The sequence below is a fragment of the Mya arenaria genome, chromosome 6, assembly GCF_026914265.1.
Source record: "Mya arenaria isolate MELC-2E11 chromosome 6, ASM2691426v1".
NCBI classification, from domain to species: Eukaryota; Metazoa; Mollusca; class Bivalvia; order Myida; family Myidae; genus Mya; species Mya arenaria.
This window is the reverse complement of record NC_069127.1, coordinates 44,421,903-44,492,449: the sequence shown is the minus strand read 5'-3', so window position 1 is coordinate 44,492,449 and position 70,547 is coordinate 44,421,903. Positions and strand designations below refer to the sequence as shown.

Below are 70,547 nucleotides of genomic sequence, written 5' to 3'. Positions count from 1 at the left end.
AAATGCAGCTCTTTTTTTCAAACAAAGTTCTTATTACTAAAACGTTTCAATGTATATTACTCAAAATCTGTAAAAAAACAAACCTACGCTGATTAAAATTTCCATGTGTCAGTACTGAAACTGCACATTTCGCCCCCTCACAAAACACTAACTGTACATTGCTATGGATCGATTTAGAGCGAGCCTTTTTTGCTGTCTCCTGTGAAATAGACTATATATATAGGTTGATCTTACTTATGGTTTGCATTGTTTTAATGTGTTCAGTTGTACTGTGATGCTTGTCGAGAAGAAATGTGTGTAAAGCTTTTAAAATCTTAAGTTATTTCATTTGGAGACGAGGATAGTGGAAAATGTCTGTGTACGGAAGCGTAAAACGTAAAAGATGAGAATATTATTTTATCGCAAATGAAAATACTGATGCGGGCAAGAAGAAAGCGATTTTATTATCAGTGGTTGGTGCAAAAACATAGAAACTGATGTGCAATTTCATTTTAGCAGTCAAACCAAGGGACAAATCTTTTGTCAAATTAAAAGAAGTTGTGGAGAAACATCATCATCCTTAACCATCAGAAATAGTGCAGAGATTAAAGTTTAACAGTCGTGCCCGGAAAAGTGGAGAAATTGTATCAAACTATGTGGCGAAATGACGTAAATTGTCGGAGGATTGCAATTTGTACAGACACTAGAAGTGATACTTCATGACTCGTATGTGCAAGACTGCTCCCAACAGGAAACCTGGAAAAAAATACAGGTGTGAAACCGTGTTATAGGAGCACAGGTACAACTCATGGCATTCAGAGCTCCTCGGCCATTTTTTTATCGAAAACAACCTCGGATGTATGCCGGTACACCAGTTGGAAGTAGTTCGTATTTTTTTTAATTGTATCATTAATTAAATATAGTGTTTTATAGTTGTATTTATTGATCGAAGTTTAAATTGATTGCCAGTAAAGTGAATTATTGCAAGCATCATTAAGATTTCCAAGAGTTAAGTCAAAAAGTTGAACTGCTAAATAAAATTACTACGTTCTACTTGCAGAGGATTTAAACGTACCACTTTTTGAGTACGTAAACCGTCCAAATACATCCGAGTTTGTTTTCGATCAAATGGCAGAGGAGTTCCGGATAAACTCATGGACCAAATGAATGTCCATATATAAGGACTGTACTGTATAAAAATAGACCAGGCAAGCAGAACTTTATGGAGAACGATGACGATGATGAAGTGTACGCAATGTATAACATTGGTTATCAGACAAAGCCATATAAGGTTAAAATGCACCTCAACTCCACAACAGTGTCATTTGAGCTGGACACTGGTGCTTCAGCAACGATAGTTAATCGGGAGACCTGGGAAATGTTGAAAGAATCTTCATCTGTTGAGAAAACTAAGGCATAGTGTTATGCTGTAAAATTTCGAGTACTTTTGTGTAATGAAGTTTTACGAAATGTCATTATTACTTTTCATGTTTCATAATTTTAGAATATTTTGTCTGTTAGAAACATACATTTCTGGTGCTTAAAGTGAATTTTGATAATAGCCAAATTATTTCATGACATTTATTACTCTATCCAAACATAGTTGTCAAACTTTATATTATAGTATACACAGCGTATAGCATTTTTATTATCAATTAGTCTGTGGAATTATTTTTCTTGACAACCTATCACTACGTCTAAAGATTGTTGCGAAACTTTAGATTGTAATATAAACAGAATGCCCGGCTTAACTGATAATTGAGATTAAGTCAGACAATGACATTTTTATGGCCCAGCCCCTAGTGTCCCCTGCGTCTGGATTAATTGTCTCAATTTCATTGGCCATGTATTGGCATGACTTTTTGTAACATCCTTTGTCATTGGATGATGATAGTTTTGGCAATTCTCTAAAAGTTGTCACAGAATGCCGACGAGTCTGTCAATACATTTATGTCGAGGCTCGAGGCAGAGACCTACAAGACAAAGCCATGCAGGTACAGATTGCTCTGAATGGACTGAACCCATCAGTGAGCTCGTCCATCTCAACACATGAACCCAAAACCCTTTTAAACGTGAGAAATTTGGCCGATCGGGTTGCCAATGTCCGACGACAGGAAGTATCTGTAGCCGCCACCAATCAAAGCCAACTGGAGTCCACCATGAATGTCCTCACGGCTGCTGTAGCCCAACTGTCTACAAGCTTACAGAATCGGGACACCCAAAACCAAGCCCAGCGACAATATCAACAGCCATACCACAACAGGCCGTGGCCCAGTGACATTACAGTTTGCAGTCGTTGTGGAGGTAGGTGCACTTCCGATAAATATTGCAAAGCAATGGGTCAGTTTTGTAACGGTTGTGGCGACAGAGACCACTTTCAATCTAAATGCCGAACAGGTAGAAAACATATGTCGAACCAGTCTAGGGGTCAGTCTGGTAATTCAAGATATGGGAATCAGTCTGGTAATTCAAGATATGGGAATCAGTCTGGTAATTCAAGATATGGGAATCAGTCTGGTAATTCAAGATATGGGAATCAGTCTGATAATTCAAGATATGGGAACCAGTCTGTATATGGTAATTCAAGATATGACAACTCGAGACAGGGGCGAATCACTCAATCCAGTAGATGGGCACAAAGGGAGGTTATCCTTAAATTCAGGCAAACATGGTGCTAAGGTTTCTAGTGAAAATAAGACTGCTAGGCAAATTAATGACCACAGCAATTTTAAGTCACATAGTAGTGGTAAAACCAAATCAAGATGGAATGATGGTGCTAGGTCACAGTCAGCTAAAATTATTGCTTCAAACATCTCGCAGTCTGGCCCAAAAGTAGAGTATATTAATGCCAATTTCACGGCAACTATGACCAAAAATACTGTTTCAGTTTCTGTGAATAAAAAGAACACAAATGGGTTGTGTGACACAGGTGCTTCAGTTTCATGTATTAGCAAAGCATTCTTTGAGAGAGCTTTCCCAAACGAAAAACCCAGTTTTGTTTTCAATACTGTTCAGTCTATAGTTGGCGTTGGTGGTACACGTCATTCTGTTACTGGTAAGGTGAAACTAGATGTCTGTTTTGGCTCACTGACTGTATCTTATCAATTTTTAATTGTTGAAGATTTGCACCACTCTCTTATAATTGGACATGATTTCATGGATGCACACAATGTGAAACTTGACATTAGGGCAAAAACAGATGGTAATTCAGGATGTTCAAGTTTGTAATCTTAGGACTGATACCGGTTATGCAAGAACTGTTAGGCCCACTGTTGTAAAAGCAATGTCAGAAGTGAACATACCTGTTAAGATTGCTAGAATTAAGGATGGTAATGAGGTGCTTTTAGAGCCTTTGACTAATCTTGCTAATCATAATGTCATGGGTGCTAAATGTCTTGTTAAAGTCAAAAAGGGTAGAGCAACAATAAGAATCATAAATCCCACAGATAAAGATGTCTATTTGAAAGGTAACAAGGTTTTGGCAATAGTTAGTCAGGTTCGACTTGATAGTGTCTGTTCTCTTGATGATGTTTCACATAAAAATTTAAGTAGTATGGGTGCCTCTTTTGACCAAAAGCAAAATGCAAAACCCGAATTTCAGTTCAATCTTGACAATTCAGACCTAAATGCTGAACAAAAAGAGCAGCTGCTCAATTTCTTGAATAAAAATTCAGACTTATTTTCGGAAGGGCTACATGATCTTGGGAGAACACATTTACAAACCCATGATGTTGAAACGGGGGATGCTATGCCAGTCCGAACCCCATTTTACAAGCAAAGCCCTGAAATGCGCAGAATAACAGATGGAATGGTAACTGAAATGTTAAGAGATGGCATTGTGAAAGAGAGTAATTCTGATTGGTACTCACCTGTTGTGCTTGTTAAGAAAGCTAACTCTGATGAGTATAGGTTTGCTGTTGACTACCGGAAATTGAATAAGGTTACTAAGCCTAAAGCTTTTCCACTTCCTCGGTTTTCGGACATGCTTGATTCAATTGGTGAAGCTAATGCACAGTTTTTTACAAGTTTGGACTTAGGCAAGGCTTTTTGGCAGGTACCCTTGGGTGAGTCTAGCAAAGGAAAGGCTGCTTTCATAACATATGATGGAATCTATGAGTTTCAGTCCATGCCCTTTGGTTTATCTGGGGCGCCGGCAACATTTCAGTCCTTAATGATGAAAGTACTTAAGGGATTGACGTGGAAATTTGCACTTTGCTATGTAGATGATGTGGTTATCTTCTCTTCCACTTTCGAGCAACATGTACAGCATATAAATGAGGTTTTTGTTCGATTGAGGCAAGCTGGGTTAAAACTTTCACCCAAGAAATGTAGTTTTGCTCAGAAAAAATTGTCTTACTTAGGGCATGTCATTAGCAAGTCAGGCATTGAGGCAGACCCGAGCAAAGTTGAAAAGGTACGCGGTTTGGTTGCTCCAAAAGACCAAACAGGGATAAAAAGTTTATTGGGACTTACAAACTATTACAAGAAGAGAAGAATTATACTGTGTCTGAGTTGGAGTGTCTTGCTATTGTCGAAGGTGTAAAAACATTCAAGTCTTATTTGGCAAATGGTAGAAAGTTCAAAATTGTCACTGACCATAAGGCCCTCAAATTTCTGAATTCAACTACTACTTCTCCAAACGGTAGGCTAGCTAGGTGGCAAATTTTCCTACAAGGTTTTCATTATGAGGTAGTATATAGGAAAGGGGAAATAATGAATGCTGACGCTCTTTCAAGATATACAAAGGAAGCCCAACAAAACACTGAACGGGTAGATTGTGTGGGACTGAAAGATGAAAAACCCCGGTCTCTCATAGTCGCGCCTGTCAGTCCGGATTCGAAAAAGAAGACGGAAAATGTAACAACTGAAATTAGAGTGAGTGAACAGGCAGACATTTTAGAACAGTGTTACGACAAGTCACAGTCACAATCTGATCTCACTGTCAGTCAGGTTGTCGAGGACATAAGCTTAAAACAAGGGACACAAAATGTAAACAACTGTAATCAGGCAAATGTTTTGAATGATGCAGGTTCGATGGAAGAAATTCCACAATTACGCCTTGTTCAGACAGATGAAAAGGAGTGGCTCGAGGCAACCATTGAATATGATGGGAATGAAGCTGTCTGTTCTCTGGAAGCTACACCCTCCAACCAAAATGAGGATACTAAGCATGAAACTGAAGATCTCATTGAAATGCAAAAACAATGTCCTGATTTCAAACACATTTATGAATATTTGGCTGACCAAGTAGTTCCCGAAAATGAGAAAATTAGGAAATCCGCACAGATTGGAAAAGAACACTATCATATTTTGGATGGAGTTTTGATTCATTTGTACCAAAACAGAGCCAAGAAAAAACGTACAGATGAACGTTTTATTCACCAAATTGCATTACCACAAAAACTGAGGTTGGACATCGTGGTACAGTATCATGACAATAATGGGCATTTTGGTCATAAAAAGGTTTTTGGAGCTATTCAAGCAAAGTACTATTGGCCACATATGCATCAGCATATTTCAAATTACATCAGGTCTTGTAATAGGTGTCAAAGGACCAAAAGGGCTTCAAATGCTTCTCCTACTCCTTTAAATCCACTTCCTGTTGTTGGTGTCTTTCAGAGGCTTCATATTGATATAGTAGGTCCTATTACCAAAACTATTGAAGGGCATTCTCTTATTTTGGTCTGTGTCTGTAGTTTCACACGTTGGGTAGAGGCATTTCCCCTTCAAACACAGTCTGCACAGGAAATTACTAGAGTGTTACATGATGAAATTTTCTGTCGGTATGGTGCTTCAAATGTAAAAGTCACAGACCGAGGTAGAAATTTCTTGTCAAAACTGGTCAATGCTATTTGTGAGATTTACAAAGTTTCTCGCCACAAAACTGTTAGCTATAATCCTCAAGCCAATGGGTGTGTTGAAAGGCAAAACGCTACTGATATCAAAACCATCAGTATGTATGTTCAAAAAGATCAGCGAAATTGGCACTTGATTCTTCTCACAGTCTTAATGGGCATGAGGTCCAATCCAAACACTGATACTTCCGGATTTAGTCCTTTTAAGATGCTTTTTGGAGGAGAAATGAGGTTACCATTTGATACTAGCCTAGTACCCAGGGAAGCATTGAAACCAGAAGACAGAACTATTGTAACCCAGTTGATTGACACACTGAAGATAGTCCATGAAATGGCCAAAAACAATACTGAACTTACCCAAGAAGAAAGCAAAGAGAGACGTCGTACGACCTTAAGGAGTCTAATCTAGGATTAGGACAAACAGTTCTCAGAAAAGTTCACAAACACACTACAGGGTTGTCTTGTAAACTTGAAGATAAGTGGGAAGGTCCCTACTACATAAGGCAGAAAGGTCCGAATGATAGTTACAAGATAGCAGACTGCAAGACACACAAGATGCTGAAATCATTCGATAATGCAAAGAATTTGAAAAGGTACTATGATCCTCTAGATTACAGAAATGCGCTCACTCCCAATGAACATAATGGTGAAGAAAGGCCTTATGATGATTCTGATGATGACAATAATGCAGATGGTGATAATAATGATGATGTGGTGGAAGACAATGATGGGAATAGAAATGAAAATTCTGACAAAGGTGATGTAAGGAATGAAGATACTGATAACAATAATGGTAGCAAGACTGTAACAAGGGATACAAGTACAGATTTAAACAATGGTGTCAATGATGATATAACAGCAGGTCCATCTAATGCGAACCAGACAAACAACAAATTAACGATGAAACCTGATGGTACACAGATAGATTCCCAAAATGACGAAGGTAAAGAGCAGAGTTGGAAAAAGGCAGACAGATGGTATGCTGCAAATAGGATATTGAAACAAAGAACTAAGGAAGGAAGAAAGGAGTTCTTCCTTGAATGGTCAGATAAATAAGTCAAAATCCAAGCCGTCATGGGAACCCGAAGATAATGTGAAGCCTGAATTGATTAGACAGTTTTACATTAAACATACAAGAGTAGGAAAACGGAGAAAGCGTAAGCCATATACGTATTTTAAATAAAATGGATATTTGTTGATTTGAGTACACTTCACAGCTGTCATATATGTTAAAGATTTGAAGGTGTTGAACGTAATTGTGTGTTCTGATTTAAAATAAGGGCCAAACACTTTTGTTCTTTCGTTGTTAAGAGCTCTCAGATACTTATTGTTCATTGATGTCCTTTTATTTTGTGTATGTCACTACACTGGGACTTTTTATATATTTAATTGAACATGTGGACCATATATGTATTATCAATTGATATGAATGAAGGTTTCAATCTCAGTAAGTCGCTTCTGGCCATACTAAAGTGTTGTACTGCTGTAGTACTCAAATAAGTCATAAGTTATCACCACGTCATTTGAAAGTAGGATTTCTGTGAGAAAGTGCGTGCGCAAGTGTGATGTGTGAAAGGTCTTTCTTATCTCTTTTATTTCTGTCCTCTTTCATTTGATAGGAAATAATGTGTACATTTCACCGGTGTGTCGCTTTCCTGGTAGATAACAAGTCATTTTCTTATATTTTTAGTTGACTGGAGTCGACTCATGATGTTGATGTCCTTCATGATTTTTGGTTCCACTTTGGTGTCTGGTAGTCCGACGGAGCTGCAACGGCTTAACTATGGTGTAGTGTTTGAGTCACAGGATCCAGTACAGCTCGCGACAGAGAGCTGGATCCATACCTTTGCCATTGAATTGCCAGAGAGCATAAATATTGTAGACCTGACGGGTTGTAGTAAAGGTCCAAAAACGTGTAAAATTGTGAATGAAGTGTTACTCGAAATAAATCAAGTTAGAGAGGAAACAGAAGTTATGATTAACAACACCATCGACTCCATTATTAGGCTTATTCCAGAGAGAAACCTTGTAAAACAACGTTCCCGTAGAGCTTTAGTGCCATTCATTGGATCAATTTCAAAATCTATATTTGGGAACAACTTGGCATTACTTTAGATCATTACATTTTAGCTTTTGTGATTATGTCATGTGTGATGGTGTCGGTTCTATTAGTCAAAACATGTACATGTAGACTAAGAAATAGATCATGTCAAATTGTTCTTGAGCTCACAAATGGATTTTCATGTGTCTTTGTGCCTATTTATAACCTTTCGATGTGTCCCACCTACTGGAATATTAGGGTTGCACAGAGCATTTCATGCATTTCAATTCAAGGACTATGGACACCCATTTTATCATTTGACTGGGATGACTTTCATGTGGAAAATAAATTAACTCATCAAAAGAATAATGTAGGATCCACTGTTAGAGTTGGTCCTCTAGCAGCTAGACGAATTCGACATATCATGCATACTTCATACTCAGTCAATTTATATGCCAAACATGGAAACCTGTTAATTCAATTGAACTAGAAAATACCATTGCTTTACAAAAAATTTGGACTGTTGCACCTACAAAAGAAACTTGTGTATTATGTATTATATATCATGTAAAATGTTTAAATACAGCTTTTCTCTTTGGACAGCTGTGATTAAACCTGTTGGTAAAACGCCACTTTATGTTCCACAGAACAGAAATTGTTAAAAAAAAAATAAAAAAAAAATAACAACAATATTTTGTGTAAATAATTTACAATTCTTCTTGATGTGATTCTGTTTTTCAGCAATTTGTATTATAGTAAGTACAGATGCTGGAAATGTATATATTTTATGATGTTTTTTCACTGTTTTGATGTCAACAATGTGTATAAATGTTTCACATGATTAGTGTACATTTTTTTTTAAAAAAAACCATAGGAGCTCAAATTAAACCACAGGAGCTAATAAACACAATTAGTCAAAATGGTGGTGTTATGAGCATTTGTATATTTTTCATATGTTGTGCATTCCCCGAATCCTACAACTTTATAGGAATAAAGTAAAACAAGGGAGAGGGATAGTGTTATGCTGTAAAATTTCGAGTACTTTATCATTTGTCATTAATACTTTTCATGTTTCATAATTTTAGAATATTTTGTCTGTTAGAAACATACATTTCTGGTGCTTAAAGTGAATTTTGATAATAGCCAAATTATTTCATGACATTTATTACTCTATCCAAACATAGACTTTGTCAAACTTTATATTATAGTATACACAGCGTATAACATTTTTATTATCAATTAGTCTGTGGAATTATTTTTCTTGACAACCTATCACTACGTCTAAAGATTGTTGCGAAACTTTAGATTGTAATATAAACAGAATGCCCGGCTTAACTGATAATTGAGATTAAGTCAGACAATGACATTTTAGGGCCCAGCCCCTAGTGTCCCCTGCGTCTGGATTAATTGTCTCAATTTCATTGGCCATGTATTGGCATGACTTTTTGTAACATCCTTTGTCATTGGATGATGATAGTTTTGGCAATTCTCTAAAAGTTGTGTCTTTCCTCGCTCGAGTCACTTTTACTGTTGACTTCGAAGTGTTTCATCTCATAATAAAACGAGGAAATAGACACATTTCTTGATCCTTTTTAGATCTCGGGAAGGAGTCATTTAGAGTCGTCCACGCGGCACAAAAATAGTTAAAAACATACTCTGAATTGTATTTAACAATTCTTGGGAAATGCAACGTCAACGTGAAATACGAGGACAAGAACGTCGCATTGCCGATCATTGTGGTGAATAATGATGGGCCAAATATTCTTTGAAGAAACTGGCTTGAAAAAAATAAAGCTTAACTGGGGAGAAATATTTTCTGTGAAAGTCAGTGGGGCAACTGATGACAATGATTTGAATGCGATTTTAAATAAATACGGTAACGTATTCAATAAACGATTAGGGAAAGTAACTGGCGTGAAGGCAAAATCTACAGTGACCCGGATGGCAAACCAAAGTACTTTAAAGCACGACCAGTACCGTATGCGACGAAAGAAGGCATTTAGAAAGAGCTTGAATGTCTACAAAGCGAAGGGACAATAGCTTCTGTAGTGCTTTCCGAATGGGCAGCGCCGATTGTACTGATTGTCAAAGACGATGGATCAAACAGGATATGTGGTGAGTATAAAGTAACAATAAATCATGTTCAAAGTTGGACATTTATCCAATTCCTAAAATTACAGATTTATATGCCACGCTAAATGGCGGGAAACAGTTGTCAAAATTGGACATGACACAAGCGTACATGCAATTGAAACTTGTAGAAGAATCAAAGAACTATATCACCAAATAATACGCACAAAGGTTTATTTGTGTACACTCGAATGCATTATGGAATAAACTCCAAAACCACAACCGACCCAAGATCATTAATAGTCCCGGCTTTTCCAATAATAGATACTGGATCCCGGCAGCTATAACCGTCCTAGTCCCTAATCGGAACTCTTCGGCCACTTATGCACGCGAATGAATATGGCCGAGGAGTTCCGAAAGAAGGCTGATATTAGTGTAGAGACTACCAAACATCGGTCGACGTTATATTCAATACACGCTCACGGTCTGACCACTGGAATCTATACAGCCTTATTTTTTTCCGTAAAGTAAACCATGAAACTGTTGACTGCAACCATTTCAACTTGCTCTATTCCTTCTTTTTTTAATCATGATTTTCCAATATGATATTATGTGTATTTTGATCCTAAATTGGACTTTTTTCTGGATTTTAGGAATATTTAACTGCTTCAGACTTTGAAATAATATCATGAGAGTAAAGCAAACCACAAAGTATGTTTTAATATATTTTGCCTAATACTATCGTACAGGCCATCCATATAGCATACTTTTGTTGTAAAAAAACATCTTAGTATTTGCACAATAGGTTTTAAGACTGATTTTTTGAAGGTGATCAACAAAAGAAAGATTTTTCATAAAATTTTCTTTTATATTATGATTTAATTGCAGTATGTACTCGTGGCAAAATGGTGTTCGAGCGTTGGCGAATAAGGATTTGCTTGCAGCGTTGAAGAACAATAATATGTATGTTGTATTTGTTTTCTTCTATATATGTGAATACTGTGTTAAACTTTAAATCTTGCCATGAAATAAGTATCATGCATTCCAATTTCAATTTGCCAGTATTACTACATGTATATCATAATCCTAAAAGAACCTCTACAACTAAACTGTGCAAAAATAATTTTTATACATGTGAAATTCTTGTAATTTCCTGCTAACAGCATTTAGTCCTGTATTGCATATAAACTGATAAATGCCCAAGATTGCCCAAAAATTGCTAACTGCTGATCTTTGATAAATGGGGATGCTTTTAATTTATATCTTTGTTATTTATTTTTTCAGGCAAAGAACAGAAAGAAAGGTTCTCTTAACATAGAAAGTAAAGAAATAATGAAGTTCACACTACAGTTGACAATCTGGATGTGTTTCCTTTGTTATTTGAACATGATTTATTTTAACTTACATAACAAGTATGCACTACAATAATGAATATCTATATTAATAGTAATAATATTCCATTAAACATGGATATGGAAAAAATATTCTTTGACCGTGCAAGATAAGATAAATCCAGACATAGTCAGAGTCTTCAGTTAACTTGGATGTGTTCCATTTGTTTCATCCACATACTTGAAATTTGTCTTGTAACTACATGTATTTTTATGAGGTTAAGTGGTGAGTAATAAACCTTTATCATAACATTTTCTTATTTGGGGATAGTATGTATTTATGTTGACACTATGTGTACCTTCATTCTTTTCATTTTTCTGTACAAAACAAGACCAAATGTGTCATTTTAGTTTAACCATTTTAAACTGTATTTATTATACTCTTCATTCGTATATTATCAAACATTTTAACAAATTTAAATGTGTTGTTATTTTGATTATATTGTATCGGTGTCATAGGGTACATGTCCATTCCTAGCCTTCAAGATAAAACAGATATATTCTTTGTTGTAAAATGTGTTCTTTATGCATAAACATATAGAGTGGCTACATAGAACTCAACACTTAGCATATTTATTACAAAATATCTAAGGGTAGTACTGCATGTGATTGCTACATTCAGTGTACCTCATGTTATATAATACATTATATTATATATGATCAATAAAACAGATTAAGAACCAAAGCTGTTGTTAAATACTTTTTAAAAGCTGTATATGTACAAGACAATACTAAGACTGTATAGACACCAATGTTTGTCCCAATTTGAAGATGTATAGATTCCAATGATTGCCTTGAGCTGAGGCTGTATAGATTCTAATGTTTATCTTAAGTTGAGGCTGTATAGATTCTAATGTTTATCTAAAGTTGAGGCTGTATAGATTCTAATGTTTATCTAAAGTTGAGGCTGTATAGATTCTAATGTTTGTCTTAAGTTGAGGCTGTATAGATTCTAATGTTTGCTTTCAGTTAAGGCTGTATAGATTCCAATGTTTATCTTAAGATGAGGCTGTATAGATTCCAATGTTTGTCTTCAGTTGAGGCTGTATAGATGCCAATGTTTATCTTAAGTTGAGGCTGTATAGATTCTAATGTTTGCTTTAAGTTAAGGCTGTATATATTCCAATGTTTGTCTTAAGCTGAGGCTGTAGAGATTCTAATGTTTATCTTAAGTTGAGGCTGTCTAGATTCTAATGTTTGCTTTCAGTTAAGGCTGTATAGATTCCAATGTTTACCTTAAGATGAGGCTGTATAAATTCTAATGTTTGCTTTCAGTTAAGGCTGTATAGATTCCAATGTTTATCTTAAGATGAGGCTGTATAGATTCTAATGTTTGCGTTCAGTTAAGGCTGTATAGATTCTAATGTTTGTCTTAAGCTGAGGCTGTATAGATTCTAATGTTAGTCTTCAGTTAAGGCTGTATAACGTCCAATGTTTGTCCAAATTTGAGGCTGTATTGAGTCCAAGATCTCTCTCATATTTGAAACTGTTTAGATTCCAATATCTGTCTTAATATGAAGCTGTATACAGTCCAATGTTAGTTCTACAGTGTAGATGTATAGATTCCAATGTAGAACAAACTTGGGAACAGTGAGATATAATTGTTTATTTCCTTGCAAAGTATTTATTTTATTTAAAATTCTCATCTTGTGTCTTAATTATTATCTGAAATCTCAAAAAATGTGGATAAAGAAATTTTTATATATTTTACGACATTTCAATTGGGGTGTATAGATTCCAGCGGTCAGACCGTGAGCGTGTATAGAATATAACGTCGACCACCAACATCTAATGTTAACAATGGGTGACGAAAATGAATTAGAATTGTTGCACAAGCTTGATAGACTGAAAGATATAAGGTACCAGGGTATATTTAAATAATTGCATTTTAAATATCATTTCATCTCGTTAAAAATATAAATAATTTTTGGCATTTTATCAGACGGTGACCATTTGTTTGCATTTGAGGGTAGTCCACCTAAATGGCAATATTTGCATTTTAAAACTTGACTTACCACCTTCATTTCATCTCATTAAAAATAAAAAAATAAAATGGCATTTTATCGGACGGTGAGATACATGTATATGTTTGCATTTGAGGGTCGCCCAGCTAAATGGCCATTTTCAAGTCTGTTGACGACAATTTTGAAATTATCACCGTTATAAATTCAAATTTCTACGAAAATATTATTGCCTACTATTTAACGGTTTATAGTCATTTCGTACTCTGACCATTTCGTACCTTCCTATTTTTGGTCGTTTCTTACCCTTTAGATAGTCATTTCATAGGTGGAGACCATATATATTTTATTTGTATTTTAAGTTATTTTTTTCATATGAAAAACAATAATTGAGTGAATATAGACTCTGATTCTGATTAAGACTTCGGATTTCATTAGTAGATTCTTCAATGAGGTGCTAATTAAGGTGCTAGATAACTCAGGCACGTAGGAAGGACATTGACATTGGGGCCGTGGAAGGGGTGGGATGGGGAGGGGTGTCCCCTCCCTTCGAGATTTTTTTCAATTTTAAGCATTGAAAGACTCGATTTCCAGTTAGTTCAGGTTTTATTTACATGTTTTATCTAAACCTTTTTTCGGTTAAATTACGTTATGAGCAACAGCGACATGTTAATTATTGCGCAATCTTAAATTATTATAAACGCCAGTTTTTATAACTTTTAAATATTCATATTTGCGCAGTCTCACAGTGTATGTTAAATAACAAATTAGCGCAGTTTACTTCTTCATAGTGAAGCCAAGAGTGACTTTGAAACCATTGCGAGTTGAATGCCCCGTGTTCAGTTTTTTAGTGCCAAAAGATCTCTTTGGAAATTTAAAACTGTTAGGCAGATTTGGAACGTCCATTTTAAAGTCAAACTTTAATGTGACGAGTTTGAACAAATACATATTGCTGGCTATTTAATGACAATTCTATTTTAACGAGTAATTGCAATTATTATAATCAACTACAGTTTTTGAAACATCAAAAACGATACAAATATTACCGTCTTTAATAATCTGCCGCCTGTTTTCACGCCATTCACACGCCAGTATGCTAGATGGTCACAGGTTTAATAATGACATGGTGACCTGTTTATTCAATATCGTGTCAGACTATTATTGATCTATATGCGCGTAGCATTATTTAAAATATGAGTATTAAGAAAATCGGTAACAAATATTCGCGGCCCCATTGCCGTTACTAGCCAGAATATTGGGGCCGCAGGCGCGGCCCCAGCTCCTACGCGCCTGCAACTTTAATTGATCAGTCAGGTGGGTTTAACATAATCAAGACTTGTGAAGTTCTTTGTGTATTCCTGGTAGGTGGTGTCACTTGTTTAATTTTCTTTGATACTTCTGACATGATAATTTATTTTTAAAGTGACAATTATAACAAACAGCTTTATCAAATACAAATGGTCTGAAATGGTGTTTGAAAGTCATTTTGTGACCAAATCAATTGATCTAACTTGTGTTGAGATTGTAAACAGTATCTAGTCAGTATTACCAGTCATGTGATTATTCAAATGAAACTTAAGTGTTTAATATAAAACTAATGTTAAGATTGTGAACAGTACTTAGTCAGTATTAACTATCATGTGATCATTTAAATAAAACTTCATAATAGGGATCAATATCAAACTGATGTAAAAATTTAATGATGTGAACACCATTCAGGCAGTAATTGTTCAGTGATTGGAAGAAAAGTGTTGTTTAATATACAAAGATTCCATCCCTGTTTTGTGTTTAAAGTATTAATTTTTTAATAAGTAGCTTATTACCTAATATTTCATTTCCTACTAAAAAACATTTAACAAGATTTTGAAATTTTATTTTTTATTTTATTTCCTCCTCCTATGAACATGTTCAATCATGGCGGTTCGTTAAACAAACAATAAAAAAGGCCCTAGAGTAAAGAGTAGATGCTTTTTTTATTAGGATAGTAGTATGATAGTAGCCTAGGTTTGACACTGTTCGATAATTATGTCTCCCCCATTCATGGGGAGACATATTGTTTTTGCCCTATCCATCAGTCAGTCAGTCTGTCACTACATCACACTTCGTTTCCGCTCAATAACTATAGAACGCTTAGACCCAGGAACTTCATACTTGGTATGCTAGTTGACCATGACTAGTAGATGAACCCTATTGATTTTGGGGTCAATGGTCAAGGTAACCTTGACCTTGAGATGATGAAACGGTTTCCGCTCAATAACTATAGAACGCTTAGACCCAGGAACTTCATACTTGGTATGCTAGTTGTTCATGACTAGTAGATGACCCCTATTGATTTTGAGATCAAAAGGTCAAAGGTCAAGGTTACCTTCAGGTAAAAAATGATATGTTGGTGGTGACTTTAAGCTTAAAAACGGTTTCTGCTCAATAACTAAAGAAAGCTTGTACCCAGGAACTTCATACTTGGTATACTAGTTGGTCATGACTAGTAGATGACTCCTATTAATTTTGAGATCAGTAGGTCAAAGGTCAAGGTCACGGTGACCTTGAGGTGAAGAAACGGTTTCCGCTCAATAACTAAAGAACGCTTGCACCCAGGAACTTCATACTTTGTATGCTAGTTGGTCATGACTAGTAGATGAACCCTATTGATTTTGAGATCACTAGGTCAAAGGTCAAGGTCTCAGTGACCTTGAGGTGAAGAATTGGTTACCACTCAGTAACTTAAGAACGCTTGCACCCAAGAACTTCATACTTGGTATGCAAGTTGGTCATGACTAGTAGATGACCCCTATCGCTTTTGAGATCAGTAGGTTAATGGTCAAGGTTGCCGTGACCTTGAGGTGAAGTAACGCTTACCGCTCAGTAACTAAAGAACACTTGAACCCAAGAACTTACTACTTGGTATGTAAGTTGGTCATGTAGATGATCCCTATTGATGTTGTGATCAGTAGGTCAAAGGTCAAGGTGACGATGACCTTGAGCTGAAAAATGGTTTCTGATCAATAATTGAATAACGCTTGCGCCCTGGACTTCATACATTGCAAACTTTACATTTTCCAAAAATAATCAACAACATTTTTCTCTTCGCTATTTAATACGGGTGAATAAACCAAACTTCACTGTTGGTTCGTCTCCAGTCCAAAATTACAAATTTCATGTCCATCATTTATTTTTATTCAGCTACGACCACACAATAGGGGAGACAAGCGCTTTTTCAAAAAAGCAATCTCTAGTTTGTTTGAGTTTACATTTATTTTAAGTTTATCTGATCATAATTGTATTGTTTAATTTTGTTGACACTTTTGTATGCAGGCATTAGATAGTATTCAACATATTCATGTATGTCTCATTTTTTTGCAATGTTTTGATTCTTGTTTTTGTATTCATACACTCACCCATTATGGCATATATTTTGTCAATAGTTTTTTTTATACTTTATTGAATGACAGAGTGCAAATAACATGTGCTCCTTTTACAATAAAATTTACGTTGTTGCATGACATTGTGCTAATTAAATGTGTTATTCATGACATTCCTACTTTGTGTCTGTCTTATATCAGCATGCATAGGTATGTTTAAATGCAATCTAAGGCTCTTCAAATGCTTAAACCTGAGGAGCTTCAGGGGGCTTTGCCTGAACCCCCACCAAGGCGCCGCCCTTGACCCATATTATAAAGGACCCTATCAGGGCCCCTTTAACCCCTGGCGGAAAAAGTGGCGACAACCTTTTAGACCCCAGAGGGAACCCTGCTTGTGGTCAATGAATATATATACAGTCAAACCTGTATTAAGGATGGACATTTCTGTCACTTTAAGCTTTGTTTAAACAGAGGTCGGTTACACGTATGTATCTTAACCACCACCTCACACCGCCATCAGTATCATCTGAGTAACATTATCATTAAAGAAGTTTATAAACAAATGTAGATAAACTAATTTTATTGCAAAATAATAATTAGAATGCTGTAGATAAATGTGTATATATAGCATAAACAAAAAACCACCAAACATCAGTCCACACAAAAAAAACACCAAAAATCAGTCCACCCAACTAGATGTACATTATCAAGTTCACTTTTTAAAAGTAATCCGTCATTTTCGTTTTCTGAACTCCAGTCTCTAATTAAAACACCAGGGATGAACAAAAAAAGTCAAGTCACCACAAATGCAAAGCAAGTAGTATTTTGGCTTGATTGATCGTCAATCCAGGTAAGTTTCTTATAGATATTTTTGTTATACGCGAGAAATCATTACAGTGACATAGCACAAAATAGAATGCATTGTTTTGGCTTTCGATGGCTTGGTCACCATTCATGTTTGCATAAATCCAAGAACACTTCGATACGAATAGTGCCAAGGAATGCAAATGCACATAGCCACATTGTTTTCAAATGTATTCCTTTTAATTGCTCAATAATGGTTTTTATTTGTTTTATGAATATTTTGTGCATGCAATTTGTACAAAATTGCATTTTCTGAAGTATTTCATATTTGGCAAACTCACGTTGGCATCTTATAATAAGGTGTTAACATATTTGTTGTTAGCCATTAAAACTTATTTATTTTTATTTCTTCTATTTCTGCTTAAGGTCATAAGCATTAGGGAAAGTGAAATGCTTTATGTAGTTTTACTAAGCTAGATAAGCCATCATTTTAAGATTTTGATAAGCATGAGACATATGTTTGATGAAAATGCCTTTACAGATGATATTCTTTTAACAAACTACAAATTGTGTTATATATTTTTCTGAAGTAAATAAAGTGGCGCTTAATAAACGAATGCCATTGTCTGTTTCAGTGATGTCATTTGTTTACCGCGTTTGTGGGAATGTGTTGAAAACAGCATGGGGGCTGAAATTGCATGAGCAACGACATGACGGTGTAGGAACATTTACATGCTGTCAGAAACATTTTACACCACAGAGAGCATGCCGCATAGTGTGTAAGTGTATTCTATAATAACATTTTTTGTTTAATATTATTATAGTAGTATTCTATTATTAAGCAAGTATCTACCAGTCACAAGCTTAGGCGTTTGCATTAAAGGTTAATAAAATATTGTAATTACAAGTATTTTAAATTCAAATAAAAATAGATATACTTTTCAATGGCATACTCGTATATATGTATTTATACAGGTGCACAACACATAAAGCAGTTTATGTGCCCGAAATGCATGCAGGAGTTTACCACACACACACAGACCTGAAACGGCATTGGCGAGGAGAAGATGGCACGACACGTTACACGTGCGACATGGGTGAAATTTCAATGAAGGAGAAAATAGACCTGAAGGTTCATATGGACGGCCACACTGGCGAGAAATCATACCAGTGCGCTGAATGTAGGAACTGTTGTTGGCATAGAAGTAGCTTGTGCAAGCTTCCATGGCCAACAGTGCAGGGTTCTTCCCAACCCGAGTTTCCACAGAACACCCTGTGTTGGTTGGGATGAACCTTTCTTGCATACCAAAAGTGTGTTTCCGGTCATGTGACCAGTGCTGGAAAAACCCATCTTACACCCCCAATGTAAGATGAGTCACCGCAACAACACGCCACTTCTTATTTCTCTTATTGCATGGTTTATGAAAATAATATTATACTATTTCAATAAAGCGCAATCAAATATATATCTATGCAAGACTTTTAATTAAAATTGAAAATGAATAATCGTAAAAAACGGATTTTGAGTTATTAAAAATTACTGCGCTTTATAACGTCAGTAAACAACGTTGCGCACGCTTTTTGGTGAAATGTACAAAAGTTTGTTTTCTACATCATTTTTTCCACGAGCGGCTAAATTTTTCTCTGGAACTCCTTTGTGCGTAGTGAAAATAATGTTCGTATAGATATGTAATAATTTGTTAGTCATAGATATGTGCGCAGTGATTCAGATGATGTAAATAATTTTATCATTTTTAGCTCTACTGGCCAAAGGCCAGAAGAGCTTATGCGATGGTAATGTGTACGTAGTATGTGCATCCGTGCGGTCGTGCGTTCGTGCGTCTGTAAACAATTGCTTGTGAACACGATACAGTCTTCAGTTTTGATTGTATCTTGATGAAACTTGTACAGTATCTAGATATCCATTAGAGCTGGGTTCCTTTCGAAAACCAGCCAGATCCCCCCATGCATGCCTAGATTATGGCCCTTGATAGTATAAAAAAATGCTATTGTGTAAACAATTGGTTGTGAACACGATTCAGTCTTCAGTTTTGATTGTATCTCGATGAAACTTGTACAGTATCTAGATATCAATTAGAGCTCGGTTCCTTTCGAAAACCAGCCAGATCCGCCCATGAATGCCTAGATTATGGGCCATGAAAGTTTCAAAGAAATGCTTTCTATTTTTAGCCAGGTCTGCATGAGCGATTTCTATTTTTAGCCAAGTTTACATGTATATGTAAATTTAAGTCTAGAGTTAAGGGAGACAATGTGCAAGTCTAGGATTTTGAGAGACAATTTGCTTTTTGCTTCTGCAGCTGATTTTGTGAATTACTCTGCCTTGTTCTTGTTGAAAGCCCAAAGGCCATTTTTTAGCTTTAAGTTCTGTAGTTTGCGCATTCATCTTAACAAAATTGGTTGTGAATGTTTAAGTTATGCACCTGGTGTCATTACTGGCCACACCCAGGGTTCACAGGTTTGGTAAACATAAATCTGGAAAGGTTTGAAAATCTTTTTGTGTGTTCGTGCATCCATCTCAGCACAATTGATTGTGAATGTTTGTTCAAATTGATCAATGTTGTCCTAGGATGCCCTTGACTTTGACCAATTTTTTTTAACTTTTAAAACTACAGAAATTTTTACTATGAGTACAGTTTTGAAAGCATTTTTTTTTGGTCAGATGACTTTTACTTGGCACATATTAAAATAGTTCATGCAACTTATCTGCTTAAAATACTTTCTGGGCTCAGATGTTGAACGTGCTACGTTTTCAGGTAACCCAAACACAAAACATAAAGTATATGTCTGTTGCCTTTTACCCATACATACATGCTCTGGATTGATATGACCACAAAAGCCATGCCAGTAGAGCATAGGCCCTTTTGGGCCTCTTGTTTAAATAGTTCTGAAAAGAGGACAGCATTATTTCCTGAATGGAGCGTGAAAACTTCTATGGTGCCATTTGAAGCGAGAAATAATCTTTAATTTTTATTTTTAAAATTGCCACCAGACAATGTTTCCATGATGCTACATACGACAGTCTTCAACAAGAGAGGTAATTGTGTGATCACAATAAAAAATGAGTTCCATACCGGTACTTGTTTTATCTTTGCCTGTAGGCAAGAGAAGAATTTCCAGCATGGCCAAATTTTTAGAACTACTTATAAATCTGAGATGGGAGAAAGTAGAATCTCAGGCAGATCATAACAAAAGTATTGTTTATTCATTATTCGTTATGTTATTTGATTACTTATATGCGCTTTTGTCTGATTATCTGTGATCACTTTTATTTTCAATTTTTAGCTCCACTGGCCGAAGGCCATGGAGCTTATGTCGTCACAGATTGTCCGTCGTGAGTGCGTGCGTGCGTGCGTGCGTAAACTTTTACTTTAAACGACATCTCCTCTGAAACTGATAAGCGGATTTTGACAAAACTTCACAGGAATGTTCCTTTGGTGGTCCTTTACCAAAATTGCTCAAATGGTTCCGGTCCATTGCACAATATGGCCGCCAGAGCTAAAAATAGCAAAATCTTTAAACGACATCTCCTCTGAAACGGTTCGGCAGATTTTGATGAAACTTGACAGTAATGTTCCTTGGGTAGTCCTTTATTAAAATTGCTCAAATGGTTCTGGTCCATTGCACAATATGGCCGCCACAGCTAAAAATAGCAAAATCTTTAAATGACATCTCCTCTGAAACGGATAGGCAGATTTTGATGAAACTTGACAGAATTGTTCCTTGGGTGGTCCTTAACCAAAATTGCTCAAATGGTTCCGGTCCGCTGCACAACATGACTGCCAGGGCAAAAAAATAGAAAAACCTTTAAAGAACATCTTAGAAACCGATGATCAGATTTTGATGAAACTTAACAGAAATGTTCCTTGGATGGTCCTTTATCAAATTTGCTTCAATGGTTTCGGTCCACTGCACAAGATGGCCCCCAGAGGTAAAAATAGAAAAACCTTTAAACGACTTCTCCTCAGAAACCGATGATCGTATTGCAATGAAACTTGACAGAAATGTTACTTGGGTAGTCCTTAACCAAAATAGCCCAAACAGTTCTGGTCTGCTGCACAACATGGGCACCAGAGCTAAGAATAGAAAAAAACGTTAAACTACATCTTCTCAGAAACCGATTATCAGATTTTGATGAAACTTTACATAAATGTTCATCGGGATGCCCTTTAACCAAAATTGCCCAAATGGTTCCGGTCCGCTGCACAACATGGCTGCGAGAGTTAAAAATAGAAAAACCTTTAAGGACTTCTCGTCCGCAGTCTTCACGAAAAACATTTTAACCTACTAGCCAGTTGGACTAGCATAATGGCATATTTTACTAGTCCGAATGACAATCTAGTAGTCCGACTATTTTGCCACATTATAAAACTGTATGCTTGAGGTAAATACCTATTTCAATTGAGCAGCTTGCAGTTTGAGTAAACATTTCTTTATTATGATAGGGAGTGACATCCTTCTGTTGGGAATAGTGCTCCTTGTTTTTCAGAACCTATGGGTACTATGTAAAAACAAAAGGCATCTTGCTTGAATAGACTGTAATAATATCAACATTGTTAGAAAAGAAATGCCATGCTTTAATAGCTTTGATTACATTTTACTACTGAATTACCTCCCTTTAATAGAAAAAAAAAATAATGTCTTAATTTTTCACGTATAGCATCTTTAAATAATTTTTAAACAATAATAATTTATGAGTAAACATATAAGCATAAAGTTCTCACAAAAAGATCAATTTAAAAACCTTACATTTATACATAGGAAAGTATATATAGACTGAACATTAATTTTCGTTTAAGTGACATTCTGAAAGTTTATGAAACAGCTATTTTTAGTAACTTAAATGGCCGAAAAGTGTAAGTGAAACACCAAGTCGATTCTATCTCGTCAGTTCTTGTTCAGGTTAGATATTTGCTTCATAATCTATTCAGATTAAATGTTAACCGATGATCAGATTTTGATGAAACTTGACAGAAATGTTCCTTGGGTGGTCATTAACCAAAATTTGTTAAATGGTTCCAGTCCACTGCACACCATGGCTGCCAGAGCTAAAAAATAAAAAAAAACTTTATACGACTTGTCGTCGAAACCGATGACCTTTTTTCGATAAAATTTGACAGAAATGTTTGTTTGGTGCTCCTTTACTCAAATTGCCCAAATCATTTCGGTCCACTGCACAACATGGCAGCCAGAGCTATTATTTTAGTAAAAAATTTTTTTAAATAACTTCTCCTCAAAAATTGATGATTGTATTTCTATGAAACTTGACGAAAATGTTCGTTAGGTGGTCTTTGCTTGAACCTTTTGGCCAGTGGAGCACAGGCACTGATGTGCCTCTTGTTTTGTTATTCAATGTATAGCTGCAACTAGCAGAAATATGTCTCCTAGTTATTATGACGTCACAACATAGTTGTATAGTTCCTATGATTTGATGTTTCTTGAAACTTTTTTGTATGCATGTACATGGCCTTTTGTGCACTTGTTTTTTTGTGTAAAACTAATCTAAGATATACAGTTATTGAATAAATGAAAAACATTTCCATCATGATTTTATCATTATTTCTGTAAAATAGCACTTATACATACAGTTGACAGAATATTTTTAGTGATATAAACGTTGTTCCGGGTAGAGCAATACATTGCCAATGTATCATCACAATATCATTTTATGGTTATCATTATCACAATATCTGTCATTAACAATTATCATGACAGTATTATCATCACATAACATAAAGGATGGTAAAATAAAAGGTTCATTAAACACGTTTAAATTTTGTTCAAATTAAACATTTATCCTTATGCGATCTGTTACAAGCATCTTAGAATCGTTGGTTCTTGCCCGCTCCCAGCACACACCAAGGGTCCCCTTCTGTAATGCATTTCTGTTCATCGAAACAGTCCCGTACTTTACTGTACTCCGACTTTGTATCAGATGTGTGGTTCCTGTAATGTGACATTACAACAGCTGTTCTAAATGTTGGAAATGAACATTTAACAAGCACTGTTTATTTGCATGGTTATTTGATTCTCTGTATACCACCGGTTTGGCCAGACGTGAGTTTGTTCGTGAACTCATATTTCCCGCAACACTCCCGCACAATATCGTGCCAATCTTTGTTACGTATCATAACTTTATTTAACTTTCTTTACAATGGATATTTAATCAAAAAGCTGATGAATATCTTCAATATATATTATATAACACTTTTTTAGCTTTTAAAGGCTAACAACAGATACGTTAACTCCTTATTGTAACATTGCCAACTTTGGAGAAATCCGCTGAAGCAAAAGTGCCTATAGAGTTATATAGGGAAAATATGGTTAAACAGTTCTCACGACTTAGTCTTTCAACATATCAACTTCTTTCATACATATATGTTAGGATAATTTTTGCCCTTGAAGATGATGGTTTTGTATTAATTGTATGATTTTTACATTTTGGTCTTTTTTAAGGGTTTTGTTGGTCATTAAAAGTTTCATTGAAATAAGGAGCTAAAAATTGTTTTGCTATTTAAATTATTATAGACATCCGATCGCTTAGCTTCCATCGGATTACCATGCAGAATTCTTCGAAATAATGATTTTTTAAATATCTTTTGTGTCCTTTTTGAACATTTATGTAAAATTTGAACAAAATCGATGCCCAGAAATTGTGTATTCAACTGTACACTAATGGTTTTATGGCCCACCCCGCGGCATATTCACAACAGGATAGAAATAATCCATCGGCAAGTTTATGACACTGGGTATGACATGTGCAACGAAGTTTGTCATTTATAGCAATAAAATAATTCTATAACTATTTCGAATGTTTTTCCTTTTATCATTAGTATATAATTGATATTATATATGATACTAGATTATTCATTTACATTAATAGTTAAGAAATATCATATAAAAAAGAAATTAAGAAATATCATTAGCAAATATTATTCCCTTTTTTAATCGCAATCACTATTACAGAAAAAAATATATATTAAATATTAATGTTTCAAGTTTCATTGGCAATTTTGGAAATACATATGGGCTATGAAACATAATAAATAAGGGTATTCAAAGATAATAATTTACATATCTACATCGAGTCAATATGTTCATTAGTAATGCTTAAGTTCTAATTCTTAATGGTTAACATTTTGGTGTACCATTTTGCACTCACCCAAACATGTTTGTAAATTTAGCGGAAATATAATTATTTTGATTAGGCAAGAAATGTGATACACGGACATTTTAACTTGTATCGTTAAAGACCCGTACTAAATGATAGCAACTGCAGATAATATTTCATTTTAGACGTTCCTTTCCGAAAATTCACACCCTATTTTGTGTTACACTGCTATAAGAAAAATTACCAAACTGTTTAACTATAGGTGTGGAAATGGCCCAAATTAAATGTCTTGATAAACGTTAATTATAGACTTCAACAAAAAAGACATGGGATATAATATGTAAAAGAAGAAAGTTTATCAGAGATGATTTGATATCTCAGTACTTTATCAACTACCGAAAGTTTCCCCTGTAGAACAGTTCTACCTAATTATGGCTAAATCTAAAATCGCCCAAAACTGACATTTTCTATCAGAACTTATGATAAAAGGATGGGTCAACTTTATGACCCTCATAAATTCTGTATTTCTTATCTGCCTTAATCTTACACTGTGTCCAGTAGATAAATAAGTGCTAAACTAGCGTATCTTAACGCTACTATTGCACTGAGATGATAGATTTTGTCGTTACCCTGATAAGCTCCTAAGTTGGCAATAGAAGGGGGATGCCTACATGCGTTTGCTATTTTAGGTAGACTACGTACGTTTGCCTCAAAAAAATGCCAACCTGCTTTTGCCAAATTTGAAATACTTCAGAAAATGCATTTTTTGTACAAATTGCATCGCACAAAATATTCATAAAACAAATAAAAACCATTATTGAACAATTAAAAGGAATACATTTGAAAACAATGTGGCTTTTTGTCTAAAGCTTTGACATTTCAACACTGGCTACGTCCGTTTGCATTCCTGGGCACTATTTGTATCGAAGTGTTCTTGGAAACTATGCAAACATGAATGATGACCAATACACCGATCAAAATACAAAACAATGCACTCTTTTATGCACTATGTCGCTGTAACAAACTCTAGCGTATAACAAAAATATCTAAAAGAAACTAACCTGGATTGACGATCGAGCCCAGATACTTCTTACATTTGCATTTGTGGTCACGTGACTTTTTTGTTCATCCCCGGTGTTAAAGTGCATAAAAAAATCTTGAGCCACCATTATCATGTCAAGCATGTAATTCTGTGAGAGTTGTAGAGCAAAAGTTTTAATTGTGTCCATACAAACATCATCTTCATCGTCATCATCCTGGTTGCTGGTAGTCTCGACAGAGTTCTTTACATCAGTGAGAATGTCAGAAGCATGGCGGCCCCAGTTTGTCATGGTGTTGTCGCACGTATGAACATTGCTGTCAATGTCAGCAAGAGTGCTAAAGTCCTGACTGAACAGGTTCCGAGACAACCTCAACACAGCCAGTGGACATCATCCTTGTTAACATCATCACTGTCCTGGCCACTTTCCATATGCTGACTGGTTCTAGATGATATATTGTCCCCAAAGCCACACTTCCTGAAACACTTCTAGATGGTCTCGACCCTCACTTCGTTCAAGGATGAGTTGAACCAATATATGGCCTGTAGGATGTTCAATACCCTGAGGATCTCTGGACCGGTCTGTGAATTGTTTCTTTCCATCTCACCCAGCACATGCCTCTTCCTGTACTTTAGTTTCAACATCTGAATAATGCCAGTGTCCATGGGCTACAAAACAGAAGTGCAATTCTTAGGAAAGAACATAAGCTTCACACTTCTCAGTGTGATGTCAGGGTGAACGGGTGCATTGTCCACAAAGAGGAGGATGTGTATGTTTGCAGTCCTCATTTTCATGACCAGTGACTTGATCCAGTCTTCGAAACTCCAGCTGTGCATCCATGCGGTCTTGTTGCTGTAGTATTTGACCAGCAGTTTGTCCACAAAGATCGACCAAAAGCATAGGGACTTAGTTGCCTTGCCAATAACAACTGGCTTCAGTTTTTCTCCTGAAGACAAACAAATTGAATGTTTTGAAATATTATTTCATCATCACCATCATCAAAATCACCATCATGATGATGATGATGATCATCATCATCAACATTACATCATCATCACCATCATCATCATCATCATCATCATCATCATCATCATCATCATCATCATCATCATCATCATCATCATAACATAATCATCATCATCATTACACCATCATCATCATAATCAAAATCAGCATAATCATCATCATCATCATCATCATCACCACCATCATCAACCACTGGCGACATGCTCAACACCTTGTTTCTTAAAAACAATGTTGTGTCGAGTAAGGAATGACTCCAGCCACCCATTGCTGGCCTTAAATTCAGTAAGACTTAAGTCCTCAGCATACATTTTAGCTTTGGTCTGAATTAATGGTCCAGAAACAGTAACATTTCTTGTAATTTTTCTCTGTCTTTTAGCCTTTGGATTTGCTCTTATATTCCTTCACAATTTCACACTTGCGCTTAAGCAATTGACTTGTATCCCTCCACAGTTACATTACTTGGCAACACTTCTTGCACTATGTACGTTTTCTAATAATTTAATAATTCAACACGTTCTTTTAGAGTCAAACAACGATTTAGTAGAAATATAAATTTGTGCATAAATATGGAAATAAATACTACAGTGTGCAACATTAACGGTAGCCCAATTGCAAGTGGCAACGAAAAAATGACTTGGGCTACGAAAATTCCTTTGACTAATGTAAATGACTGGTTATAAGACACACTTTTTTCCCTCAGATTTCAATATAAAAGAATGTCAGAGTCTTACAAACATGTAGCAGGCTTTTGTTTTTAGCTCACCTGTCACGTAGTGACAAGGTGAGCTTTTGTGATCACTCTTCGTCCGTCGTCCGTCCGTCCGTCCGTCCGTCCGTTCACAATTGCTTGTGAACACAATAGAGGTCACAATTTTGACCTAATCTTTATGAAACTTGGTCAGACTGATCATCTCTATAAAATCTAGGTCAAGTTCGATATTGGGTCATCTGGGGTCAAAAACTAGGTCACTAGGTCAATTAGTACAAAAACCTTGTGAACACAATAGAGGTCACAATTTTAGCCTAATCTCAATGCAACTTGGTCAGAATGGTCATCTCTATAAAATCTAGGTCAAGTTCGATATTGGGTCATCCGCGGTCAATAATTAGGTCACTAGGTCAATTAGTAGAAAAACCTTGTGAACACAATAGAGGTCACAATTTTAGCCTAATCTCAATGCAACTTGGTCAGAATGATCATCTCTATAAAATGTAGGTCAAGTTCGATATTGGGTCATCCGCGGTCAACAACTAGGTCACTAGGTCAATTAGTACAAAAACCTTGTGAACACAATAGAGGTCACAATTTTAGCCTAATCTCAATGCAACTTGGTCAGAATAATCATATATATAAAATCTAGGTCAAGTTCGATATTGGGTCATCCGCAGTCAATAACTAGGTCACTAGGTCAATTATTAGAAAAACCTTGTGAACACAACAGAGGTCACAATTTTGACCTAATCTTTATGAAACTTGGTCAGACTGATCATCTCTATGAAATCTAGGTTAAGTTCGATATTGGGTCATCTGGGGTCAAAAACTAGGTCAGTAGGTCAATTAGTAGAAATAATTGTGAACACATTAGAGGTCACAATTTAAGCCTAATCTCAATGCAACTTGGTCAGAATGATCATCTCTATAAAATCTAGGTCAAGTTCGATATTGGGTCATCCGCGGTCAATAACTAGGTCACTAGGTCAATTAGTAGAAAAACCTTGTGAACACAATAGAGGTCACAATTTTAGCCAATCTCAATGCAAATTGGTCAGAATGATCATCGCTGTAAAATGTAGGTCAAGTTTGATATTGGGTCATTCACGGTCAATAACTAGGTCACTAGGTCAATTAGTACAAAAACCTTGTGAACACAATAGAGGTCACAATTTTAGCCTAATCTCAATGCAACTTGGTCAGAATGATCATCTCTATAAAAACTAGGTCAAGTTCGATATTGGGTCATCTGCGGTCAATAACTAGGTCACTAGGTCAATTAGTACAAAAACCTTGTGAACACAATAGAGGTCACAATTTTAGGCTAATCTTAATGCAACTTGGTCAGAATGATCATCTCTATAAAATCTGGGTCAAGTTCGATATTGGGTCATACGCAGTCAATAACTAGGTCACTAGGTCAATTATTAGAAAAACCTTGTGAACAAAATAGAGGTCACAATTTTAGCCTTATCTTAATGAAACTTGGTCAGAATGATCATCTTAACATAAGCTAGGTCAAGTTCCATATTGGGTCAACCCAGGTCAAAAACTAGGTCACTAGGTCAATTAGTAGAAAAACCTTGTGAACACAATAGAGGTCACAATTTTAGCCTAATCTCAATGCAACTTGGTCAGAATGATCATCTCTATAAAATCTAGGTCAAGTTCGATATTGGGTCATCCGCGGTCAACAACTAGGTCACTAGGTCAATTAGTACAAAAACCTTGTGAACACAATAGAGGTCACAATTTTAGCCTAATCTCAATGCAACTTGGTCAGAATGATCATCTCTATAAAATCTAGGTCAAGTTCGATATTGGGTCATCCGCAGTCAATAACTAGGTCACTAGGTCAATTAATAGAAAAACCTTGTGAACACAACAGAGGTCACAATTTTGACCTAATCTTTATGAAACCTGGTCAGACTGATCATCTCTATGAAATCTAGGTCAAGTTCGATATTGGGTCATCTGGGGTCAAAAACTAGGTCAGTAGGTCAATTAGTAGAAATACCTTGTGAACACATTAGAGGTCACAATTTTAGCCTAATCTCAATGCAACTTGGTCAGAATGATCATCTCTATAAAATCTAGGTCAAGTTCGATATTGGGTCATCCGTGGTCAATAACTAGGTCACTAGGTCAATTAGTAGAAAAACCTTGTGAACACAATAGAGGTCACAATTTTAGGCTAATCTTAATGCAACTTGGTCAGAATGATCATCTCTATAAAATCTGGGTCAAGTTCGATATTGGGTCATACGCAGTCAATAACTAGGTCACTAGGTCAATTATTAGAAAACCTTGTGAACAAAATAGAGGTCACAATTTTAGCCTTATCTTAATGAAACTTGGTCAGAATGATCATCTTAACATAAGCTAGGTCAAGTTCCATATTGGGTCAACCCAGGTCAAAAACTAGGTCACTAGGTCAATTAGTAGAAAAACCTTGTGAACACAATAGAGGTTACAATTCACTTTATTTAGCAAAGCTACAGGTGAGCGATACAGGGCCATCATGGCCCTCTTGTTCTGAAGTCTATTTCAAACCGAAATTGGCTCTTCAGAGAAATAAATGGTGAAAAAACTAGCTTGTTAAGATTTATGTAGAAAGGGATGTCACTCGCATCATCTAGATTGAGTTTATACCTGTTAAAACAGTCATCAGCCTCCTCTCCTCATGGCCACACAGGACCACACCACCATCATACTTGCATCCAAAGAAACATTTCAGTATACAATTAAAGCTGTGTATTGGAAAAATGTATTACCGGAAAGTGACAAGGGATTAGTGGCGGCTAATTAGTGTGGGCTTCATGGGGTCAGTGGCCGCAGCCGCGTTAAGACAGTTGGCCGCTTAATGCACAAATTTTATATAGTAAAAATGTGCTGGGGGAATTTGGAGTGGCCCAAATTTACAAAGTTTGACTGTGTATTATGCTTCCATATAAAGACTTTTTTTTACAAAATACTATCTTTTGTTTCAGAACAAAGACAATCAACCTTGAGCGGATCAAAAGCAAGTTGCGATCGGAGTTTGACCTGACAGAGAATGAAGAGAAGTTAATATCCGAGTACAAGCGAGAGATGGAGCTCCTCCTGCAGGAAAAGATGGCTCATGTAGAGGAACTCCGTCTCATACATGCTGACATCAACTTGGTCAGGCTTGTATTGGAAATGAAATTAATTAGTTGAAAACAGACTGAGAGTTACTAAAAAGATTTTTTATCAGACCCGGATCTGGGAATCGATCCTCAATCTGAGACCCACCTCTTATTTAGTATCAATCATAACATTACAATGTATCCTTAACATAGCTTTTAATACTCGAAACATATTAACATATTAGTTTAAGTTTACAAAATATCACAGGCCTTGATGTTAAGCTACTGACACAATTTTTTGTCTCATAATTTACATCATTGTTGGTTTCAAAATACACCATTTATTGTATGTTTATGCCCCCACAAAGTGGCGGCATATAGGGTTGCCCTTGTCCGTACGTACGTCTGTCTGTCTGTACGTACGTACGTCCCGAAGATTGTTTCCGATCTAATTCTTGAAAACCGTTTGTCCAATCCTCACCAAACTTTAAACACATGTTTGTGACCATAATATCTTGATCAAGTTCGATAGTCATGGAAATCGCTTTAGTCATTTAGGAGTTACGGCCCTTTTTTGCCAAAAATACTTCAAAAATATATGTTTCCAATCTAATTCTTGAAAAGTATTTGTCCAATCCTCACCAAACTTTACATACATGATTGTGACCATAATATCTTGATCAAGTTCGATAGCCATGGAAATCGCTTTTGTCATTTAGGAGTTACGGCCCTTTATTTGCAAAAAAAGACTTGAAAAATACGTCCCGAAGATTGTTTCCGATCTAATTCTTGAAAACTGTTTGTCCAATCCTCACCAAACTTTTAACACATGTTTGTGACCACAATATCTTGATCAAGTTCGATAGCCATGGAAATCGCTTTAATCATTTATCCTGAATAATCATTATGGCTTATTTTCTGTGACAAAAAATCGAAGTGGGGACAAAAAGGAAAGAATCTCCTTTATGAAAAGCTATCGGCGTATTTAACAATATCCTGCCTAAAACGATTTATAAGTCATGATCTCATTGGATTATTTCGAACCGAGATTACATCTCGGCCATATCCGCACCGCATGAGGTGTGTCTCATGCGACTAATCAAGCGGCTGGATTTCACCTTATTAATTATTCATGAGTATGAGATTTTTACAGCTGATTTGCCCAGGGTATCATATAGGTTATGATATGCTGTGGTGCCGAGGATGTGATGTAGTATCATATTTGCCAAATACAGTACTTCAAAATGAATCGTATCATTTCGTGCAAGTTGTTATGTAATGATTATGTAACCCTTACGCACATAGACCTAAATCTACGTTTGCTGTTTTAATAAAATTACCTGGCATGAAGTGACTTTAATTGAAATAAGCTGAATGGAACGGACAAATTCGGGCTGTTGGCAGTATCAGCACTTTCTATAGCCAGATAAAGCAAAATAAGTATCTGCTTTTGTTGTTTTCCTTTTCTTTATATTGGAAACTAAAACTGTTTCAATGTCTGAAGGCGATTCATTTTTGGGGGTACTACCTGGTTGGCAACAAACATAATGATCAGTCTGACTTAGGCCGCCATCCTTTGTCCAAAATATAACTGACTACATGTATTGTTTTAGGAGATATATGTTTACACTCTTGTGGAAATTTAAATGATAAATTTCTCACCAGCAGAATAAACACTATGGGTAATTCCATGGTATTTCAGGATATATATGGATCAAACTTCTATTTTAAGAACAGGGCTTAGTCCCATCATTTGGAGAATTGTTGCCCACTCACTTGTCCTCATATGTTCTCAACCCTTAGGCTTTTGTACATTCCAAAACTATTATTTATACACTCCCAAACTATTATTTATACCCTCCAAAACTATTATTTATACACTCCAAAACTATTAAAGTGTTAAAGAAATATGTTCACTGTCCTGGTTTTAAGTATGGTTTGATTTTTTTTCCAATATCTCTTAAGAGACATGTTCTGTTCCTGAACAACTTTTTTAATCAAAAAGTGATCCTGACCATACCTGGACATGTTGTGCAACTCTTGAGCCACTGCATAATTGAGATAAGTTGCTAATGACTCATCGCCTGAAAAATATAATAACAATTCATTAACCGATTAGTGTCCAACTTTGCCACCATTATTTATCATCTATATTTATGAGAAACTGGTGAATATAGATAGAATTTAATGATATAGTTGTTCATGTTTAATAAGCCAGAGAGATGAAGCAAAATAATACCACTAACCAAAAAGAGCTAATGAGCAACTGTTGTACAGCGAAGTGACAAGCAGAAGAATCATCAGGTAGCAGTGCCATGTAAACTAGATTTAATCATGTCTTTAAATAGAACATCCAATAATTCACTTATGTCTAGTGTATATTGTCTCCTAGGCTATTATAAATCAAACACATTGCAAATTATTAGGTAAGAAGAGGGGATTGTCTCTGTAGACTCTTATTTAAGCTGCAGGTTAATTTGATATTTATTAATCTTACTTAGACATGATGATGTTTACAAGTTGGCTTATTTTTATACGTGAATGATCTACACACGGATCACTTACCAACTGAAATGGTCCGTTCAACTCTATCCCCATGATGAAGAGGAGCATACCAATAAAATCCGTCAAAATAAGTATTGCTGATTGGATTGGTTTGTACTGAACCTTGTCCGGGGCTTTATCCTGACCATACATTATAGGGTTTTAATTATAACTTGCCATGAAGATTCACCATGATGAGGCAGCGTGTCACACTCAAGACCACGGTTGTACCTCAAAGGTCAAGGTCACACTTAGAGTTTAAAGGTTGAATTGATCCTTGACGAGGCTGTAACTTGATCATGCATTATGTGATTTTCAATATACTTGCCATCGAGACCATGATGAGGTTGAGTGTTTCCACATATTTTTCAACTCCCATGTTATTATTTGTTGCAATTGCATGAAAGAGCATTATGTCTGTGTCAAAGGCTCTTTCAACAGGCTCAACATGTTGCATTTAGTTTTCATACGACTGTTTTAAAAAAAAAAAGGGACAAATTATAGTTGAACCTGTGCTTTTCGGGCGGTCGAGTGTGCAAGCGTGCAGTGTCCAGTATGTTGTCCGCTTAATAACTTTTGAAGTTTTTGTTCAATCACCACCAAATTATGTCAGAATTTGTATTGGTATACTGAATTATACTGTGTTAAGGATGCTCTTTTTCATCTGGTATTTGGATCTGACTTTTTTGGAGTGCATCTCTTTAACAGAGAAATAATTGGAAGAAAATGTGTTTGTTTACATTTTTAGCTCGACTATTCAACGAATAAGGAGGGCTATACTACTCGCCCCAGCGTCGACGTCTGGTTAAAGTTTTAGGGCAAGTTGGGATTTTCACTTGGTCCAATACCCTTCATTCAATTCCCTTAATACTTCACACAGTTGTTCAGGGTCATCACATAATGAGGTAAGATAACTCCATATTATCCTTTATACAATTATAGCCCCTGATTGACTATGGAACTTAGGTTAAAAGTTTTAGGGCAAGTTGGGATATTTATTAATAACTTCTATACCCTTCATTTAATTGACTTGATACTTCACACAGTTGTTCTGGACCATCACACAATGAGATTACATAACTCCATGTTATCCTTAATACAAGTTATGGCCCCTGATTGACTTAGGATCTGTTTTTTTAAAGTTTAAGGGCAAGTTTGGATTTAAATAAAAATAATTCTATACCCTTCATTCAATTGACTTAATACTTCGCACAATTAATGATGACCATCTTACAATAACGTTACACAACTCCATTTAAACCCTAAATACAAATTATGGCCCTTGATTGACTTTTTTTTTATTGTTAAATTTCTTTGGATTTCTTTTGACAAGCACATTTTTAGCTCGACTATTCGAAGAATAAGGAGAGCTTTATTACTCGCCCAAGTGTCGGTGTTGGTACTCAACAATCCAACCTACTTAATTAACCAAGTTAGATAACTCTAGTTTGCATTTAATGCAAATAATTGCCCTTTATTATTCGACTTAGAAATTCTGGTTAAGGTTTAGCGTGTAAGCACACATAGGTTAATATCTCAGCAACTACTTGAGGTATTTTATTGAGACTTTAAAACAATGGTACTTAACCATCCAACCTACTTAATTAACCAATTTAGATAACTCTAGTTTGCATTTAATGCAAAATAATTGCCCTTTATCATTCAACTTAAAAAATTCTGGTTAAGGTTTTGCATGTAACCACATTTAAGTCAATATCTCAGCAAATATATCATGTATTGCATTGAAACTTTTTTCTTAAATATCTAACCTACTAAATAAATGAAGTAAGATTACACTTTTTTGAATATAATGCAAATAATGGGCCTTTATTATTTGACTTAGAAATTCTGGTTAAGGTTTTGCATGTTAGCACACATAGGATAATATCTCAGCAACTACTTGATGTATTGCATTGAGACTTTATACAATGGTATTCAACCACCCAACCTAATTGAATAACCAAGTTAGATAACTGTATTTTGCAAATAAGGCCACAACAAATTGATAAGTTGTTCTACGGATTTTGCCAAAAAAAAGTAGGAGCGAGCGAGCGAAAAAAACAAAAAAACTTTTTTTTTTAAATTAAGGCAAATCAATCGAGCGAAATGCGAAAAATGAAATAAAATAAAAAATGAATATTTCTTACCAAATTTATCATACAACTATGTTAAGAAATGCTTTTTAATTGCAAAAAAAGGTTCTCAGTTATAAATGAAATGGTTTTGATTGTATCACATGAAAATTGTATCACATGAAAATCTGTCTCAATATTTAACAAATGGCAATAAGATTCAGTGCTTTACTATTAACTTTCATTGCATCAGCAATTTAAATGTGGATATTATTGTAAAGACAGCATTCCCCACAGTAATGTGCAATTATTCGAAGACCAAAAAGAACAACTATTGTATTCATTCCGTACTAATCTTACTTACTATCACAAAAAACATTTTAGACAAGAGTAATTCATCATTTGAGCATTTCTAAATATTGAGTCAGGTCTAAATTTGAACCTCTTGAATCACACGATAAAATTGTAGTGACATTGACATGGCAGAATATCGAAAATGTAAATAACACAGAGAACATATCTGAAAAAATATACACTGTGATTTAAATTGTGGGACAATATAATTGAAGCAGTAGCAAACAAATCTGCAAATGTGGCACTGGTCATTATATTAAGTGCAGGTGTTGGATTAAAGATGTTTCCGTTTCAAGACCTCGCCTTGACCACGTAGGTCCGTGCCTTGTAAAAGAATAACATGACAGCCTTCACAGCTTCAATGCCTGTAAGAAACAGGCCACTTTATCACTAGATGATCAAAGAAAATGAGTGCGATAATGCACCAGTCAATTGTAACCTGCACCCACCGCCCAGGTCCGGGGAATAGCGGGGACTTTGACTTTCAGCCAAGCCAGGGCAAAGTCCCCGCCATGTGGGGACGAACTGCTCGTGAAACCCCTGCCAAATGCCCACGCACCCAAGGGACTCTAGGTAAGGCACATTACACGCTATATTTGGCTGGAAGACAAAACCACCGCATTCACCCGGCACTGCGGGGCCACCTCGAAGGTACATGTAAAAACACAGCCCATTTCCCCAGTATACACCTGGACCTGGGGGGGGGGGGGGGGGGGGGGGGGGGGGCATGGCTACAATTGACTGGTGCATAAGAACAAAGAATTTAGAAAATAACACAGTCATTATACTTATAAAAGGTTTTATTTTCTGATTTAACTGGTGTTATTTTAATGCTGTATGTGTTAATACAGATTTTTTTTTATCTGTTTATAACACTTATAAAGAGTATATGAATAGTAAGAAATGCATTTTAGAATTAAAAAAAACAACTCACGAAAACATGTTCAATGGTTGTAAGTCGTGTGTCAGGCGTGTATTTAAATAGAAGTTTCGCACTTAAAATCTGATTTAGTTATTATTTAGCACTAAATTTTGAGTACAAAACAATGAATTACTTAAAACACACATAGATAACTATTGCCTTCGATGCTGTGAAACTGCTGTTGTTTACAGAATACTATATAATCCATTGACTTTGACACTGATTTTCACTTAAAACGTGTATTTTACATTACGAAAACTGATTTAGTAAACTGAAAAAATAATACCGGAAATGAAAAACAACGGTGCGTCCTGCAATATATGCCCGACAAAAAAGACTGTCAACAAATATCAGCTGTTTTGTGGTATCCCGGACCTGATTTTGTCCTGACACGAGGAAAGTTTGCTCGCGAAGAATGTAAAGCATGGAAAATATCTTTAAAAAAAAGACAAATATTGAAATTTGACGTTGCAGGTTTAAATTTGAAGTAAAAAAATTAGGGGAAATTCAGAAGTATAAAAAAAAAATCTGGGCGGCAAAATAATATGTGCGGGCGCAAAAAAAAAATTAATTTTTTTTTCGTTTTTCTAATATTAGGTGCGGCAAATCCGAAGAACAAATGAGTGACAGCTCTTGTTATATTCTTAACCAGATTTTCACAAAAGGAAAACAAGTTATAAGAATGACTAGTGTCATTGTTTAGGCGGGCTGGTGGGAGGGCAGCGTCAAAGTCACCTTGTGTATCGAATAATTTTAGCTAGGTTTGACATCTAGTGACCGAACTTGATATATAGAAAGAGGTTATGGAGACCTTTTATGCAACTTCTTTGAGGCCCATAGTATCAAGGTCAAGGTCAAAGCTACTATTAATAGAAAAATGGTTGGTATTGAAAAACTTAAGTAAGGGTCGACATATTGCGAGCAAACTTGGTATATATAAAGAGTTTATAGAGACATTTCATGAGATTGTGTTTTGGGCTCCCGAGAGTTATGGTCACTATTTACTTTTTAATTTGAAATTTATTGCTTTTGACGGGCACATACATTATAATTGTATTCACTTCTAAGTCAAAGAGGCGTAGTTGAGTGTGCTTTCTTACGACAGCTCTTGTTAACATTGACGTGACGTAACTCACATCGATTGATGGATTTAGTTATATCAGGTGTGGTAAATCTGGTACGGTTAGCATCAGCAGACAAGAACAAATAAGCGTAGTTATTTTTCTATTTAAAGTTCCGATATTGTAGATGGATTTTACATGTTATATTTCTGTATTAAAATAATAAAAAACTTGCGTACTGTGAAGTGGAATCATTGGGCACTGTCAATGTTTGAAGGTGTGAAAAACTCCCTCAGTATTGCAATAGTAACGTACAACTGTTGCCATGGCAGTGTTGTTCATCGCATGATACCATGTGTTTGTAATACTTAACTAAAGGTGTTGACACTTTGATAACATTTACATACACTACCAAAAAACGTGTTGCCAGTATGCGAGAGATTGCATCAATGGCGGTTAGTCGTGGGGGGTATATTCAACGGTAGCCAACATGTAGGTGCGCATTATCACCTCATTCATCTGCTGCTAGCAATTATGACTTCTGAAAACATGCATGCGGCATATCAATGTAATGCAGCATACCACGATATGCAGGTATTTTTTTAAAGGTACCATTGATACAAATAGGAGATTGTAAATTGTACTGTGCTCGCAGAATGGTTTTCACCGGATTTCGAGGGTAAACAATCTAATCCCCCAAACTTGAAAATTAGGTAGCTGGAATATTGAGTGTTTGTTAAAGCATTTTTAATAAGTTAATTGATTCCAAAATATACCTGGGAAAAGGCTTTCAAGCCTTTAGGAAGAGTTTGGACCAGTAGCTCCATTTGTTGGAAGAACAGTGATTATTGTACGTTTTTGTAGTGTCAAAATTACTAAAGCAAAATTGAATTTAGTTCATTTAAAATGTTATCATTGCAGTCTTCCCAAAATGTGCCGGTCCGCCGGACATGTCAGGCAAATTTTGTACAGGTCCGGCAGATCTTCCGAAAATGACGGTCCGAATGACCGACATATTTTGAGACGACTAAATAGCGAAAAGGTATTTGAAAGCGAAATGACTATAAAAACTTTCGCTGATTATTTGCCTTTGCAGTAGTTAGTCAAATCCATACTGATATTGACGTCACATAACATCGCCAAAAGTCGGCCATTTCTGATATGCGATCATGATGTTGATTCCCGGGGATAAACGAGTAAATTCGATTGATCAGTAAAGGCATTTTATTACAACAGTTTTGATTGGTTCTTGGTTTGCAACAAAGTAAAATCAAAATCGTCGGCACTCAATTTACTTTGTCTGCAGTCAAAATGGCGGCGGTTGGTGTAATTACAGGACGAACGAAAAACCAGAAAGCACCTTAATGGCGGCGGTGTTTAAATATTTTTTTGCGAGACCAAGTGTTGTTTTTTTACTAAACATTTGTCAATGTAAAGTTTATATGTTGTTGTTTTTTTGTGAAGTAAATCAGGAAAGCATTAAAAACAGTTGACATTATTATTATACATAAAGAGTAAAAAAATATAGTATATACTATGACATATTTGCTCGACCCATATTTGCTCAACCCATATTTGCTCGGACAGGCAAAAAATTCAAAGTGCCTGTTCCGGTGGACAGGCAGAATTTTTACAATTTCGGGAAGACTGCATTGCGCAAAGTGTTTGTTTAAATGTGTTTTGTTATGTGTGAAAAACATTAACTTTACAAATATTACTATTATGGTTAAAGTGTCACATATAGACACACTGGAAATCAGACTATGAAATGAATGATTAAGTGCTTCCAAAGTGTCAGAAGTTTTTCAAAGAAAAGGTGTTGCTATTAGTAGGTAGAGTAAATACACAAACAACACAAAGCATGGTAAAACATGTGCAATTTTATTAAATATATTATTCATTCACTTCACACAAGTTTAACGAAGGCATTCGAAAATTCGATAAGTGCGATTAAGGTGACAATAGCATCTGAACACTTTCACAAGTTGCAAAGGATAATTGTCAGGGACAAACAACGTTTTGAGTACGAACTGAGTGATTTGTAGATTACGGGTTGAGTTTGTAGGAGTTTAATAAAACTGACTAGAATTTTGTTGAGGACTGAAACAATTTGGAAAACCCTTCAGAAAACTGACAGCTACATTAATTTAGCGAGGGCATTAATAGCCGTTAATTAACACTTTGCAAGGCCACATATAGGGTTGACTTGACACGGTGTAACGCGGGGAAAATTACAGAAATGAATGCGTCGGGCATTATGCTTATATCGCAGACTATAGTGAAAATTAAATTTAGATGATATCGTTTGTGGTAAGAAAAAATCTCTGAGATGTGAAAAATCTGTAAAAAAATGTGTGGTTGGTAGTGTACAATATACAGATTTTGCTTTAACAATTAGCAATGACGGAAAGTGACATCGGGATTTTTCTTATTGTTTTTTTATTAATTATGTACATGTGCTGTACTATTTTATAACATTTGCCTTTTTCACGATTCAATAAATCTCGACAAATTAAATATGGTGGCTGCTGATTTTGACTTTAATCCCCCTGTTATATCTATGTTATTAAGGTTTTTTTACCTGATTTTTTAAATATTTTTTGCCTACGTCCTATTATATCTATGAGAGAGTCCTATACACAGTAGAATGCGGTTATATCTCAAACAAGTCCAACTTTAGAATCCTTTGTCCAATCATCACCAAATTTGATCAGAATTTGTATGGGTAGACTATGGTGGTCAGGTATTATAACCAACCATGTCGCCTCAGGTACTCCAGAGTTATGACCCTTGAATTGGCAAAAACTGTCTTTCATGTCCACTCTCTTAATTTGGCTCAAAGTACAACCACTTATCATCAAACTTGGTGTCCTAACATAAGAACAGGTGTTTTTTGTTACAGTTGGCGCTCTTGTTATATATTGTTTTCAATTAAATCTGCACCCTCACAGATTGAACGTTTTGACAACTTTTTTATTTTTTGTCTTAGAAAGAGCTAATTTTTGCTAAAATTCATGGAAACCAGTTATATAAGACTGCTGACAAAAAATCAGATCACAGATTTTTATGCCCCCGAAGGTGGGCATATTAAAATCGCACCGTCCGTCTGTCCGGCCGTCCGGCCGGCCGGCTCTGTAACTTTCCCTTGTATGCACAGATTTTAAATTAACTTGCCACATGTGTTCCACATACCAAGACGACGTGTGGCTGCAAGACTCGTGTCCCTACCTCAAAGGTCAAGGTCACACTTAGTGTTTATTCACAATGGAGTGCTGCATATAAGGACATAGAGTATAGGTTGTCGTGTCCGGGCTGTAACTTTCTCTTGTATGGACAGATTTTAAAATAACTTGCCACATGTGTACCACATACCAAGACGACGTGTCGCGTGCAAGACCCGTGTCACTACCTCAAAGGTCAAGGTCACACTTAGTGTTTATTCACAATGGAGTGCTGCATATAAGGACATAGAGTATAGGTTGTCGTGTCCGGGCTGTAACTTTCCCTTGTATGGACAGATTTTAAAATAACTTGCCACATGTGTTCCACATACCAAGACGACGTGTCGCGTGCAAGACCCGTGTCCCTACCTCAAAGGTCAAGGTCACACTTAGTGATTATTCACAATGGAGTGCTGCATATAAGGACATAGAGTATAGGTTGTCGTGTCCGGGCTGTAACTTTCTCTTGTATGGACAGATTTTAAAATAACTTGTCACATGTGTTGCACATACCAAGACGACGTGTCACCTGCAAGACCCGTAACCCTACCTCAAAGATCAAGGTCACACTTAGTGTTTATTCACAATGGAGTGCTGCATATAAGGACATAGAGTACAGGTTGTCGTGTCCGGGCTGTTACTTTCCCTTGTATGGACAGATTTTAAAATAACTTGCCAAATGTGTTCCACATACCAAGACGACGCGTCGCGTGCAAAACCCCTGTCCCTACCTCAAAGGTCAAGGTCACACTTATTGTTTATTCACAATGGAGTGCTGCATATAAGGACATAGAGTATAGGTTGTCGTGTCGGGTCTGTAACTTTCTCTTGTATGGACAGATTTTAAAATAACTTGCCACATGTGTTCCACATACCAAGACGACGTGTCGCGTGCAAGACCCGTGTCCCTACCTCAAAGGTCAAGGTCACACTTAGTGTTTATTTACAATGGAGTGCTGCATATAAGGACATAGAGTATAGGTTGTCGTGTCCAGGCTGTAACTTTCCCTAGTATGGACAGATTTTAAAATAACTTGCCACGTGTGTTCCACATACCAAGACGACGTGTCGCGTGCAAGACCCGTGTCCCTACCTCAAAGGTCAAGGTCACACTTAGTGTTTATTCACAATGGAGTGCTGCATACAAGGACATAGGGTATATGTTGTCGTGTCCGGGCTGTAACTTTCTCTTGTATGGACAGATTTTAAAATAACTTGCTACATGTGTTCCACATACGAAGACGACGTGTCGTGTGCAAGACCCATGTCTCTACCTCTAAAGTGAAAGATACACTAAGTGTTTATTCACAAGGGAATTCTGAATATAAGGACATAACAGTGTAGGTTGTCAAGTATGGGTGGTATTTTTTTATGTTCAGAGGCAATTTAAAATAACTTGCCATATGTATTTGACACGTAAAGGCAAGATCAACTTTTCATGTACTGACCTTGTTCGTAGGTCAATGTCACATTCGGGGGCATTCGTCACATACTGTGACAGCTCTTGTTATATTTAAGTTCAAAAATTGATGTGTTATGCATTTTTCTTAAACCGTTAGTAAACCCTATAGCGTTTTAGCTAAAGCGGAATGGAAGGGCGGCCCGCCCTGCCCTTTTTTGACCCCGCCCCGTTGCCCCTTTTTACAAGCCCTGTCATATTTTTCCCGCCCCCTTGCGCCCTTCTGGCCATTCAGATCGTTGTTTATCACAAAGTTACGCCCTAAAAGTATTTCATTGGTCAATGTCGCCATTTCCTAATCTGTCACAGATCAGTGCGTGCTAAGGCACACGACCGTCATCACCACGGGTCTGATTAACGGTAAATCACGCTTATAATCAGGGTGCTAATTGCTGTTCATTATGACACATTATTCCTTGTCTGAGACATCGAAGTTGTACCTCTAAATGTCAATCTTTGATGCCAATGTTGTTACAAATTTAATTAATTTAGCCATTTATAATCGTTAATCTCCTAATCACATAATTGGGTCGTCTATCATCCAATTATCGAAACGTCCCATGTTAACCAATCAGAGAAGACACTGGTCAAATGATTAAAAGTTTGTTAAATTGCGATAGAAAAAGCGAAGAAATGATGAAAAATGTTGTCAAGCATTAGTAAACAATTGATACTTGCAGTGTAAAAACAAGGCACACTTTTTAGAACATTGTTTCGTTTGAAGCAGACGGTCATTGAAAAACAGACGGTGGCGCTAAGAAAATCAAATACTTGACTTCATGACCAATATTTGATAGTTTTTGTGTTGAATGCTCATAATGAAGATTTGTTTTGTAATCTCGAAACTTTTTTATTTGCTTTATATAGCGTTTACTTACAGTATTTTCCTCCTTTGTACGATGTGTAAAGTAGAAGATTCGGCGTGTCACCGCCATTTTGTCATTTTTCGGAGTTTATTTCTCAATTTTCTAGTTCTATTATTAAGTATTAGTGAGTATTTCATTAAGGATAGAGATTTTAAATGTCATTTTGTTTTAAAATATCAGCATATTGAAATTTATTTTACCAAAGACAAGTAAACAACAGCAAAGCTGAATGTGACATTCCTATCCTGATCGTACCAAAACAAGATTCGCCCCCGGCACTTAAATGTTTTTAACAGCTCATATATAAGGCCATTCTGATTGTTTAAATGGTATTTTTTTAAATGTCTTTGTTTTTATTTTAGACACTTTTTGGAGGTAAACTATACATTGCAAAAAGAGACTCTAGACAAGTACACTTTTGATAGGCCAAAAAGAACACTTTTTTTGAACATATCATCTAGTAAAAGCAATCAAAGTAAATGTGAATTTAAAGTTTTGTGGCATGGCACAATATATATCTCAGGTTTTACGATAAGGATCTCTTCTCCTTAAAGTCTCCCCACTTCTCCCTAATTTGACTGGTGGGAGAAGTGACTTCTCCCCAAAAAATCAGCCTTGTGAGAGCCCAGGTGACAACAACCCGAGATGGTAAAGAAAGTGTCTGAAGTGAAAATGAACAAGGGAGAAGAATTAAGAGTATTCTGTAGTGATATTACTACAATGTGTGCATGAACATGCATGTACTTTGATAAGGTACATGGTCGTTTTACAACAATACAAAGCTAATATTGTGCGCATTGTTTTCCCATTAAAGAAAGCACTATGCCCTTATTTAGGCCCACCCTGTCCTTTTTTTGGCCCACCCTGCCCTTCTTATTCCTGGCTAAAACACTACCCTAATTTTCAAACGGAAATATGAAAAGGAAATATGAAAATCTGATTTTTTGTCAGCAATCTTATTTGATTGGTTTGCAGATATTTACGCAAAAATTTGCTCTTTCCAAGACAAAAAATAAAAAAGTTGTAAAAATGGTATATCTGTGAGAGTGAAGCTTTAAACACCATGTGACTGTTCTCGTCCAGTCAATGTGTTCAATCAGGGTGTAACAAAATGCAAAATACATACCTTGATATATATTGTGAAAGGCAAGACCCGTATCATGATATATTGTGATACGTATTGTTTTATTTCTTGTAATCTTCAAGTAATTGCAGATACGCTGGTCGGACTGATGTGTTTATTTTATAATACTTTCCATCAATAGTCTATAGTGCGATTTGTGACGTCACTTAACGGAAAGTTGTTTACTTTTTTAAATTAATACAAAAATCAAGAAATAAAAATATTTTGTGACCGGTTATCAGAAAGTTGAATTAGAAAACATCAGAATAAAGAAAACAAGTATTTTGGTGAAATTTGTGTGAAAATCAACGGAATAAAAGTGAAATAAACAGGTCCAAAACTACCATTTTTGGAGAAATGACCGTGATGGGAAGGGTGGTGGGATAGCAGCCTATCTTAGATCAGATATACCTGGCGACAGGCGCAGTGAACTTGAATTTAACAATATCGAATCAATTGCAGTTGAGGTTAACCTAAATAAAGTCAAATGGCTTTTCTTTGGGGCATATAAACCACCAAGTATGTCGAATGAAATGTTCTTTTCTGACTGTACACATATATTAGACAAATGCAGTTCATTATATAGTAATTTCACACTGATGGGAGATCTAAACTTTGATACACTGTGTCAAGCTAAAAGCACAACTCTTAATGATGTATGTGATGTATTTGATCTGAAAAACCTTGTCAGAAAACCGACCTGTTTTACCAAGAATTCTAAACCATCCCTTGTAGATGTCATTTTAACTAATAACCACACCTCCTTTGGGAAGGTTTTTAATTTTAACTGTGGCCTCAGTGATGTTCATAATATGTTGAAGGCTGAAGTCACAGCTAGTAAATCGAAGTGGTGTTCATATAGAAGCTATAAAAACTTTGATGCAAATGCTTTTAATCATGATTTACAAACACGTATGGCTGCTCTAGATAGAGATACAAATGATATCAACAAGTCGTATAATGATTTTAGCATCGCTTTTGTAGACACTGCAAACAAACATGTTCCTGTAAAGCGTAAACGAAATATAGAAAAGTCAATTCCATATATGAATAAAACTCTCAAGCAAGCTATTTTCAAGAAATGCATGTTACAAAATATTTACAACAAATACAGTACCAGTAAGAACTGGGAAAATTTCCGCAAACAAAGAAACCTAGTCACAAGCCTAAAAAGGAAATCTATGAACAAATATTTTCTAGAAAGATGCGTTGGAGGTTGCAAATCTAAATCCTTTTGGCAAACCGTAAGAACATTTTTAACCAACAAAGACACTATAGTAAACAAAGATACACTTCTGTGTGAAAACAATGTGCTAATAAATAATCAAGAAGAGGTGTGTACCATTTTTAATGACGTCTTTGTGAACGTGGCTAAGGATATTGGTACAGAATCCATTGATATAGATGAAAACCGCCCAAGCTTAATTTCAATATCATCAAATCTGACATGTAACGAGAAACTCAGTTTTAAACCCGTAGATACTTCTTTTATTAGCAAACAAATAGACAAACTATCTGCCAAAAAGGCAACCGGCCATGATGGCATTCCTGCCAAACTACTTAAATACTCCAAAGATACAATTACTCAACCAATTACAGATATGGTTAACATGAGTTTTTCGTCTTCAGTCTTCCCAGAGACTCTAAAATTGGCCCAGGTGACTCCTATCCACAAAAAGAACAGCACATTAGACACAGGCCAGTGAGTATACTCCCGATAATGTCAAAAATATTTGAAAGAGCCATAAACACTCAGCTAACGGAGTTCTTTGACCTACATTTTAATAGTTCACTTTCTGCCTTTAGACCTAGATATGGCTGTCAGAGTGCCCTCCTAAAAATTACTGAAGATTGGAAGAAGGCTCTTGATGATAAGAAGTATGTGGCAGCGATTCTGATGGACCTTTCTAAGGCTTTTGATTGTCTGCCTCATAACTTATTACTGATGAAACTTGGTAGTTATGGTGTCACTGATAGTGCACTAGAACTCATTTCTGATTACTTAAGCAATCCCAAACAATGTGTGAAACTTGGTACAGAAATAAGCCCACTGAAACATATCTGTAAAGGAGTACCGCAAGGATCCATTTTAGGTCCTGTGCTTTTTAATATATTTATCAACGATATTTTCAACTTTATACATAGAAGCAATCTGTATAATTATGCTGATGATAATACTCTATCATATAGCGACAAAAACATAGACAACGTTGTCCAAACTTTAGAGTCGGATAGTAATATATTAATACAATGGTTCTCAGATAACCATATGAAAGCCAACCCCGAAAAATTTCAAGCCATTGCAATAGGACAGAAAACTAAGGACCAAAATATAACCTTTAACTTGAATGAGACAACTATAAAATGTGAAGACAGTGTCAAACTCTTGGGTGTCACAATAGACTTCAAACTTAAATTTGATGTCCATATTTCAAGCATTTGCAAGAAAGCCTCAAGACAGCTTAATGTTTTAAAGCGAATAGGTCATAACCTTTGTAAACTAGGAAAATTAAACATATATTACTCATTTATCCTATCAAGTTTCAATTTCTGCCCAATTACTTGGCATTTTTGTGGCGAGGTGCATACTAAGAAGCTTGAAAAACTACAAGAACGAGCCCTCAGATTCATATACAATGATTACACATCTGATTACCCAACACTTTTATCTAAATCAATGTTGCCAACTCTTAAGCTTAGATGGTTAAGGTCCATTGCTATAGAAACCCATAAAATTATCCACAAGCAGGGTCCAATGTATCTACATGACTTAGTGGTAATAAAAGAACATTCCTTTAACTTTAGATATAAGATGATGGCTGCTATCCCAACTGTAAGAACTACAACATATGGGTGCAATTCTTTCCGCTCCGGTGCCCCTAAACTCTGGAACTCCCTTCCACAACATTTCAGGGAAGAAACTAATTTTAATCATTTCAAGAGTTTAGTCCGGGCATGGAGCGGAGATAACTGCAAATGCTCATTTTGCATTTAAGAATGCTGTCATATAACCTGCTGTAAAATGTCTTAATCAAAGATATGTTGGATGGGACCTCGCGAGCTTAGACTGCCTAGGCAGCTGGTCTCTTTCAATGTGTCTTTGATTTAAATCATGTTAATTAATTGTGACTTCTTTTGTTTTATTTCCCATGCTAAATGCATTGGCGTATTACCTTGTGATTCGTATTTTCGATTAACTTATGCTATAAATTATGCTAATCTACCTACATTCTATATATAGTCTAATGTCTTTCAACTGCCAAATATGTTTATGTGATTTTACTATAAGAATTATTTATTTGTTTCAAGTGTACATACTGAATATTATTATTGGCATGAACTGATGTGTGTGATATATTAGTTACATAAATTATGCTATTGATTTATAATGTCGGTCAAAAGCTATTCATAGCTTATGTTAAACTGTTGATGATAGTACCCGACAATAAATAAATATTGACTTGACTTGACTATTACTGTTAACTTATCTATCTCTTATAATATTTTAGACAAATTTTTTACCAGATGCAAGTTTATTTAACAGTATTAACAGTACCGGTACTATTATTCATTTTTTGCAAACAATGAAACAATACCACAGTTATTGAAGGTAACATGCAACTAATATTTTCACTAAAAAACAAAGAACATACTTTGAACAGAATGATGCACTATAAAAATATATTTATATCTATTTGTGATCGAATCAAGCCTTGGCTTTAACTATTTTTATGATTAATTGCATTTTATCTGTCATTGCCTGTTTTTGGCAAAACTTTAAAGTATAAGCAAAGATTAAAGATTTCAAACAAATTTCCACAGGGGAGTAACCGGCGTGTAGTCAACCATATCGTTGTGTCAAAAGATAACACCAGACAAGCAAAAATGGTGTCTGCTCTGCTTTTGGTATTATAAATAAATTATGCTATGACTTTTTAAAGTTAAGTTCAAAGCAACATGACAAGCTGTTAAAAATGTGCATAAAATTGTGAGTTATCTTGAAGCGTGCTTAGGAACGACAAACATTATTTTCTTTCTTGACAATGTTTTGCCCTGTTCCAAACATTTCATCATTACACTTTAACAAAAATGATGCACAATTCATTTAATGAATTTTATTAATAACTTATCCTCTCATGTAGAGCCAAAAAAAATGTGTTTCATAAAGGACGGCGGGCACCAATAACACTCATGATAGCTTAAATTTTAAGCCATAATTTTAGTCACTCCAAGAAGTGAAACTCAAATAAAGGAACAAGGTACACTCCTTACATTTCAGTAGGAATGGTTTAGAAATGTTTATATCATCAGTGAATGCCTTTGATTCATCAACAGAACACAGCCATAATGAGATCTTCTGTATTGCTCACACTCTTCTTCCTTAGATGGAAGGTACGATCAAACAAGCCGAGGAGGAAAGGAACCGGTCCCTGGACACTGCCAAACAGCTGTACGAGGATTACCGGCCCCTCAAGACAGAGGTTGACTCCCTTCGGGGACGATTGGGGCTTCAACCTCTGCCAGACATTCATGATGAGGATGAAAATATTACACCACAGTGCGTATTTGGTAGTGAATTGAGTCTACAAATCAGAGTCCATGATGACCTGATTTGTGGGATTAAGGCTTTGTTTTGTGGAATAGATGGTAGTAAAGGCCTTGATACATACATGCATTACCCATCTGTACATTTTCAGGGTGTTGATAAATGTCCATGGAATCCTTTGTAGAATGAAATTCATGTAATCACAATGTGGTATCCAACAAATCATTTTTAAATGAAATTCATATAATCACGATGTATCTGTCTCATAATCAAATGTATACAGTAAAGTTGGTCGAGTCCGGGCTGAACTTTTGACATGCCTGGGGGTTTTAAATTTCTTGGCACATGTGTTTGGTACATAACATGTTCCAAAGGATAAGATAATGGGTTTGAACATTTAAAACTATCATTTAAAATAGTAATGCTTTCAAAACTTTATGGTGATCTCTCACCCTGACTTAGTACAGTGCTTTCATTGACTGACACAAGTAAGGTGTGTTTTGTCTTCATGATATAAGATTTAAAAAATAAAAAATAAATCAAGGAAAAATTTGAAATCTCTAGGTTTAATAAATGTGCGTGTTGAGTGTACTCAATTTTTCTTTAATGAAATATTTAATCAATTACAATGATTGTTTACCCAAATATGCGCACCTTCTCGGTGATTTCACAGTTTGCAAAATTCTTAATTGGATTCAAAGGCTTCTCCTATCTTTATCTATGACCAGGATGCATTTTCATTAATGACCTTAATTTTGAAATTAATGGATAATTTACATGGGTATATGCACTAACTGGCATGTTGTACCACTATAGCGTGTCATAAACTGTGTGACGTTAAAGACGGAAATCACATGCCCAGCACATGGAGATTATGCAGAGGATTTAGGACGATCGCAGTTTCGGGTTTAAAAAAAATAATGAAAAACCACGAATTCAAGTCCCCACAAAAATGTCAATTTTCGGAAAACAACAAAATTTCATGCAAATGATTTTAAATAATTTCACAGTATTCCTCACTTCCAACTCAGGAACCAAATCCATGACAAATTTCTCTGATACAACAGGTATTTTGATCGGCCAAGGCAAGAGTTGCCAGCAGAGGCATCATCAAATTTGTCTGAACCACAGCCTCCGATGATACAGATGGCCCCCCAAGCCCCGCCTCCTCTTCCTGTCCAGATGTCACGCCCAAAACCACCCGAACAGCCCAGACAGGCATTCAGGCAACAACCCCCTCCAATGAAGGTAAGGTCAACTTGAATAGGATCTGATCTGAAAAAGCAGGTCTAATGTCTGGTCTAGGAATGAAGTTTTAGACCTTAACTTCCTTATCAACCATTTTGTCTCGCTTTAAACTTAAAATAAAAGCACTACTTTATGCTATGCCACACATAAACAACATTTTTGTGCTTTTGGTAGAATATATTGTTATCTTACATTAAAACAAACAGTTAAACTCAGTGTAACAGTTTTTGTATTTACATTTTGATTATGTGCTTGAAATTTGTGAACAAAAATAGTGTGTTATCCTCTTCAGGCATGTCTCTCCTGTCACCAGCAGATCCACAGGAATGCCCCCATCTGTCCACTGTGTAAGGCCAAGAGCCGTTCACGCAACCCCAAGAAACCAAAGAGAAAACTTGATGAATAGCTTGTTATATAACCATGGTTTTTTTAGCTCACCTTAGTACGAAGTGCTCAAGGTGAGCTATTGTGATCGCCCTGTGTCCGTCGTCAACAATTTGACTGTTAACACTATAGAAGGCACAATTTGGGCACAATCTTAATGAAACTTGGTCAGAATGTTACCCTCAATAAAATCTTGGATGAGTTTGATATTGGGTCATCTGGGGTTAAAAACTAGGTCACCAGGTCAAATTAAAGGAAAAGCTTGTAAACACTATAGAGGTCACATTTATGACTGTATCTTCAGGAAACTTGGTCATTATGTTAATATTAATAATCTCTAGGTCGAGTTCGAATCTGGGTCATGTGCGGTCAAAAACTAAGTCACCTGGTCAAATTTAAGGAAAAGCTTGTTAACAATCTAGAGGTCACATTTATCAATGTTTCTTCATGAAAGTTGGGCAGAATGTTTATGTTAATAATCTCAAAGTCAAGTTTGAATCCGGGTCATCTGGGGTTAAAAACTAGGTCACCAGGTCAAATTAAAGAAAAAGCTTGTTAAGACTATAGAGGTCACATTTATGACTGTATCTTCAGGAAACTTGGTCATTATGTTAATATTAATAATCTCTAGGTCGAGTTCGAATCTGGGTCATGTGCGGTCAAAAACTAAGTCACCAGGTCAAATTTAAGGAAAAGCTTGTTAACAATCTAGAGGTCACATTTATCAATGTTTCTTCATGAAAGTTGTTCAGAATGTTTATATTAATAATCTCTAAGTCAAGTTTGAATCCGGGTCATGTGTGGTCAAAAACTAGGTCATTAGATCAAATCATAGAAAAAGCTTGTTAGCACTCTAGAGGTCACATTTATGACCGTATGTTCATGAAACTTAGTCAGAATGTTTATATTGATTAGCTCTAGGCCAAATTCGAATCTGGGTCATGTGCAGTCCAAAACTAGGTCACCAGGTCAAATAATAGGAAAAGCATGTTAACACCACATTTATGACCATATGTTCATGGAACTTGATCAGAATGTTATTCTTGATGATCGTCTTAAATCTGTTTTAATTAAGTCCCCTCTCAGTGCACTTTCCATCGCCCTGAAAAACACTTATTCCCTCCCCCTGTCACAATTGCCCTCGCCCTGAAAACACTTATTTCACACTTGAATTGGATCAGGTGAGCGATACAGGGCCTTCAGGGCCGTCTTGTTTTTCGTTAATCTTGCAAAGAAAGCAAGAGCACCACAGAGTGAATTCCAATGCTTGTCCATTTTGTAGTGTTGTTTTTTACTTGAAACAGGGCCATAACTCAGCAATTATTGAAGTCAGAGTTATAGGCCTTGCTTTTCATGTGTGTGTTGTCTGTGGCAACATGTGTACCATGTCATTTGAATTATTTCTTTGTTTAGTTGTGGCCAATGTTGGGGCATCGTATTATAATTGATCAGCATGTATCAAAGAATCAATTTTGGAATATTTAGTTGTTGGTTGTAATGAGATTATATGTGGGGCTGATAAAATTGTTTGGATATTCTTTGTAAAATCTTAGCATATTTTCTATCACTAGTTAGCTCCACTGGCCGAAGGCCATGGAGCTTATGTCGTCACAGATTGTCCGTCGTGAGTTCGTGCGTGCGTGCGTGTGTAAACTTTTACTTTAAACGACATCTCCTCTGAAACTGATAAGCGGATTTTGACAAAACTTCACAGGAATGTTCCTTTGGTGGTCCTTTACCAAAATTGCTCAAATGGTTCCGGTCCATTGCACAATATGGCCGCCAGAGCTAAAAATAGCAAAATCTTTAAACGACATCTCCTCTGAAACGGTTCGGCAGATTTTGATGAAACTTGACAGTAATGTTCCTTGGGTGGTCCTTTATTAAAATTGCTCAAATGGTTCTGGTCCATTGCACAATATGGCCGCCACAGCTAAAAATAGCAAAATCTTTAAACGACATCTCCTCTGAAACGGATAGGCAGATTTTGATGAAACTTGACAGAATTGTTCCTTGGGTGGTCCTTAACCAAAATTGCTCAAATGGTTCCGGTCCGCTGCACAACATGGCTGCCAGGGCAAAAAAATAGAAAAAACCTTTAAAGAACATCTTCTCAGAAACCGATGATCAGATTTTGATGAAACTTAAGAGAAATGTTCCTTGGATGGTCCTTTATCAAATTTGCTTCAATGGTTTCGGTCCACTGCACAAGATGACCCCCAGAGGTAAAAATAGAAAAACCTTTAAACGACTTCTCCTCAGAAACCGATGATCGTATTGCAATGAAACTTGACAGAAATGTTACTTGGGTAGTCCTTAACCAAAATAGCCCAAACAGTTCTGGTCTGCTGCACAACATGGGCACCAGAGCTAAGAATAGAAAAAAACGTTAAACTACATCTTCTCAGAAACCGATTATCAGATTTTGATGAAACTTTACATAAATGTTCCTTGGGTGGTCATTAACCAAAATTTGTTAAATGGTTCCAGTCCACTGCACACCATGGCTGCCAGAGCTAAAAAATAAAAAAAACTTTATACGACTTGTCGTCGAAACCGATGACCTTTTTTCGATAAAACTTGACAGAAATGTTTGTTTGGTGCTCCTTTACTCAAATTGCCCAAATCATTTCGGTCCACTGCACAACATGGCAGCCAGAGCTATTAAAGTAAAAAATTTTTTTAAATAACTTCTCCTCAAAAATTGATGATTGTATTTCTATGAAACTTGACGAAAATGTTCGTTAGGTGGTCTTTGCTTGAACCTTTTGGCCAGTGGAGCACAGGCACTGATGTGCCTCTTGTTTTATTATGGCAAAGAACTGAATTTCTCCTAATTGGTGGAATGCTGGATGATATGATGGCCATAGTGAGTTTTTATTTTCATATTTTTATGCCCCCGAAGGTGGGCATATTAAAATCGCACCGTCCGTCCATCCGTGTGTCCGGCTCAATAACTCGTGTCCGGGCTGTAACTTTCACTTGTATGGACAGATTTTAAAATAACTTGCCACATGTGTTCGGCATACCAAGACGACGTGTCGGGTGCAAGAACCGTGTCCCTACCTCTAAGGTCAAGGTCACACTTAGGTGTTTATTCACAATGGAGTGCTGCATATAATGACAGAGTATAGATTGTCGTGTCCGGGCTGTAACTTTCCCTTGTATGGACAGATTTTAAAATAACTTTCCACATGTGTTCGGCATACCAAGACGACGTGACGCGTGCAAGACCTGTGTCCCTATTTCTTAGGTCAAGGTCACACTTAGTGTTTATTCACAATGGAATGCTGCATGTAAGGACATAGAGTATAGGTTGTCGTGTCTGGGCTGTAACTTTCCCTTGTATGGACAGATTTTAAAATAACTTGCCACATGTGTTCGGCATACCAAGACGCGTGATGCGTGCAAGACCCGTGTCCCTACCTCTAAGGTCAAGGTCACACTTAGGTGTTTATTCACAATGGAGTGCTGCATATAAGGATACAGAGTATTGGTTGTTATGTCCGGGCTGTAACTTTTTCTTGTATGGACAGATTTTAAAATAACTTGCCATATGTGTTCGACATACCAAGACGACGTGTCACGTGCAAGACCCATGTCCTTACCACTTGTGAAAGCTACACTTAGTGTTTATTCACAATGGAATGCTGAATATAAGGACATAAGAATGTAGGTTGTCAAGTATGGATGGTATTTTTTATGTTCAGAGGCAATTTAAAATAACTTGCGATATATATGTATTTCTTTGATCTTTAACTTTTCATGACATTGTACTGACCTTGTTCATAGGTCAATGTCACATTCGGGGGCATTCGTCACATACTGTGACAGCTCTTGTTTTTGTTGTAAATGTAATGTAATATAGAAATTAAAAAAGAAAGAGATACTGTGTTTTGTTTTTCACACTATGATCACTTGTTTTTTCTTTAGTTCATTACCAGGTAAGCGGGGTTTAGATTAAATTACACAAAATTTATGTTGTTCACGCCGTAACCCTAAAAGCGTTTGTCTGATTATCACCAAACTTGTACAACATGTGCATGGGCAAAATTTCTAGGCAAAATTTGATAACCTGCCATGTTGCTTGTCACATCAGAGTTGTACTAATTTTATATGGCCCTCAAATTGTTAAAATTATGCAATATTTGTTATCCACAGTGTAAATCAAGAAGCTTTTGACCAATCATCACCATTCTTTTTTACCCTTTATTACCTTGTGTATGGGCAATTAATGACAAAGTCAGAACCTCCTGAGCGCTCCTGAAAACATTTACATACCTTTCATTGAAGTACAATATATTCTCATCAGAATGTTAAAAATGTGTATCGGGATAATTAAGTGCTCTCAAGGAGAGCTATTGAGATTGATCGTCCAGCGTCCGGCATCGACAATTGCTTATAAATACCATCACCTAAACCGCTTGCACAATTTTGTCAAAATCTGATAGTTATGTAAAGTTTATTCCAAAGGCAAGGGCAGCATGTCTTGCTTTATTGTCTTCCTTGCTCTCGTAGGTTACTTTTTTATTATTGTCTATGTTAGAAACAAGGGAATAGATTTTATACTTAATGAATTCTTCAAAATAGTCACTTTTAAGGTAATTATTGTTAGCTCACCTGAGCACAGCTATTGTGATCGGTTTATGTCCGGCGTCTGTTGTCCGGCGTTCGGCGTTAACAATTGGTTATAATCATCTTTTCCTTAACCGCTTGGACAATTTTGATGAAACTTCATAGGAATGAACCTTGGTTGGTGCTTTTTCAAATTTGTTCAAAGAAATGAATTCCGTGCAGAACTCCGGTTGCCATGGCAACCTAAAGGAAATGTGAACAATTGGTTATAATCATCATCTTCTCCTAAACCCCTTGGACAATTTTAAGGAAACCTCATAGGAATGATCCTTGGTTGGTGCTATTTCAAAATTGATCAAATAAATAAATTCCATGCAGAACTCTGTTTGCTATTGCAACCTAAAGGAAAAATTACAAAACTTTTTTGGGCAAATACTATGAAGCCTAGTGCTTAAATATTTTGTGTGTAACATTGTCGATTGGTTATCTACCATGTTTATTCAAATTATGCCCCTGGAGAAAAATTGGCCTCACCCAGTGGGTTACAAGTTCGTTATAAATACATTTTGTTAAAATCTGATAGTTATGTCAAGTTTACTCTTGAAGCAAGGGCAGCAAGTCTTGCTATATGGTCTCCCCTTTTGTTGGAGATTCCACTACTTTTTATTTTTAGTAAAAGGGAATATATGTATGTTATAAGGTCTTCAACATAGTCACTTCTGAGGTAATTATTTTTCTTTTTTAGGTTCATAGATCAAATAATTATTATACATTTTATTCTTTAGAAGAAATTTCATTTTTACTTAATAATAAATTTAATAATCGGACTTTTCCTTTGAACTTCATGTAGATTATTGTTCATGCAGATGCTACAATCTTATCTTCTGTGTCGATAGTGTTATTCACTTATAATGTATATAAAGAATTATTGTTATATTAACATTAGAAGAAATGCGATGTTGTTTAGGTTATATTAACATTAGAAGGAATGTGATGTTGTCTTAGATGGGCAATTGTGAAAATACTAATAGAAGGTGTAGAATGTGATCTGAAGTTTGATTTTTAGAGCCTAAGGCAGTTTATTGATTTTATTGGATGGTGCACCGTTTGTTACCGGTATCTATACTAAAAGTTATTTCAGTGTGCAAGCAATTTAACATAGTTTTGTCAGTCTGCAGACAATTAAACAAAGTCCTGTCACTGTGCAGGCAATTGAACAAAGTCCTGTCAGTGTGCAGGCAACTAAAAAAATCCTGTCAGTGTGCAGGTATCTGTAACAAGTGCTGTCAGTGTGCAGTCAATTATCAATAGACAATGCATTTCTGTAAACTTTTTATGTAGACCACTTCTGCATAGTTATTTGATCAAAATATGTCTTAATTAAAAAGTTGAAAATTCACCGTTTCTGTTCCTTATTCGAGTTTGAATAAGGAATAGGGAACTAGTTCCTTATTCCGTATTCGACTTAGTGTGCGTTATAAAGAAATTGAAACTCTCCATCCCTTTAAATAAGTAAATGCATTTATTCAAGTTGTTTAAAAAGATTAATTTTTGATATTTCTTCAAAAAAATAGCAAATTAAGCACTTTGAAATTGAGGTTTTTCCGTAAATTCTGTTACTTATTCGGTTTTTGGAACGTTTTTAAAGCACTTGAAGCACTGAAACCTACTTGAATAGACAATGCATTTTTGTAAACTTTTTATGTAGACCACTTCTGCATAGTTATTGAAAAAAAATGTATTACTTAAAAAGTTTTTATTCCTTATTCGAGTTTGAATAAGGAATAGGGAACTAGTTCCTTATTCCTTATTCGATTTTTTCTATGATCGTGCATTATTTTATTCACAAAGTTGTTTAATTGTGATGAAAATATCACAAAGAAGTGATTTTATGCATATCTACAATTATTTATTTTGAATAAGGAATAAGGAACCAGTTCCCTATTCCTTATTCGAAAAAGGAATAAGGAATAAGGAACTAACTTATCGTCCATAAGGAATTTTTAGTAATCCTTCTCTACACTTCAAACTTGACTTGAGTCGTATTTAATTTACTAACAGGGTATGCCAGCTTAACCAAATGCATCCCAACAAAATGCATTGGACATATTAATTAGGTTTATGCTTAAGACTTCTTTCTACAACGCCAAATACCTCAGGGTCGAATCACCCACATACTATTTCTTCCCTCTATGCTATATGTACATGTATCTTAATAATGCTAACTCGTGGACAAAATGAAGAGTTTATAGCAGTTGTGTTTTTAAATATGCATTATGCTACATGCTCAAGATATTGGACTGAACTTACTGAGACAAACTAAGAACTATTCGCACACTTTCCGTTTCATTCGGCATAACATGTGCCGATCAAAGTGCTGAATCAAAGTGCTGAAAGCACTGATGGACTAGGGCATCATTTAGGGGAATGTCGACAACCATGTTCTAAGCATTGAAAAAATCGACTCACATCACAAGGGGTCACTGTTTGATGGGCTAGCTTAAACTTTAGACTAAAACTGCTTGCAAGCTGCAAAGGAAATTTGAAAAATCTAGTTAAGTGTGCGTAGAGTTGGGGGGGGGGGGGGCTAAAGCGTTAAATCAGATGAAGTCATAGTTCTTTTGAATTTCTCAAAGTCAATAAATCAGACTTGTACAAATTAATTTACGTGGTTGGCACACACCTCTTTAATTTGATCAAATCCTTTTATATCAAAGGTCTGTTATTTGCAGTTTCAGAGAAGATTTTCAATGATGTGATTATATACTATATAGAAAACCTGTCACCTCTTTTCAGGGGAGCTTTAGACCACAGGGCCGTACTTTGAACAATCTTTGTAAAATACATTTACATTGTACACCTATGTCAGACTACACAATGCTAGTATGAAGTAGTTTTTATTTAAAAAGTGAAGAATTTTTTTCTCCATCTTAATTTGTGCTTGGTATTCAGTTCATATAACATGTTACCATGATAACGTGCTGTTGATGAATACTAAGCACTGCCTACTGTCTAATGCTATTCATATTACTGCTGCAGACTTTTGTACATATCAAAGCAAGTTGAGTAAACTAAGATGAGATGAATATCGTTTTTAAAGTATGTAATATTGAAATGTATTTTAAATACTTTGACCATCAAAGTTCATAACATGGTGTCAGCTTTCAATCACACTGCTAGTGAGAATGGAATACCAAACATACCGTAATCATATTCTTTATTATATACCCATCATCAATCCACATGCAATACATATCACAAAATACTTTAACCCATATTCCGCTCCAGTGCAATACCGCCATATATACCACTCTTGTGACTTCACGTCATAACAAGTATGTTGCGCAATATTCAATTGACGTCATTAAAGCAATGAGTGCATCCTTAAAATGAAATTTATTATGCAAATATGTGGCTTCTAAGTGATCTAATCAGTAATGTATATAATAAAAGGGTTATTAGTACTGCGTTTTGATCCGGATATGGCCGAATGTCATAATGATTTTGGTAGTTTTTTTGTAGATTTTGATTTTACTCGGCTTGTGCCTTGTGAAATCCAAATCTGCAAAAATCTACTTGAGTTGAATACAACCTCCAGGATCAAAATGCAGTACTTATAACCCTATTATGTACAAAACATGTTACCCCGTGGACAGATCATCTTTAACCCACAGGGCCATTGTAACTTTGAACAATCACTGTAAAAGACAACTACATACAAGCTGCTTAAGGAAGTAGTTTGGAAAAATTAAGAATTATTTTCTCCGTCTTAATTTGTATGCATTAGATAACTCAATAAATGCAGCAGTTGGCCATTCTTGTATTGTCCTCTGTCACTGTCCTGAAAGCTCCCTATCTCAATAGATGCAAAAGGTTGTAGGTTCATGATTCTCCTGGTCCAATATGTCATGCAGAAAGAAGATATTGAATGTAGAATCAAAAAGCTTTCTTTTCAGGCACTGTTACATTTGAAGTGCCAAGAAATTGTTGGATTCCTAGTCAACAGGTATCAGGTGTTGCAGTACATTTGGCAAATACTTTTCACCCGTCCTTGTAAATCTAAAATAGCTTTCATTTCGCAAAATTAGTTCATATAACTATATTAAGGTTGCTAAATCAGAGTTTGAATAATTCTGTAAACTAGATCTGCCTTTAATTGCAGCAATTTGAACTCCCAACTCATAATGTCAATTAAGCTGGTTAAGCAATACTGCAGTTCCTTGGTGTGGGGATTGCTTTATTTACTTGAATAAACAAACAGTTCATGCGTTGGAAAGTACAATGAATTAACATGCATTTTTCTTGCCCTGACTCCACCCAAGCCTTAAATCTTAGATCAACATGTACTTGGGGCTATGTGTAATATCAATGAGAACTATAAATTATGTTCAATTTAGTGCCACTTATGATATTTCATTCCACATACAAAAACACTAACATATATGTTCTTTAAAACCAATATCCTATGTTATGATAAAACCATTGCCAAGTTGGTAATTTGAAAAGACAAGAAATTATATCTGGTCAGGGTTTGACTTAGTCTTTCTAGACAGCTGGACTTGTTTTGCAGTTACTTTGAAAATCTTCAAAAGCTAAACTGAACAAGACAGGAGCAAAAAAACTCACAATACCAAAAGTGGTTTTAAAGACTTACGAGATCATTCTCACATCACCTATACCCTTAGTTCTTATCTTCAAATTTAAGTCAACGTAATAATTAATGCTTTACATAAATATTGCAATGAATAAAACATATTGCAATAAGTGCCAATAACATAGCAATCAAGTATGATCACTATAGGCCTAAACATGAGATATCAACATTTTCCTGATAAACAATAAATAATTTTACTTAACAATTTTCTCATTATTTACACAAACTGAAAAACTGGTCTCTTTTGGAATACTTCACATATTTCATGGCTTTCATCATTCAAACTAACATTTTGCTTGTTATTTCAATATTCAATAATTTTGTAAACATTCATAAATGATGGTTAAAATGAACATTCATGCTAATAATGCCTACCAAAAGCACCTGACTGACCAATCAGTATCCAATTTTGGCAGGGCTTATTGGTGGTTCATTGAAATCAACCATGACCTCCCACAATCTGCACTGATCAGCAGTAGTTAATGAATTGTTTCAATTGTTCTTATTTTTATAAACTTAGAAAACAACTGCAGTGAATAAAATTTATTCCTCATCACTGAGAGAAAGTTTAGAAAAATGAACAAAGTTACATCTAGTAGGATATCAAATCCTACAAATGTATTCATCATTTTATATAACCGTATTTAGTAAATGTTAAATTTTTGAAAGTCTAAAAAGTTTCATTTTTTTGTATATCAAAGAACATTTGTGTGTATAATTTTGATGATATTTTGTGATTCATTTAATTTCATTCTTGTTTCATTTAGTGTCCAATCCCAAGCTTTGACTTGTTCACTTTTAAGTGCAAGAAAAGTCACTTAATTATGATCTGAATAAATTCATTATAATGTAAGGTCACATAAAGGATATATTGTGCTTTTTAAAAATAAATTTTTTTCATCTGTTTAAAATTATGTCAAATTTATTATGACTTTAAAGCTGCACTCTCACACATTGAACGTTTTGACAACTTTGAACGAGCCAATTTTTGCGAAAATCCATGGAAATCAGTTATATAAGACTGCTGACCAAAATTTAGATTTTTATATTAAAGTTAAAACGGTTTAACCCATAAAACATTAATTTTCGAAAGGAAATATGACAAACTATGAGCTGATTGTTTGTCAGCAATCTGATATCATTGTTTGAAGATGTTTACGCAAAAATTGCTCTTTCTAAGACAAAAAAGGTTGTAAAAACGGTGAATCTGTTAGAGTGCAGCTTTAAACTATGACAGAAATAATTCAAGGGAATGATTTTTTGTGATTTCTAGCATTAAAATTGTCTGAATCGCATGCAAATTTATAAATTATGTAAGGTATTCTCACATTAGTCACACTTTTTGAACTTTGTGCTGTCTTCTTTTTGTTTGTCTCAAATTAATACAGCATTGGCTTCACTTGTTGTTTATGAAAGGGACTGTACACCAGATTGGCACCAAAAAAGTTGTTTTTTTCCTGTAACGAATCTAAGGACACTTTTATAAAATATTTTACTCTTTCATATCGTTATTGTAAATAAATACCAGAATTAAAAAAAAAAATGCAGTGAAGTGTCGTATCTACTATGCTATGAAGACTTACTTTCACTGGGTGGAATTTTCCAGATGTATACCTAACACGCTAATATCATGTAATAACATAAACGGCAGATCACGCATAAGGAATGAATTCTACTCGGTAGACATACCTAGTAATCTTTTTTTAATGGAAAAACACGAAGTAACTGCTATTAATAAATCATTTGTAAACTATAGGGATCATCAGTTAGTAAGTTTCAATGCATTAATTGTACACATCGATACCAAGTCTATGTAAATTTTCTACAATTTTCTTTAAATTGTTGCTGTTTCATCATTAACTGAGTACAGCCCCTTTAAACTGTACCTTATAATGTCTGTGACTTATCAAATATTTAATAGTTATAGTCTACAACCAAGATTTTTTTTAATTATCCAGGTTTCAAACTGCATTGTGTATGCGATTGGAAAGGTAATCTTGAAAGCTCACTTAGTATAATTTTAACAAATAACATTCACCCTGCTCATATTTGGATGATACATAAAGATTTGCACAGTCATTTATGTATATTTGCATTTATTGATACAGGATCTTTGATTTAGATTGCAAAGTATAACTTACATAAATAAATATATATTCTTAACTTTATCTGAATACACAAGCTAATGCATCAGTCAATTGTAACCATGCCCCCGCCCCCGGTCCCGGAATAGCGGGGACTTTTACTTTCGGTCCAGCCAACCCCAGCTAAAACCCCCGCCCTATGGAGATAATCTGATGGTTAAGTCCCCACCAAATGCCCCCACACCCAAGGGACATTAGGTTAAGCCCCATCCACACTGTATTTTCCGGGAAGACCCGGCACTGCGGGGCCACCTGAAAGGTAAAAACATGGCCCATTTCGCCGGCTATCCCCGGTATACCCCCAGATGTAAAAGCCGTATTTACAATTGACTGCATAATGATCCATAGTGATCCAATCTCATGCCAAGATGATTTCTGGTCTTACATCGCGAGGTTAGTTTTTCTTAAGCATACAAAAGCCTGGACAGCATTTGAGAAAGACTGTTGTGAGGTTAAATCTTCACTACTTCACTATTCCACAACATTGGGTGATAAGGGAACTTTATTGAATATTTTGATTTTAATTTTGTTCCCTAAACACCACAAGTCAACTGATTAATTAATACAAATTCAATTCTATCTCCACAATATTCGGCACTGCATTGTTAAATAAAACTCAAAAGTTACACTTGTAAATTATTTAACTAAATACCTTTCCCTCAAATATTTCACAAATTTATATTGATCTATCAACAACAATGCATCACCATACTGTATCTCTGGCAGATTTTTGATTTTCAATCTTGGCTAGAAAACAAAAAGTGAGCACAAAGCGTCTTCAGAAAAAGAACTTGTAAAGTATGCACCAGTCAATTGTAACCACGCCCCCCCCCCCATCGATGCGTCCAATATGTTCATATTCTTATTGCATATAATCTGACCGTATGCAAGAACATTCATGTAGTTAACCCGATTAACTCACTCGCTACGTATGAAATTCTTGTGCTTCATTAAAAGAACATACAGTTTGCTTGACTTGTTAGGAGAACTATTTTTATTGGATGTTTTCATTGTAATCAGTTCTGGTACTACTTTGATTATTCAAATTCGCTAACGGCAATCCAATCAAAATACAGCGTATGAATACATTACGTCAGTGAACCCCCAGATGCGGCTTGAAAATGCAGATAGGGCGGTTATGGCTATGAACTAGGCCACAAGTGCCCTAGTCCAAAAACTTTATTAATTATCAACAGTGTATAAAATCTTACATTTTGGCGGGAAAATTAACATGCAGTCGTCTGCACTTACACTCCGACCTTTTTTGGCAGTCTGATTTGATTTATTAGCAGCTCTTCTGAATATACACTTGTTTTTACAAGGCAGAGGTAATATTCCTTCTGTTTCTCAATCAAAAACACTGACATTTGACAAGTGTCATGATGACATATTTTATGCGTATTTTCCGAAAATCTAAAAATAGTATCGAATATCAAGTTTTTGTTTACATCATTGTTTTTGACTGAAAATTAAAGGAATTAGAAATTATACCACGTTTGAACCCAATCTACCGCTTTTGAGGCCTAGATCTACCTCTCTGTCATTGCCAAAGGTTCACATGTCTGTATTTGTTTATTTCCAAATACATGTATGCTAGTAGTATAATAATTGGAGTTTCGCGGCCATTTTGTTTGGTGGTGCGGTGGTTCTGTCGGTGGTTCCATTGTTTACGCATGCGCAAGTTTGAAATTGACTTTCGCGGCCATTTTGTTTGGTGGTGCGGTGGTTCTGTCGGTGGTTCCATTGTTTACGCATGCGCAAGTTTGAAATTGACTTTCGCGGCCATCTTTGGCGATTTCGCGCGTTAGCGGTCATATTTGGCGATTTCCCGCTTTTAGCGGTTATGTTTAACCATTGTTTAAAATCCAAGACAAAGGGTCATTGTTAACAGTGAAAGACATTCAAATTTAATGAACGGTGATATGAACTTTTCACCTTGCAAAACCATACTCATTTTTCCGTTAACATAACATTAGCCAAGATGAGTTCCGTTATCACCATCAATACAATATTTTCATATATCAATTCAACTCCCAAAAGGAGCGATAGGGAGAACAATCTTAACATGTTAACAATAACATTTATCATAGAAATGGTCACGATTGTTATAATGATTGTACTTGATACCTTTTAAAAGGGGCTCATGATCATTTTACATAAAATATTGATAAAGGTTATATTGAGCTGACCTAACAGTTGAGAGGTTATGATAACAACTATTGTTTTCTACAATCATCAAATTTTTCAAAAAAAATTTTTCAATCCCTTTTACAAGTAATAAACAAAATTTGATCTCACTAGTTAGGAAAATTACAACGTTTTTTTCCCTTTAATGATTTTATATGATTTCTTTGTTTCAAAGAATAACGATTCATACACGAATGTTTTGGAAGAAAGTTTAAGACAAAGGTTTCAAAATGTTCATTTTAAAACTTTGAAAAGACGTTTGTTGTCCTTGTTCATCAGCAGATACAGTTTTTTCATTACCACAAAGATTTATAATGTCTCTGTTCAAAAAAATAATAATGTTTTCCATTTTTACAAAGGAAAACACCCATAGTTATCACTAGGTTATAGGGTAAAAGAAGGTAACTCGCGGTCATCTTTGACGAATCTGGCGGGTCCCATCACAGGCAGGTCCGCGGAATGTTGACGGGTGCATTGTTTGATTGAGAGTATTCATTTCAATGTAGTTTATGGTACGACACGAAGATAGCACTATCGTCTTTATCAGATCAGGGTTATGTATGCCAAAGGACAACGCTCCAAAGTTTCTAACAATGATTAACGCATCATTTGTTTAATAGTATTGCCTTTAATTGTTGTCCCCTTATCACACGATGTACTAATTATAACCCCCTCTATCTTTTTAAGTGATCAAACTTCTGATTATTTAAGGTGAAAAAGCACATGTCATTGACGCATTGTAATACCATTAAAGTGAAAAGTCGGTTAAATGATGTGTTGAAAGTCCAAAAGACGGGACTGTCACTATTATCGTTATCATACATTTAGTTTATCATCCAGGCTAACTTAATCTAGTACAATGAGGTGATCTATCACAGTAGGTCACTAATTAAACCGTTGTCCAACGCTCGATTTATTACACACTCCTTTGTGTGAGAAGATAATGATAATTTTCCTCTTTAAAAATCTCTTTTTGAGATCAATATTAGTCATTACTGTGTTGTTTTAATCTTTGGTTAGAATCAGAAAGCCCCATGCGATATTTTGTTTTGTATGTTATTAAACTAGTTTGTAATTAATCATTGTTATTGTACATAGTTTAATTAACTGTCACCAAGCAATCCTGTACATATTGATATTAAACAGATTTATAACATCATCTTTTTCACAGGTTTGATTTCATGAAACTTTTGCAGTATTATATACTTTATATTAAATGTTTACTTGTAATCATGATTGGTTGATCCAATAATTTACAAAGAGGTACCTTAATAACCTTCGTATTACTAGTACTTGATTTTGTACCCTGGTTTTGACAGATTTATGACGAATGATATATTGGCTAAAGAGGAGAAAGGGGGAAATGACTTTCCTTCAGCAGGTGTTCAAATTGTTCCAGGTAATATCTGCTTCTTGAGAAAAACATTTAACAACTATGTTATTGTAATGTGAGTACCTATAGTCTTGTGCATTCAACGAACATTGAAAATTGTACTTATGCCCGTTCTAGAAAAAAAAGCAATTATTCACTTGCAAATGATTTTATCCGCGATGGCATTGATGACAAATTCTAGTCCCTGAAATAGGTATAGCAAGACATACTCTAATTTAAAACATACAGCAGATATTTGATATGAAAGCTATACTTTCAGCAATTACAAGTCAAACTCATCTAATTTAACAACATTGTTATACATTTTAGCAAGTGTGGTGATAAAATTCAGTATTGCTACTGTACATTAGGTGGATAGGGCAATTGGATCCTGTCAGATGTACGCTCCAGACAGACAAGGAGGTGGAGGACGAACTGATCACACATTAATATACATCATTAAACTTATAAATTTAGCATGTGTCTTTTAATTGGATGTGCGTTTGAAATTGACTCTCGCGGCCATCTTTGGCGGTTTCCCGCGTTAGCGGCCATATTTAGCCATTGTTTGAAATCCAAGACAAAGGGTCATTGTTTAACTGGGTCTCCATTGATTAACAGTATTCATTTCAATAGAAGGGATATAAACAATAGCATTGTCACACTAACCACATCAGTGTATTGTATGTCAAAGGACAACTCATCCAACGTTTCTAACATAGGGTCATCGACCTAGGATCTATTTAATGGTATTGTTTTCCCTCATCAGACGATGGACTTATCATAACCTCCACCATCTTTATATGTGATCAAACGGATTCTTTTATATGTAAGATCACAGGTCATTGACAAACAAAAGTTCATCAGAACCCAGCCATCGCGTGATCGAAAGTGATTTCAAGAAATTGAATGACTAAAACCTGACAGTTTAGTGTCAATTCGTACAACAACACCATATCTAATAGCCACCCAATTACTCTCCGACGTACCCATTGTAATAACTTAAAAGTGAAGACAGTTAAATGAGCTGCTGATGGCTCAAAAGACGAGATTGTCGTTATCATATATCTAGTTTATCATTCAGGGTGACTAAAGCTCTTCCACTGTGGTGAGCTATCACAATAAATCACTTATTAAACCATTGTCAAATGCCAGCGCTCGATTCACTGGACTCTGTTTATCATTATGGACACCTCCGTTGAACCTTACAATGACATGAAAGTTTTTCAAACAACTTACTAAATAATCTTTTATTTTGACCACCAAAAGTAGGTTTTGAAGATATAACAGTTTTATCCTCTCTTAGCTTCTTTTGAGTTTCACTATTTTTATTAAATCGGTAAAGGATTCACACAATTTCTTTATCAAATAACCTCATACCTTAAAGGTATGATGTATCGTTTACATTTCATTAAATCAACCCTACAGAAATGTTAAGATGTGTTCGATCTTATTGTAATGAAAACGTGAATGTTTTTTATTATTTATTTTTGTGTATAACTATTTCATTCCATTAATACAATATTTTAAAATTTAACAAGACCAAATTTAGATTTATAAGTTGAGGACATGTCTGACGAGCTATTTTATACCATTCCGGTATGTTGTATCAATAAATAAAATATCAGACAAGATTTTAATATTTATTTTCTTATAAATACAATACAATGCAAATACAAATAAAGTTGATTATAATTGAATTCAAACAATTTGTTTAACAAAGATCATACATTTTTATTTTTTTTTTTTTTATTCATTTTAGGTTACATTTTAACAGTAGAGCAGTAGATAACATCACATGAAATTAGATGTAATTTGGTATAAAACATAGAAATTATATCTCTTGTATCTTATAATGTCCATAAGCATATGATTTAATTCCATCTTCTAATAAAAATCTTTTGTCATCAAAACTAGATAATCCTACTTTGCTGATTGTTTCCAGATAAATTTTATGGTTATGACTTCTTAATGAATGCATTGTTGAGTGCATTTGAGAATTATTAAATAATACATGTTTATAATCATTAAGAGTCAACGATTTTTTAACAACCGCTTTTGATATCCCTTTTGCTCTTTTCTCGTCTATATCATCACACTTAAATGCATACATTTTCGATCGCAAACCGCAATATTCACTAATACATTTCTCATTTGTTTCACTTTTCATTTTTCCCATTACTTTTTTGTTGAAGTCACTATATAAAAAATGATCTTTAGGGAAATCTGAAGTGTCAAACAAATGTGAATAGGCCAACATATCTTGGAAAATGTCCGGTGTTGTACATGATACTAAAAATGAATCTGTGTCCGTTAATTCTAGCTCAACGTTGCTACCATACACATTTTTCAAATGATTATAATAAAAATCGTACATGGTATTACATGAGCACTTGTAAGCGTCTGATTGAAGATGAATGAAATACCAAAGAGTGAAACTACGCCTGACAATTATTGAACAGTTGTTTTTGTAGATAAGTATTAGTGGTATGGAAGTGACAATAAATTTATTGTATAAATTACATACGGGCAGATCATACAAAAATGATAACAATGTAATAATTAACACGAACCCCCCCCCCCCCCCCCAAAAAAAAAAAAAAAAAAAAACAACAACAAAAAACAAGAACCTTACCGAAGACCGAGTTGTTCATGAGTTTGAAGAAGTTCTTCTCGAAAGCAGTCTTGGCTTGTTGTCGCATTTTGGTGTTGAACTCAACGTAGGGTTTCATGAAAGCCTCTTGTTGGAACTCTAATACTTTATGTATTTTTTTTCAATTTTAGACCGAGTTGGAGATACAGTTGCAGGTTGCGATAGTAAAGTACATAATTCTGTTTGTTTTCTTAAGTGGTGAGTAATTTTTCCACCTTTGCTCTGGGTGGAAGTTCCTCACTGTTGTGTAAATGTTTCAACACATGTTGAGCATAAGGAGATAATTTTTCATTGGGTGTGAATTTACGTTCCGGAGCTAATGGGTAGTCGTTATGACTGTCATGTAAATGTTTTGGATATTCTAGATCTACTTCTAGAATATACCCCTTAGATCCATCCTCTGGTTCAAAAGTATCAATTTCTTCCTTCTGTAAAAACTTAAAGAATGTTACTAACTCGGAAACTCAATAGTAAATGAACTAGTTTGTCAAATGTTTTGGTGGGAAAATATTCCACCAAAATGTGAATTTGGCGGGAAAAAAGTTCGCCAAACATTTGAATTTTAAACATTTGAATTTCAAATACTATTTCAATTTGTTAATTATCTTTGTTTTTCCCCTTCTGTTTTGTTTTGACTTTATTTCTTTGAGATTCTCATTTTTTTCTTATTTTTTTCTTATTTTTTTAGGTTTTTCAAAAAACTTGTTTAAACGTTTCACGACTAGTCTTTTCTGTAAATTTCCGTCATTTTGAATTGATTTTTTCTGTAACTTCCCGCCATTTTGAGTCAACCTTTTCTGTGAATTCTTACCATTTTGTTGTAATACCATGTTATTGTTTTTAAAAGGTTGACTGTTTTGTAAACTTCCATCACATTTAGAGAGTAAGTATTCATACTTTGATTTAGGAATTAACACTAATTCTTGAGCCATGATTCACTGGGTTTAATTAACGCTAAAAACTGTTTGAAATATTTTAACAGAATGGCTTTCCTCCTTTTTTGAGAGTCAGTCTTTTGGATATTACTTTACGTATGACATGTCTATATCGTTTCAAGTTCTTTTTATCCTTTTTTGGAATGACAAGATTTCCCCTGATAGCATTGTAAATCACCTCTATAAGTGCAGCCAATTGAGATTTTGTTAAGTTTTTTATCAACATTTTTTGTTGTTTTTCATTGGTGTTGATCATAAATTTTAAAAAATGTCTCTCCTTCTGTAGTTTATCTTCCATTTTTCTCCTTTTCAGGTAGAAATACAATGGGGGTTTGATGTGGAAAGATGTCTGTACGAAGTTTATATAACGGGTTAGAATGTGGACTTACATCCACCAGAAGGTAACTATATTTCTTGTTTGTGGCTTTTCTATAGGCATCCATAAAATAATGCGTTTCACCGGGAAACATTTGTTTGGCTAATGCTTGAATTTGTAATTTATCTCTCTGATTGTTAAACAACACAAAATAATGACTGTTTAGACTAATAGTTCGAAAATATTTTCCTCCTGTAAATAAATTTTGCACTACGAAAAAGACTGAAAAATTATGGTGATGACTATAAATGGTGAATAAGTTGACAATATCTACACTTTGTGAAGCTTTTTGTGCTAAATCATCAATCACTAATATTTTGAAGTCAGTTTCCATAGTCCACATGTCCATATCGTCTTTAGTTGGTAAACCTTCAAAAAATTCAATATTTTCCACATGTTCTTTCATATCATCAAATAAGGATTGATAGGTAGAATAACAATATATAATCTTTTTCGGAATCATGGTAAACATAGAGTTTGCATTTTTAAACAACTCAAATAGAAAGGTTGACTTTCCACTTCCACTTGTTCCTGCCACAATACAAGTGGCAGGGCATTCAAATTTAATTAATGCATCCAACATGATCTACACTTGTTGATAACAGAGAACACAATAAATAGAATACAAACAAAAAACATTTAAATACACTACTTTATTAGTGATCTACATGTTTGGTTTTTGAAACAACCATTTTGCGAACAATATGGAAACATATTTCTAACGAAGTTATATACAAGTAAATCATTACAGTCATAATCATTGAAAAAACTATGTACAATGTCATAAAAAGATACACCATTTGTTCGTTGTAGTAAGAAAAACAAACAATACATGCCACAAACATCACTGTAATTACTTTGTAGCTGTCTCGAATTTGTGATAACAGTTGAAAAATAAGAAGCATATTTCAGAAAATAAGTGTTAAAATAGTCAATTGGTTTCCCATAACTGTCAAAATAATCGATAGTGGTTGAATTTGGGAAGTAAAATGTACACCAATGTCTTCCTTCCATGAAATGATTGTCTGTATTGGCAATAAAACCACATGGAAATACCAAGTCGTTTGGTAGTTGATCAGCCGCAAACACCCCCAAAATTGTTTTTTGCAACATTGGATCACAGTCTATACAACACTGAAGCTGTGATGTATTCATTCTGTTATTATGTCTCTCTGAGCGTTAATTTGAAAAAAATCCAGGAGAACTATTATACACAATACAGCTTGTTGCGGTAGATAAAGCCGTTCCAAATTGAACCTCTAATCGCACATTTCCTGTTTTTATTAGAGATAGAAATGCTTCATCAGAAAACTTTGGCTCTAATTGAAATTTAAAAATACAGGATGTGCGTGCAAAGTCTTCTCTGTTTATATCAAG

General features: G+C 35.3%; 1 protein-coding gene and 2 long non-coding RNA genes across 3 annotated transcripts in view; all 3 read left to right on the top strand.

The window, feature by feature from the left end:
- Window positions 1-10,507: 10,507 nt before the first annotated feature.
- LOC128236428 (uncharacterized) lies at window positions 10,508-12,008 on the top strand. Its single transcript, XR_008261353.1, has 3 exons — window positions 10,508-10,656; window positions 10,834-10,908; window positions 11,230-12,008. It is a non-coding gene; the product is annotated as an uncharacterized LOC128236428 (long non-coding RNA).
- Window positions 12,009-13,103: 1,095 nt separating this feature from the next.
- On the top strand, window positions 13,104-54,163 carry LOC128237463 (zinc finger C4H2 domain-containing protein-like). Its single transcript, XM_052953022.1, has 5 exons — window positions 13,104-13,195; window positions 30,358-30,529; window positions 48,482-48,654; window positions 49,710-49,890; window positions 50,183-54,163. Exons 1-5 carry the CDS (start codon window positions 13,128-13,130, stop codon window positions 50,294-50,296), a joined length of 708 nt encoding a protein of 235 aa, XP_052808982.1. The 5' UTR covers window positions 13,104-13,127; the 3' UTR covers window positions 50,297-54,163.
- A 14,779-nt stretch (window positions 54,164-68,942) lies between these two features.
- LOC128236462 (uncharacterized) overlaps window positions 68,943-70,547 on the top strand; it is a 5,821-nt gene continuing 4,216 nt past the window's right edge. Inside the window, exon 1 of the long non-coding RNA XR_008261364.1 lies at window positions 68,943-69,195. This is a non-coding gene — a long non-coding RNA (uncharacterized LOC128236462). The remainder of the gene's footprint in view (window positions 69,196-70,547) is intronic.

Coding starts and splice junctions, on each gene's coding strand:
- LOC128237463 (XM_052953022.1), top strand. CDS start 13,128: ATGTTAACAATGGGTGACGAAAATGAATTAGAATTGTTGCACAAGCTT. Junction 13,196..30,357: donor GATAGACTGAAAGATATAAG/GTACCAGGGTAT, acceptor CTTTTGTTTCAG/AACAAAGACAATCAACCTTG. Junction 49,891..50,182: donor AACAACCCCCTCCAATGAAG/GTAAGGTCAACT, acceptor TATCCTCTTCAG/GCATGTCTCTCCTGTCACCA.